Genomic DNA, 72089 nt, shown 5'->3' with positions numbered 1-72089 from the left:
GGCTATCTCTCAACAGTGTGCCATGTGTAGCTTGCTTTAAATTCTGAGGCTCATTGCTGTATTGTTTTGAATTGCGGATTGCCGGTTATTTACATATTAATATATATTTAATTGTAATGAATTACCCTGTGGACTGTATAGGCCTATACCGTTTCAAATAATGCATTCAATAGATGAGGCCCACAATGGCCAATTTCTATATAGCTATGTTATTTACAGATGCCGATATCGCGCGTGAAACATTATTCTAGCTTTTCATTTTCCTTGTATGAATTCACATGAAACTTGAAAGGGACAATATCTTAATATTTTGGATAATTTACTCTTATAAAATCCCATAGTTAAAATGAATGTAATTGCGTAATTGCGCATATAACTCTGACCATGCAGCAGCACCTTACTTGTCTTTAATGTGCTTTCTTCTTCATCAGGCTGACAGGTCGAGAACCCTTGGTGTTCTTACCAGGCCCATACTCGAGTGATTCTCCAACGGGCAAGGCTCACCTGAAGCAATGCGAGCAGATGACTCTGACTCGACGGCAGAAGAGACTGTGTCGACGGGAGCCGGGCTTAGCTGAGACGCTGCGCGAGTCAGTGCGCCTGAGCCTTCTGGAGTGTCGCTATCAGTTTAGAAACGAGCGCTGGAACTGCAGCCTGGACGGCCGCGGAAGTCTTCTGAAAAGAGGTAAAGCTATTTGTGTGAATATATACACACCACGTGGTTCTCAGTGGTGGAAACATTACTCACATTTTTACTTAAGTAAAATTATCAATCAATAGGCCTACTGCAAATCTGCAATGTAGAAATAGGCTACAAGCAAAAGTCTGAGATTCAAAATTTACTTGAGTAAAAGTATTGGCATCAAAATGTACTTAAAGTAGCAAAAAGTAAAAGTAAAAGTGTCCCTTTTCATGAGTTTTGATTTTTTGAAAAAAAAATCATTTGAAAATAGCAGATCTACAAGCCCACAATGCGTTGAATCGTGATGCATTGTGAGCTTGTAGATCTGCTATTTCCAAATGGACGAAATGTTGCTGAAGTGCTTTGTACTAATAATCAAAATCTACAAAGTAACTATATAACTAAAGTTTTCAAATAAATGGATCCAAGATGTAGTGGAGTAGAAGTAACATTATATTGGAAGTAAAGTGCAAATGCTCCAAAATTGTAGCCTACTTAAGTAAATGTACTTAGACTAGTTACTTTCCAGTGCTAATGTGGGAATATATAGACCAGCGGTTCTCAGCCTTTTCAGGCCGAGATCCCCCCAAAATAATCATAATTGAACTGGGGCCCGTCCCCCCAAAATAATCATAATTGAACTGGGGCCCGTCCCCCCAAAATAATCATAATTGAACTGGGGCCCGTCCCCCCAAAATAATCATAATTGAACTGGGGCCCGTCCCCCCAAAATAATCATAATTGAACTGGGGCCCGTCCCCCCAAAATAATCATAGAACTGGGTACTTAGGAGTGGGAGTTTGTAGATCGGCTATTTTCTTATATTATTTCAAATGTTTTTTTTATATAGTTTGGTATGTTTTTCATTAATATATACCGGTATATTTGATTTAATGTATTAAAAAGGGCTTTAAAGTCCTTAATGTGTGACTTTACTGTCATCTGGTGAGCCCCACTAAATCATGTGTGTGTGTGTGTGTGTGTGTGTATGTGTGTGTGTGTGTGTGTGTGTGTGTGTGTGTGTGTGTGTGTGTGACCCCGGCCCAGTCAGATGATAATGATAATGTATATAGTGTTGATAGTGCAAATGGAATTAATAGAGACAACCAAGAGCAAGAAAGAAAGAAAGAAAGAAAGAAAGGAGAGGGGGAGGGGTTGGGTATAGTGGTCAAACTGCATCACTTTAAGTTGTTTCCCTTTTAAATTCATGTTGTTTATTATTTTTTCGGAGAGACTAATAGGGTCTACTTTCTATACTTGAACAATTCCTCCCACAATAGATGAAACCATTCCTTTGGATATAGAACAATAGCCCTGTGCTTTACTGAAACCTTCTATACTTAAGATAAGCACGCGGTTTGGAAGCGTGCCAGTTGATAGCTTACATATGAAAAAAAAAAAGTTTAGACTCTAATAAATCATCACGTATAGCTCAAGTTCCTGCAGGTTCATCAGCCACATAAAGCGCTTCAGAATTCTCAAGTACTTATGCATATGGATATCAAGCATGCGGGGAGAACATGAACAGGTCAGCATCCAAGTAATGAGGGACTAGAGAGCCAAGGAATCCGGTGCGGTGGTGGAGCACAGCACACAAGCTACGTCGGTTATTTTTATCTCGCGGGGAAAGCGCCCATTCCCAGAGGAAAAGGGTGGTGTGATTACACTCTTTCATCTGGGAAAATCCTTCCTAGTCAAAATAATAATTAATTGGATCAAAATATACCCTGGCGATAGCTCTCTGGGGTAAGCAAATAACAGTGCATGACCACAAGGAAAAGGTTGGAGAGAGAATCATTACATAACTTTGTAATTCTAAAATTCATTAATAAGTTGTTGTTGTTATGAGACCCCCCATTTTCAAGGGCTTAAAACAACTAACGTGAACATTCACTGGCAAGTGGCAACATTGCAAACACTATATTTCATTGTTGAATAAGAAACATTTTCAGTCCTTGGGTCCAGAGAGCCTTTTTTACGGCTTTGTTAAAAACAAACCATGCACAGCCTATTAAAAAAAAAGCTAATTCTTCATTCATTCTTTCCCAGGGTTTAAGGAGACTGCTTTCCTACTGGCAGTGTCCTCAGCTGCATTGTCTCACGCACTAGCCAAAGCCTGCAGCTCGGGCCGGATGGAGAGGTGCACGTGTGACGACTCCCCTGGACTGCAGCATCGAGAAGCGTGGCAGTGGGGGGTCTGTGGCGACAACCTGAAATATAGCACCAAGTTCCTCAAGAAGTTCCTGGGGCAAAAGAGGGTCAGCAAAGACCTGAGGGCACAGATTGATGGACACAACATCAACGTCGGAGTTCGAGTGAGTGTCTGTGGATGAACACAAACAAAGTCTATACGGCAGTGGTTCTCAAAGTGGGGTCTGGGGACCCCCTGGAACACCCTCAAGAACCCCTGGGGGGCTATTTAATATAGCATTGGCTATTTGAAAATAGCGGATCTACAAGCTCACAGCGCGTGTTGCATGCTTGTAGATCTGCTATTTATAATATCAAACAATCTTGAAAATCTTTTCAGTCCCTTTTCAGCAAAATCTGTCCAATTAATGCATATAATTGTTTGGGGATCCTTGACGTAAAAAGAAAAACTGGTCTATAGGGTGGAAATGTGAAATATTATGGTAGCTATGGAGCCTCATGTTGTGTACATGTATGTATGTACTACTCTCACGTCACCTCCCAAGCCCAAGGCATCATAAACATAGGACGCACCAGGGCCCCACTTAGCTCAATTAGTTAGGCTACAATTTGACTCTATACAATTATTCCTCTGTCACACTCTTGCACTGTGAAAGGGAATAGCACAGCTATCCTCACCTGCATATTTTGCCCAGTGCCAGCCAGATTGACTCCCCCATCGCGCTCCCTCAGTCATTGGCCTTGGTGCGCACAGAAGGCAGCGGTGGGTGAGAAGGCGCAGGGAGACAGGGAGACGGGGCGACTGTGAGACGGTGGGAGCCAGGTGTTCTCAGGCATGATAAAGCTTGCTGTGCAGGCCTACACAAAATTAAAGGTCTCACGTCAGGGAGAACGATTATAACTGTGGCCTCTTTTAATATACGAGCGAGCATTTTTTCCACCTACGGGATCACTGTGTTGCTGCAGTGATAAATCCACATAATGTTCATAACCACTACTGTGGAGCTTCAAAATAGCAGGCCCCGGGGCTCCGGGCCCTGTACCCCGCACACCAGAGGAGGCAGAGACTAGGAGAGAGAGACCAAACACAGAAAAACAAAACAAAAACAAACGCAGGATGAACTAAAAGGCACCTATCTTATCTGATCTTTGCTGAGTTAAACGTTTTCCTCACCTTGCATCGCTGTGGCCTACGGGAGAGACCAGGAGACTTCGCGTTAACAAAAAAACGAAGACCCCCCCCCCCCCTCCAGGGCGTTCATACCTGCAAAGGGCGGAATTGAGCAGAACTCTTCAACCCAAAAGTAGGCCCTGGGCCCCTCCTCCCACCACACCAACCCCCCATGCCACAATGACCTGTATCTGGCCCCACAAGTCAGGAGCTCTGTGGCTCGTTGGTTGAGCACCCATCACCAACTATCAAACACTGAACCATTAACTGCAGAGAAACGTGGGACACCATCACCCATTGGCACTTTTCTTTCTTAAATACTTATCGATGGTTGTTCCGTGATCAGGCATGCACAGAGAACAGGGTGGAGAGATTCCTCTGTCTGTGCTGTTTTGTCACCTGTGCCTCGGGCTTCAGAGAGGGGAGACAGGAGAGAACCAGACAGAAAGAGCTAGTTTCAACACATTGAGAAAAACGACTCCGCAGGCGTTATTGTCCAAGTGAGCGATGTTAGGTAAATGAAATATGACATGATGAGCCGTCCCCCGCAATCCATTACCTGAAACATTTACAATGAGCCACTTGCTAACCACCACCATCCAACCTTAACTCGCTACCGTGCAAGACCCCCCCCCCCCCCCCCCCTCCTTGCAGGAAACAGGTTCTCTCGACTTAGAGATAGGCCCCCGAGATAAGAGGCCAAGGCAATGAATCAGTCTGAGAAACCTGACATTTCTTCCCCTGTTTCCCCTCCTGTGTCATTTTCTTCCCTTCCACTCTCAGGCGGTGAAGAGCGGGCTGAAGACCACCTGCAAGTGTCACGGCGTCTCCGGCTCCTGCGCCGTGCGGACCTGCTGGAAGCAGCTGTCCCCCTTCCACGACACCGGGCGGCTGCTCAAGTTCCGCTACGACAACGCGGTGCGGGTGCTGAGCGTCACCAACGCGGCCACCGGCGAGACGGAGCTGGCGGGGTCCCGCCGGCACGGCCAGAACCTCCGCAACACCGACATGGTCTTCCTGGAGGACTCCCCGAGCTTCTGCAGGCCCTCCCGCTATTCCCCGGGCACGGCCGGCCGAACGTGCGCCAAGGACACTAGCTGCCATAGCATGTGCTGCGGGCGCGGCTACAACACGGCCATGCGCCTCACCACCCTCTCTTGCCACTGCCAGGTGCGCTGGTGCTGCCACGTGGAGTGTCAGACCTGTGTCCGGGAGGAAGAGGTCTACACCTGCAAGAAAACCTAAGAGAGAGACACATGTGAATGACTAGACGGAAGAGGAAATACATGTAGGGAGCAATGTAAGGACTTATTAGAAAAGGACATTCCCGTAATAAGTGAATGAATTTGAGAGAGGAATTTGATCATCTGTCTCTTTCCACACTAGACCTGCCCTGTGACATGTTGAACTGCAATCTCTTACAGACATTACTCTTGACGGATTTCATTCACATTTTGGGCATGTCTTTACAGATGCCATTCCACCATCCAATTTTGGGGAGCGTTATTTTGGGAATCACACAAAATCCCAATGGTTTTAATGTTGCCGGTTATTTGGTAATTATCACCAAACTTTCATAGTCGCTTGGGTGAGGAATGTTTGAAAACCACTCTTTTTCTGAATGCACTGGGGGGGGATACCTCACTTGTGGGAAAGAGGGTAAAGGTTGCCCTCTGGGATGAGCTCTTAAAACAGGTACTGGACAGGACTGGATATCTCCAGCATTATTATGTCAATCCCATCTGTGGGGAGCTCTGACAGACAGTAACCTTGATGCGTTGTAATTTCATTGGTTCTTTCCATTTGTCTATTTATTGTATCTATTAAGATGATATCTGTCTTAACTGCTGCTTTATACTTTTAAAGTTCTTGAAATTGAGTGTCTTGCCTTGTAAGGTTAAAAGGGCCTTAAAGGAATCTGGAACATCTCCTGTCTGTCTTTCTGACTGCTGTGTTTTTCTGCTGTGGAGCAGCATACGAGTGCATTTATTTGTATAAAAAGCACTTAAGATGGTCTTAATTATTAAGCTTAGAGGTTAGATAAATACCTTTTAATACTTTTTTTTTTTTTCAATGTTGTTCATAAAATCACTGGAAGCAACAAGAGAAATTGCTGATGTCGCTGATATGCATGGTAGCCACGAGCATGAGCAGGGTTATTGTGAAAAGAAACAACCTGGGTTTCAGTTGCTCTTATGGAAATGTCTATGGAAATCTCTGCACGTAGCCTAATGTGTTCTCAATAGAGAAAAAGGGGAATATGTATTAACAGTGTGGCAAACACCAAACAAACACTTTAAAAGAAAAACAGGTTTATTGCTGGACATACCAACCCTCTACTCTTACTTACTGTTTTTATTTAGATTTATAAAGAGAGGCATGTGTGCATGTATGCTTTCATGTCCAGAATGGCTTAACCAAACCATACGCTTTTAAAAGTCTAATTTAGGCACATCTTTGTTCTAAAAATGGGCCAATCTTGTTCCTAATTTTCCCAATCACCAATCAGAGAAAATGGTAGTATTTACTGCATGAGTGCAGGTCAAAGGTGCATGTCTACCCCAAGGGCTTTATTCTATGGGCCATTTATGTTTCCTTTGCATGATACTGAGTTGTATTCATGTATAATATAATATGACTATAACTCATATCAGGGCTCCAAGTATGTATGTGACAATGTGGAATCTGATTTTTCTACCTCACATCGTCGTCGGGCAATTATTGAGTTTATATTTCCTTTGCAAATAGCTGTACTTTCCTTTGCATCAGTCATACAAGTTCACATTTTATAATTGTACAATTGTTGTTAATATAACCCTACATTTCATATATATATATATATATGTATATGTCTCTTGTTTCATTACATTATTATTTAAAATAATTAAGATAAATAAATGAACGTACATTTGTAAGAACTATTGTACATGTTTGTCGTCACTTGTTTAGCTGGTTGTTTTTCCTCATCCTTTCCACATCAATTGCTTGTCTGAGTTTACTGTAACTCTTGAGAGTGTAGAAATGGAACCAACAGGACCAAATTAAACAACCCTTAAGGGTCCATTTGGCTCCATCTGTTCACTCCCAAGGGTTACATTAAGACTCAGGGTTTTACAGCCACACAGTATGCACGCAACGAGAAGGCCACAGCAGCTGTGCACCTGTCTGCCTGGAACTGCTCTCGACTCTCAATCTATCTATGTGGGCAAACCACTTCCTAATCACACTGCCCCGCCCTCCTTTTCATCTGAAAGGACTGTGGTCGTGGGCTCACTGCATCACCCTCAACCGCCCAGTAACGCACGCACGCACGCACGCACGCACACGCACTCACACACACACACACACACACACAGGTGTTCTGCCTCTGGCCAGCACACTAAGCATGATGACAATGATAATGGTTATGATGACAGGGAGGATGATGATCTTGAAGAATGTTGTCTACAAAAAAATATAGAGCATTTGACCCCAATTAACCACTTTCATCGTGGTGTGCCTATTTAGGGTATATCACAAAAATGTGCATAACATCTCCATACAACAAAGCATGTAATAGAGCTTAAGTGGTTAACTATTTACAGAGGTAAAGTTTAGTTCCCTGTTGTGACGACATTAATGTCACTTTACACACTCTATACACACACTCTCTAGCCCTAGGGCGACTATGGAATACAGACCGGTATGGTACAAGGAAATTGAAATTGAGACACAACTCATAAGTTTAACAGCCTTACAGATTTGGTACGGTGGAGTGATAAACATACTTTATGTTTCATAGGAGGTATATGGCTATCCCCTGTTCTTTTGAGGATAATCGTTTCCTAAAGGAATGTCGTGGATAGAACAAAGTACTGCTTCCAAAGCACTTTACATTACATAGCATTATGCTGCATATCTTGAGTGAGATTCATGGCACTTGTAAACTCAGTACACACCATTGTCCATCCCATAATTTAACATAAATACAAAGGCCATCTGTTTCTTCAACCCTTTGTTTTTGCATATGCATAGATCCCATCTTAGTCCATGAATATCGAATATCTAATGTTAACTGGACAGTTTAATACTAAGGACGATGAATTACATCATATGCGCCTTTTTATGCCCTTAGGGCATAACAAGGCTGATACGATGTGCCTCTACACTAATTCAATATCAGTCATTTGGTACTTGGTGTTAGCAATCAGCTGAGGACTGATTTGTGAGGAGTGTGCCACTGAGAGCAGGATGGAAGCTGATAGATAAGATAAGAATAAGATGGGATAAGATGGGTGAACCGATAGCCGAATGGTCAGGGTTGGCGCAATGCTCTGAACAGAAAGTCCTGGGTTCGATGTCTGACCGGACCATTTATGAATGTCGTCCCCCTACATTAAAATCTCTCCACATTGTTTGGCCTGGGCCATGGCTCAATGGTCCAGGCACCTTGGCTGGTAATCCAGTCTGGCAGTGTGCCGCGGGTTCGACTCCCGATCCCGACAGCCTTCACTGCATGTCTTCCCCCCATCTCTCTCCCCATTTCCTGTCAGCCTACTGTCTGTCCCTCCATAAAACATATAAAATAAAGGCAAAAGCCACAAAAAAAACATTTAAAAAAAATCTCTCCATTTTGTGCCTCTCTCCACTGTGCTGTTAATAAAGGCAAATAAAGAATACATGAAATTAAATTCAGTTGGCATAGCAGCAGTGTATATAACACAGGATAGATACAGGCAAGAGTAGAGAGAGGGATCATATTAAATAAAACTAGAAAATACTGTTCCTGATCTCTATTCATTGTGGGCTCGCTACTCGAGCCCACAATGAATTAGTCTGACAACAGACATTGGTACATGGTAAATTCTATCAGTAAATAAGTAAGTATAAATTCATCACCAGTGAAAATGTACAAATATGTATCACCATTTAATATATTGATGCATATAACTATCAACAACGAAGACTTTAGATGTGCTGCGTGTATACAGTGGGTATCTGGATAAAATGACATGCTTCTGTCATGCTTCTGTAGTACAGTGGATCTCAAAGTAGGGTCTTTGGACCCCTAGGGATCCTTGAAGGTGTTAAAGGGGGCCCCCAGCTAGCACCACAATATGTGTAACCACTTTAAAGCTATATCGGATATTTGAAAATAGTATAAATAATAAATCTCAAAAAGTCTTGGAAAGAAAATTGGAACAATTTGGGATACTGTTTGTTTGTTTGTTTGTTTGTTTGTGTTTGTGTTTCTTTTCTTTGTTCATTCATAATGCCAGACTACAAATCACATTGTCCCGAATATAAGAAGACTCTGATTATAAGACGACCCCCATTTTTCAAGACTCATTTGTGGAAAAAGAACATTGAATGTCAAATAGTCTAGTCCCCGATTATAATACCACCCCGCTTTTTAGGATATTTCCATTCAGGCCAATAGGGTAATTGTTTTTCTTATGAATAAAAAAACAATTGTTTAAAAAAAAAAGTCAGTAATCCAAGAACAGAACAGTACATAAGGGGGGGGGGGGGGCAGGCTTGGTTGTAGAGCCTGATGGCTACTGGCACAAATAAGGACCGTCCGAGTCGCTTTGCGATTCATTGAGAAATAAGAAGATGGAGAAGATGGAGATGCAGGGGATGAAGAAGGGATAGCCAGGAGGCCCCAGGGGGGATATCCCCTGCTGCTGCTCGCTGTTGTTTTATAATGAACTTCTAAAGCCTTCATTTCCCCCTCCACCCCGAGCGGAGGGGGCGCCGTGATGAGGGCTGCTGAGTCCACAGTCGGATTCTCACGCACAAGCCCCCAGGGGGGAGACTGGCTGCTCAGAGTGGGGTGGGAGGAGGTGTCCGAGGGAGGGAGGGAGGCAACATGTAACCCTCTGCATGTTTATGTTTGTGTCTGTGTCTATCTGTGTGTATGTGTGTGTGTGTGTCGTGCGTGCACATGTATGAGTGCCATGTAGAGACAGGTGGGGGCAGAGAGAGTATATTTTGCATAATGTGTGTGTGTGTGTGTGTGTGTGTGTGTGTGTGTGTGTGTGTGTGTGTGTGTGTGTGTGTGTGTGTGTGTGTGTGTTCTTGTCATATGCACACCTGCGGTCAGTTCAATGAGAGTGATATGAGAGCATGTATTTGTTGTCAGTATAGTCCTGTGCGGGTGTGTGTGTGTGTGTGTGTGTGTGTGTGTGTGTGTGTGTGTGTGGGCTACAGTGGCTCACAGTGCAGGGTGTGCTCAAAGTCCTCACTGTCACCCTAACACACGCCGTGAGTGACAGGCATAATGTTGGGTGATGCTGGCAGTAACACTATCTCTTGTGTCTGTGTTGGCAAGGTTCAGGAATAGGTGACTATGCTGGGCTGGCCTGTATCGATGTGCCATGGCCCTGATGGATCAAGATGAATAGGCTTATTTATACCAAGGCTGGGACATTTTGATATATTATGTATCATACTTGAGTTGCCTAGCGAAAGGTGTTACCCAGAGCAACTCATAGCTTCCAGGTTTATACATTACTCATTTTGTGAAAGTACAGTGGATGTTAACTGAGGCGTAGAATGCTATGTTGCGTACCTTACTCAAGGACACATTAGGATGCAATTCTCTAATTGTAACACGTGAGGTAAAGACCTCTATGCCTAAACACAACATTTGCCTCTGAAGAGAGGATGAATACAAGTTGGCTTCAGTATTGGTCCTAATTGCCACACCTGAATTAGCTGCGCAGAAAAGTGTAATGGGTGCACAGGTAAGCAAGGAAAAGGACAGAGAGAGGGAGAGGGAGAGAGAGAGAGAGAGAGAGATGAGAGAGAGAGAGAGAGAGAGAGAGAGATGAGAATACGGCATGTGGTAGGAATTTGGAATGTGAAATGACTAATGCAATTGCTCAACCCACAACAAGAACATGCACTGCCTCGAGCTATGACAAGGCTGAGTGCATACCTCTACTGGGGAGGAGGGGGCTCTTCTGAGGTGGGGGGGAATGGGGGTAAGGGGTTTTAGAAATGGGTGATGGTGGTGTGCGGGGCTGCACATGTGGAGGATACTGCGTGCGCATGTGTACGTATACTAGTGCATCAACCGAGTTGGCGAATGGCGTCAACATTTCTGGGATGACTTATTTGGGGCGTGAAGGACTGGCACAGTAGCCGTGATGGACGACAGAACGGGTCAGAAGATGGATAGATGCACGCGACCTGAAGGGAGAGCGCAGTTGGTTAAAGGGGACGAACATGAGCTGCATGAGTGCCTGGAGAAACAGCCGAGATCAACAATTATGAGACAGATAAAGAATAATAGATATGGCATCGTAGTGGTTTTGTGAATTAATTTCACACAGAAGTAAGTACACCCCAACAGACATATCTGCTCAACCAGTCCACATCAGGGCCCCAGCTATCCTCTCCTACTGGGAAAATGCTGGGGGAGTCTGGAGTTTGAGTCTGTTCCCATGAGTTTTGACATTGCTAGAGAGAACACCTGCAGCGTTAACACTGGGATCGCACAGTAGCTACTAGCTACTGCGATAGGACACGATAAGACCCCGTACAACTCCTCGACTGACTCCCCCTGCTATTCAATGTATGGCATTCCTCTCTCTCCTCTTCTCTCAGCTATGTATGCACGCACGCACGCACGCACGCACGCACGCACGCACGCTCGCACGCACGCACGCACGCACGCACGCACGCACGCAGCTGACCTCCATTTCAAGCAAAACAAAAACTTTCTGAGATCAACAATGTCCAATAAAGGAAAAACAGAGATAAGAGGCAGAGCTCAATGTTCTCGCAACACATGACATTTCCCAAAAAAAATAAGTCTGGAACTTTTGGTAAATTGTGTTTACCACTCACTCAAAGCTCTTTATACAGTACATGGGTGGATGCATTCCCACACCCATGTCAGACAGAGGCAACTGTGCACGGCATCAGCCTGCTCGTACAGTATAGTGCAGTGGTTCCCAAACCTTTTCATGTCAAGGACCGCCAAATTGACACTCAGCATCAGCCCGTGGACGCCCCATTTGAAAATATATGCCAAGGACCCCCCATAAGAGAAGATTTTCACGGTTCTAGCAGTGATTTTCAACCATTTTCATTTCAAGGACCCCCAGTTTGACCTGAATTAGTCTACGGACCCCCATGTAATGGCATTTTATATCTCTGGGAGCCCCAATTCATATTATTCTATACTCTGAGAGTGTATAATCACTCTCAGAGTTACAGACCCATAAGGGTCCATTTTGGTTCCTAACTATCATTTAGCTGGGGACCCCTGGGGGTCCGCGGACCCCACTTTGGGAACCACTTTGCTCAAGGACACTTGGACACGTTGGCAGGAGGACCGAACAGGGAGCGCTCCAGTCGGTTCCCACACAGCCTATTCCTCCAGAGCCACGAGCTGCCGCCCCAACCCATGTCGTCTGTGATTGTTTGTCATCATCTCTATAGCTACTACATGTTATGTTGTCCCGTCTTGCCCTTTTTCCAGCCTAAGATCGTTCCATAATTATCTATTAAAGCATCATCATCATTATCGTATTCGTCTCTAGGTCTATCATTCTTACCCACCTTTTGAACTCCCCAAAACCACAGACAAGCTATGGCTAACTGACACGTATGAGTCTATGGTGAGAGTGAGCTTGAGTCCCTGCTGCGTGGGCAGGAAGCAGCCTGTCAAGTCACTGTGACGGCTCCCGTCAGAGGACGCCCACAGTGGAGCGCTCTCTCTCTCTCTCTCTCTCTGTGCCATGATGTTGCTGTTTATGTTCCCACCCTGGGTGATCTGGGAGACAGCATGTCATCCAACCGCAAGGGTGGACACAATCGCTCATCTTCACGCTCAGAGGTCTTGAGTGTCACCTCTCTCACAGGTGGTATGGCCACGAGGCAATGCATGTGCACATGTTTGTGTGTGTGTGTGTGTGTGTGTGTGTGTGTGTGTTTGTGTGTGTGTGTGCACAAGGACATATAGAGGCATAATCCATATAGGCTTTAATGTCAGAATACACAGACCAGGGAAGGAAATGAGATTACAATTTTGATTTAAATGAATTTCACTTCAACCCATTGTATAGGAACTCACCTATACTCAAGACAATGATTACACACTCTCCAGTCCAGAGTGGCCCCTCCAGAGACTGTCCAAAGGCTCTTCAGACACATGCATGGGAGCTTATGAATTTCTGCCGTCTTCTCTGACAGGTCCTCGTTTGCTTTCATTCAGCCTCTCATCATAGCTTCAAAGACAAGTGCATCATCTTCCCCCCGGGGGGATGAACGAGAAGATCACCGTGCCTTCAAACAATGATTGGTATCCAAACATTGCTAGCCCCGGGGCGCAATCTCGCTTCTCATAATAGGCCTCTTAATTGTGTCTTTCATAGACAATGATTGTAGCAATATAATGAATATACAATGAGGCATCATTATGGACATCATATTTAAGTGATTTAATAACATATCATTTTCCTTGCAGGAATTAAACCAAGGTATGGGGGTGGGGGTCAAATCCTTTAATACAGTGAGGGCTTTCTTCTTCTAGCTAACCCTGCTGCCATGATGTCTAACCAGGAGAGGGAGACTGATCCAGCACTAATTTCGCTCTAGTTACAGGAAACAACTTCTGGAGGGCCCCCACGGGCCAGGGGCCGAGCCGCCTGGCATCAAGACATGGTATTCTTCTTGACGAACCTCCAAAGTGGCCGCACACGCAGCCTTGAACATCTCTACGGCTTCATACAAGTTATTCTTTAGCACAACAATAGGCTCTATGCACATATAATAACTCTTCCTACTTCCGGGCCCCTTCCCTACTTACTTGATACTAAGTTACAGACCTGTACGAGGCCATTTGGAAACCACTCAAGGACACTAGCAGAGTGTTTCCAGTGAGCCAACACGCACAATAGCAGCACACTGACAATGTTTGACTAGAATTGAACAGAGCCTGCATTAGTATCATGGGCAACACCTGTGAAGGAAGTAGGGAAGGGGTCGAAGTTCTTTCCAAAATGGCGTCTTGTTATCGGCGTGTGTGCATATAGGGCCCATTGAAATTAGAGATAACAAAGTTGGATGTTCAAAACTAAGAACTCAAAACACCAAACAAGACACATGGCAAACGTTGTGTGATCTCTTTTGGTCAGCTGGAGTGCTCCACACACCTGGTGTCTGGATCCCAGTATGTGCCTGTGGTGCTCAGGTGTGCATGCTGGGGAGAAGACCGGTAAGCTCAGCTCATCCTTTCTCCAGGGCTGAAAGATAATGGACAGACACGGCGAACCCCATGACCTTGGCAGAGAGATAAATACACCCCATATAAAGCGCCGAGGGGGCTTGTGGGGGCCCCCTATAGCTCTACTTTCCCTCTGCTCCTTTTCTATTCTGAGCAACAGGTTCAATCTGTGGTGCTCACATCCAACAGCTGCCCCGAGGAAGTGTTATGACAACCAAAAATGGCGAGCGAGCAGCGAGAGCAAGAAGTGGCATGAACGGATCTCGTGGTTTCTGACATGTAGGGGTGGATCGAGTGAAAAGGGGCCTCTGCTGCTGAGAAGCATTTAGCCTGAAGAGACAACCATCAACTCAAGCATCATCACGCAGAAAGACACAGTAAACTGTCTTCTTGGCCATCATGTGAGACGAACGAGGTAAACAAAAACAGCTGCCGTTGATGAACAGGAGCTCATAATAACTGCACTACGCACACAAATTGACACTTGCATTGACGCCACTAACAAACGGTCTCGCAGATTCCGATATTCGTGACTTTGTGGCCTGTGGGGCTCGGTTGGGGAAAACCGATTGAGATGTGGTTTTGTATGGGTGCCAGCCAGGCAGGCAGCGCCTCGGGATGATTCTCTCTCATCTAACATCACCAAGGAGCCATTGTTACGTTTTTTTCACACGTACTTATGGGAAATCAAATCATGCTTCTTTCACACACTATTCATTGACAGAGTGACAGACAGAGTCATAGTGTGTATAACAGACAACTTCACAAACACTCACAAACTGTCTCCTTCCTTTACGAATTCCTTTACCAATCGCTGTACAGTGATTGGTTATTTCCAATCTCATTTGCCCGTGGAGTTTGATATCATTATTTTTGGTGTCTGACCGCAGGGCGCAGGCATAAGGGAAGCTCCAGGATGGGCAGACAGGAATATCCTGACACCCGTCTGTGGAAAAAGAGGATAGCCTAATTAGACAAAGTCAGGATGAGCTGACAAAACCTAGCCTCGAGACGTCTTTTCATGAAGTCTTTCCTGTCAAATGTCTACTTGTCAACAGACAATTCTATGCCTCTCTCAAAACGTGTCTTGGTAGGGCAAACGGATTTATGCTTTCAGAGCACAATTGTCAGTGATTCGGCTTAAGGGTAATAGGGCTCCGTCAATACACTTTAGACTTAGAGCAACAGATAGCCTACAGCAAAATAAAATGATACATTTTGTTTTGGTAGTTCAGCATCAAAATGGACAGTATTATGGTCACGTGCCAAATGTTTGTGCTTTACTATCAACGCAGCATGCAAGTTGATGCAAGTTCACTGAAACATTTCTGGGGTCATATTCAGACTTTTGTGTGCACCCCAAGTTTTTAAGCTGCTTCAACATTTAGATATTTGATATTCATTTTAAGCCTCCACATTTACCACATTAGACTCATTGAAAACATGCCCCTGCTTTTGATAGTTTGGCTGAATGACCTTAATGTTTGAATTAGTTATTTAATGTATGGACTTAACATGGGTCGGAATGCTCACCCCAAAACAGTCGCGAGTCGTCCTTAAATGCAGTCCTTGAAGCCGATCTATGACATCAGTAGCCTATAGAGTATAGCCTGTCTGTCAGGGTTCTATACATTCATGGGCATAAAAGGGTTACAGACTTAGAGGTTACAGACAGATAGATAGGCTACAGAGAAACAAGACGACCCTATAGGGCTTTTACTGTGGGTGCGTTGAAAAAATAAAGGGAAGCTCCGCACACTCAGATCTGTGCACATGCACAATCAATGTATTTATTTGAAGCTTTCGGTCTTTACTGACCTTTAGGCATTGAATTCAATCATTGTAAAATCATACCACTGTACGATTTACAAACTGTTAATAAAGTATCTATCAAGAAATCAATCAATCTGATTCTCCATCCATATTATATGATCAATATGCTGGGCAGTGGGCATTAAATTGGGCACAGACAGACAGACAACAGACAGACAGACAGACAGACGTTCAGTGCTCTGTCTGGAGCACACACACACACACACACACACACACAGTGGGCATTAAATTGGGCACAGACAGACAGACAGACAGACAGACGTTCAGTGCTCTGTCTGGAGCACACACACACACACACGCACACGCACACGCACACGCGCACACACACACACACACACACACACACACACACACACACACACACACACACACACACACACACACACACACACACACACACACAACGTGTACACACCATTTCCGTATCCGCAGGCTGTATGAGACGGTTGAGACCGGATCAGCAGCAACCATCAACTGGCAAAGCAGAATAGATCCCAGTCTCCAACGGGTCCCTCTGCGCTGTGATTGGCTCCTTTGTTGCCAAGCAGCCGCTGACGGACGGAGATGTAGCCATTCACAACACTGCGTGCCCCTCCAGATGATGGGATGTAGATCCTTACCGTTTCCGTATACAAACCTTTACAGATGATGACGTGTAAAGTGTACTACAGTCCCCACTGCTGTCAGCTAAATAGCTACTAGCTAAGCTGCAAAAGGCTTATTATTATTTAAAAGTGAAGATCTGGGGAAAGCCTGGACCAAAACAGCAGACATGGAGACACTTTACCACCAGACAAACAAGTGAGTGTGCCTGTCTTAGGTCCAAACTTGATTTATATTAGGTTAACGGGCTATCGTTAATGGCATAATATAATGGAGCTAGCTCACTAATATAGTCTCAATGCCTGCTATAAAGTAGTAATATTAACGTTACATCCGCAAATAAATGTTCAATAAACATTTCCCAAAAATAATAAACGTACTAACTAGTGTTAACTAAACTTACACTTACTTGACAAACTGCATGGCGTATGCATTTCTTATGATATCCAATTCCAGCTGTCAAGCTAAATAACGGTTTAAGGTTTGGGGGGTGTCATATTTCTGACAAATAAAATGATACGTTTACATTGCCAAAGCAAGTGTCAAAATATAATAAAAAACAGTTGAAAATGGGGAAAGTATATACAGTTGGACATACAGCATTACAGCATTTTGTAAACAGAGCTATGTCATATTGCGTAGTTACATTAAAGGGTATAAAGCTTTTTTTGAAACAAATAGAGGGTATGCGCGTGACATCATCATCAAACCCGGAAGTTATGCAGGAATGCCTACTGAGTGGCAAAAAACTACTTTCTGGCCTTGACAGCCCATACATCCAATCAGAAAAGTCCTATTTGATTGCATTAAACAACGTTAAACAATATTAAACTCACTTTGCATGTTGCTTTGCCACTCGATTTGCCACTCGATGTGCCATTCACTTTAAGCATGCGCATACCCTCTATTGGGACAATTTCTGTGACAAATAGCAGCATTTTCTTTCCTCAAGACTATATTTAAATAGTATACAAAACATCACACCCGTGTGAAGTGACTCGTGAGGGGCGCTCTTATCGTCATACATCATCTCATTCACAATTTGCGTCCTCATTTTTGTCTTCAATGTTTGTGTTTACGCAATGTTTGTGTTTGCACAAACACTCAAAACTGGCCATTCATTGTCAATGGCATTTAATGTTTGTGTTGGGACAATGACGTAAAACTAGCCATTCATAGGAGGGTCTTTAAGGTGTGTTTAAAGGTAGCAGCCCTGTTTGCATATGCAGTATAGGTCTATAGTCCACAGTGGACTATAGACCTGGACTGTCCACTCACTGACCATAGATAAGAGTTATAAAAGATAGAGGGTGGACTGCCCCGCCCCCTCCTATTCATTTCAGTGGAAGTTGCTCAGTGGCGTTTTGAAGCACCCTGAAGAACGCTCTACTTTTCCCCCGACAGTGTGGAAGTGCTCAATGTTAAACCCATAGAGTATAAAGAAGGATAGAGACCGAACTGGAGCACTAGCCCCGCCCCCAAGCTATTAATTTCAGTGGAAGTTGCTCAGTGGCGTTTTGAAGCACCCGGAAGACTGCCGGAAGTATAATTATAACTCAATGGCTCAATTTTGAGGTCCGGGCTTAACCCAAGCCCCCAGTAAGGCTATCCAACGTTGAAGATGCCACTACCTACTGGCGAAATGTGGAATTGCAGCACTTAATGGAAGTGGACGGACGTTCATGACGTCACGTGAAAAGCCTGGAGCTCAATTTTGAGGTCCGGGGCTAGGCTAGGCTAAACTTCCGCTCGCTCGAGCCATTGAGTTATAATTATACTTCCGGAAGTCTTCCGGGTGCTTCAAAACGCCACTGAGCAACTTCCACTGAAATTAATAGCGGGGGGGCGGGGCTAACGCTCCAGTTCGGTCTCTATCCTTCTTTATACTCTATGGTTAAACCCCAGCTGCTAAATGCACAGGCCTGCCTGCAGTCTCAGCTCTGGCCAGTAGGGCCGAGCACTTCAACGTTGGCCAGCCTTTCTGTAGCCTCGGTCCCAGGCTTACTTATCTGCGAAAAGAAAAGCCTGGTCACAACGTAAGGCAGAGAAGCTATCGGCGGATGTATCCTCCGGAACATCCGTCAGATTTATTTCCCCCGGATACGATATTTTCCTGACCAATCACAACACTTGTTTCATTCGCGGAGAATGTAAACTGATTTGTAAAGCATCAACGTCATTTCCTTGGGCGATACTTCCGCTAAAATCCCGCAACTTCCGCCCAAACAAATGATAGCCTCTACAGCGTAGGTCTTGCCCAGGGTGGCCTTTCTGGGGCCTTCAACCCATTTTGGGCGGGAAGTGGGAACCCCTTTTGGTGGTTACATACATTATGTTATAATTTAGCTATTGAAAAATAGCAGATCTACAAGCTCATAGCGCGCCACCGAGTGGCGCGCTACGAACTTGTAGGTCTGCTATTTTTGAAAAATCGTTAAAATGTGCCTCAAATCTTTCAGAAAATTGTCATGATTTAGAAAACTTTTTTTTTTAAATTTCGACGTCAGGCCTGAATGGGTTAATAGTTGCCACTGACTCTCTGTCCATTACTGTGTTGCATCATTAGGCACATCCAGGAGGTGCAGTCTCACATGGGGAGTCTGGAGTCAACGGACCGAGAGTCTGTGCACTGTGAGTATAACAACAGCAACCCAACCATTCACCAGTGGTGGAAAAAGTACTCGTGGGCCGGGGCGGCAGTGGCTCAGGGGTAGAGTGACCGGATGGGAACCTCAAGGTTCCCAGTAAGAAACCGGGCTCCCCCAGAGTTAGTCCTTGAGCAAGACTCTGAACCCCTAATTGCTCCCGATGTGCAGGTTTCCTCCGGCATCGGTGTATGAATGTCTGTGTGTGAATGGGTGAATGTAATGCACAATCTCTGTAAAAGCGCCTTGGATAAAGGCGCTATATAAATGCACCATTTACCATTTAAAAGTATCGATACCGCAATGTAGAACTACTCCGTTTACAAGTAAAAGTCCGGGAATTGAAAATGTACTTGAGTAAGAAAACTGCAAAAGTATTGGCATGAAAATGTACTTAAAGTACCAAAAGTAGAAAGTACTCACTATGCTGAATGTCTCATTTCAAGTTTTCAAATGTACAGGTGTATACAAATATTTTGAAAATAGCAGATCTACAAGCTCACAATGTGTTACAATGCGACACATTGTGAGCTTGTAGATCGGACATTTTCAAATGGACGAAATGTATATAGGGCTGAAGTGGTTACTGTATGTTTTGTAATAATAATCAAGTATAGTAACTGAAGTTTTCAAATAAATGTAGTGGAGTAAAAGTACAATATTTGCCTCTGAGATGTAGATGAGTAGAAGTACTTATTCAGTACCAATATGAATTAAAATAATAATAATAATAAATCAGTAATTTCATTAACAAATATAAGAAATTCCATAAAACAAAGTAGTAGTGAAAATAGCCGATCTACAAGCTCACAATGCGTCGCGAAGTGATGTGCTGTGAGGTTGTAGATCTGCTGTGTTCACTAGTTTGGGTCGGGTCCTGGGGAGACATAACATTTCTCTTTTGGGTCACGGGTTAAAACGTTTTGGGAACCACTGCTCTGGCGGCATACCCACTTAAAAAGACCCACACACACACACAAAAAAGGGAACAATATAATTTCCTTTTTACAGCATGTGTTAATGTAGAGCCTGAAGAAGGTGGGTGTGTCACCCCGTGCGCCACCAGCTGCATGTGGTTGTGTTGATTGTTTCACATGGTGCCCTCACTGAGCCAGGCTGGTGCCAGGACAGGAAGCCGTGGGGTGGAGGAAGCTTCATGGGACTGACTGGCTTCTTCCAGATAATGGTGGGAGCCACGGCGCTGCCCCATGACAATGACTTCAGCTCGCATGTTAGGCAGGTCGGAAGGATGTAGCGTAGGCCCCAAAAAAACTGGCTGATGGATGGGAACGGGGCGTGGTGGGGGGACAACGTTGTGCACGATAGATAAAGGTTTTCCATTAAAGCCTTGTTCTCCCACCTTGTTTTGAATGTAAACTACGATGTGGGATCTCAAATGTTCAGCCTGAACATTTAATGAAGTGCAAATGATGGATATGAGGATCTCAGGAATTAACTTTCATTTGCCTCTTTATTTAGGGATTATTACATGTATTTGCCTTGTCATTTTGTTCTAGATCCAGACCGTTAGTCTTAGCATTGTTTTTCTCCAACAATACGTTTATTGTTAGAATTTACAGCATAGAAAGATAACAAAACTTGCATACCGGTATACATATATACACTCCAACATACCTCTCCCTCCCCCCAACAGATACTCATACAGTACAAAAAACCATACCTACAAAAACACAACACAACAGTACAGCAACACAGATTTAACATATTAGAAAAAACATATTATTTAATTTTATTGTGTCATTTGTTTTATCAATAAAATAAAATAAAATAGAAACGTAAAACATGACATTGGTGTGTATCTTCGAACAACGCATGTAAACATTGGCTCACTGTGTGTCTTCATATAAAGTGCTGGAGAATGACCTGCAAGCGAGGATCGACCAGATCTTCAACCAACTAGAGCGCCTTGAGATCCTGGCGAGTAAAGAACCACCAAACCGCCGGCAGAACGCAAAACTGTAAGTACGGACATAGTCCCACAGCTGGTGGGGTGATTAATCCTATATTGAAATCACACTTGTGTGAATGAATACCAACAAACTCACCCTTTTACCTACTCGCCCCGGGCGTACAGCTGGCGGAACGGCTCAGCCTGGTATTCCTAAGTGTAAGTAAGTAGCCTTGCCGAGCCATGAGGCCCATAGGGCAGGAGCCTATCTCTGTAGCGTGAAGCAACTTGATGTACAAGTACACCCCCTGGACATGACGCTAGTATGTCGCAGGGACTTACCCCCAATCCAACCCTTGATGCTGAGCGTCAAGCAGGGAGGCACTGGGTCCCATTTTTAGAGTCTTTGGTATGACCCGGCCGGGGATCGAACCCCAACCTCCCAGTCTCAGGGCGGACACTCTAACCACAAGGCCACTGAGCTGGTAAGTGGTAAGTGTAAACTATGCTTAAACAGTTAAACCTTAACCTCAGTAAAACTGTGCCAAAACCTAACCCTATTCCTAAACCTAACCCCAGTAAAACTATGCCTAACCCTAAACTTATTTCTAACCTTATTCTCAGTAAAACAAATGCTAGAATACGGTCGGCTTAAAGCAAACATTAAAAAGTCCATAGACTCGGCTGCCACATGGTCGGGTCGGCGGTGTAGGGCTGAACCTCTAGCATCTCATAAAGGCAGGGGAAAGGTGTAGGAGATGAGACAGACAGCCGTCTGCCCTGTGGAACAGGGGAAAGGTGTAGGAGATGAGACAGACAGCCGTCTGCCCTGTGGAACAGGGGAAAGGTGTAGGTAGGAGATGAGACAGACAGCCGTCTGCCCTGTGGCGACGTCAGTGGCTCTATGAAAACATTTCCTCTGGATGCCCCGTCATCGCCAGCATTCCTGCTGCATTGGACAGAGCGTCATTTGTGATCTGGATAAACAGGCCCCAGGGGACACGGATGGAAGGAACACCCCATACTCGACAGCTCTCCTGTGATCTCAGGACGGCTCCTTGTTGAGCCGCAGGGGAGAACCGAGCACGAATGACGCAAAGGACAGGGTCTGGAGGCAGGTGGATGGATGGCCATGTAGGTCTTCAGGTGTTTCTTGTTAATCCCAGCCAGGGCAGATGATGCACTGTTTTGGATTAAGAAAAACATTACAAATACTAGCACTGAAAGTATTTGTTGCGACCGTAGGTTGCAGATTACTATGGAAACCTGCAAAACCAGTCAATCCGTCCGTCACGCCACCATATATGGCCGTCAGTCTGTCACGCTCGTGACACGCTCCATATATGTCCGTCTCCATATATGAAGATCTACATCTGACCTCAAACCCTTAGATCTCCATATATGGAGCTGACCTGTTCTGACATTCCATATGTCGATCCCTCCCCATCCGTCCTTCCTCTTCGATGTCTCCCTTTTTTTTTTCAACAATATATTTATTTTCCTTTTTACACACAAATGACAATACACATATACAAAAAACAACAATGAACAGTACAAGACAATTACTGATATAAAGAAAGCAAAACAACAATAACCAAAAACAACAAAACAAAACAAAAAACAACAACAACAACAGCACTACTCCTCTTCAGCTCCATCCATTAGATGTGACAAATTATTGTTCTTTATGTATCTCATAAAACGGCCCCACACCTCCTGAAACATTTCTTGTTTGTCCTTAAGAATGTATGCAATCTTTTCCAAAGGTAGACATAAAGACAATTCTCTGAACCACTGTGTAATACTTGGTTTGTCCGGCCTCTTCCAGGTCAATGCTATCACTCTCTTAGCTTGTAAAAGACATATATCTATAAACATTTGTTCATTACGCTTTATCTTGTGTCCCTCCGGATATAGACCGAGCAGGAAGAACTTTGGTTCTGGTACAATATTTATTGACAAAATCTTCTGTATTTCCTGCCCGACCTTCCCCCAAAACTCAATCAATTTTGGACAGGACCATAGACAGTGGAACAATGTGCCTCTATCTTCACCGCATCTGGTGCATACATCTGGAATATTACAATTATACTTATTAAGTTTAACTGGTGTAATGTACACTCTCATAAGCCAATTGTATTGTAGAAGTTTTAGACGAGTATTCCCAGTCTGGGATTGAGCTTGTGCACAAGCCGTACTCCATTGTTCCACTGTTAAATCCTCCTGAATATCTGTTCTCCAGGCATTAAGCCTATCTTCCGAGGATTCCGGAGAAAAGTCAACCAATAGGGCGTAGAAATCTGATATTAACCCCCTTCCGAATGGGTCATTAACCAAAGCTTTCTCCAGCACAGACATGGATGGGGCCAGCATGGATTGCCCCAGATTAGTTCTAATAAAGTCCCTCAGTTGCAGATATTTAAAGAAGTGTTTGCGAGGGATATCATATTTAATGACCAGTTCCTCAAACGAGAGCATACTCCCCCGACCCCTCTCAAATACATCCCCTAATTGACCTATTCCCCTATCAGCCCACAATTTAAACCCCCCATCAGCTCTACCTGGCACAAATTGATTATTACCCCATATTGGGCTGAAGCGAGAGAGACGTGGATGTTCTCCCAAAAATATATTAACCTCATGCCAGACTTCAATCATTGTTTTAACTATAGGATTGCTTGTAATTCTTTTTAGGTTTTTATAAGTATCTGAGTAAATATAAAGGGGGAGTGGTAACTTCAAGGAGCTTGATTCCACATCTTTCCATGCCGGCGCCGCATCCGTTGTAAAGTAGAACATTAGTGTTCTCAATTGAGCTGCCCAAAAATACCACAGCAAGTTAGGACACTGTAATCCTCCCCTATCATAGGGTAGATAAAGTAAGGACAATCTAAGTCTAGGACGTCTATTGTTCCAAATAAAGTTGGTAAACAATTTCCTGGTTCTAGAAAAGAAGTTTGGTGGAGGTGACAAGGGTACGTTCTGAAACAAATACAATAGCTTGGGAAGTACATTCATTTTGAGTATATTAATTCTGCCGATCAAAGATATTGAAAGACTTGACCATCTATTAATTGAATTTTCGATTGTGGCTAAAATTGGGTCATAATTGGCATTCACAACCTCTTCCAACCTTGGCACGATTTGGATTCCCAAATAAGTAAAGGCATTTACTGGTCTGAAGTGACGAACATGACCGGGAGGGTTTGATCTTTCTTCCGAGTTCAGAAGCATAATGGATGACTTAGAGTTGTTTACCTTGTAGCCAGATATGCGACCATACGATGTTATTAGATCCAGAATAGCTGGGACAGATATCTCCAAATTTTTCAAGAATAATATTACATCATCAGCATATAAAGATATGCGGTGCTCTAGATTTTCTATATTAATACCTGTAATTAGTGTATGTTCCCTTACAGCAATTGCAAATGGTTCAATTGCGATCAAAAATAAGAGTGGTGATAAAGGGCATCCCTGTCTACAGCCTCTATGGATCCTAATCGGTCTAGATATATTATTGTTGGTTAGTATTTCTGCATATGGATCGTTATACAACAGTTTTACCCATTTACAAAAGTTCTCCCCCAAGCCAAATCGACCAAGAAGCTCGAATAGAAACGGCCACTCTACGCGGTCGAAAGCTTTTTCCCCATCGAGAGATAAAAAGGCTGTATCTGGCGCCCCCTCCTGGACATGCAATAAATCCAATACTCTCCTTACATTGTGAAAACCCTGGCGGGCCACCATGAACCCATTCTGGTCCTCATCTATAATTTCAGGTAGAATAAGTTCTAGTCTCTTTGCAAGTATTTTGCAAAGTATCTTAAGATCAGAATTTAAGAGGCTGATTGGACGCATATTTTCGCATCTATCATTTGATTTACCAGGTTTTGGCAAAAGTATAATGAGGGCTCCTCTCAAAGTGGGAGGCAATACTCCCTCTTCAAAAGATTCAGTATACATGTCCAAGAGGGGTTTCGCCAATCTGCCCGCAAATCTTTTATAAATGTCTATCGGCAGACCATCAGGCCCTGCAGCTTTTCCAGACTTCATATTACTCATTGCCTCCAAAATCTCACCAATACTCACATCTGCCCCCAGCTTTTTACTGTCTTCCTCTCGAATTTTAGGAATATTAATTCCATCCAAAAAGGAGCTCTCAACTACATCTTCTTGATTTGTCTCGGAGCTATATAATTTACCATAATAATCTCTAAATGCCTCGCAAATTTGGATAGGGTCTTCTATCGTCTCCCCAACATCATTTTTTAACATGTTGATTGCTCTTTCAGTTTGCATTTGTTTAATGCGCCAGGCTAGAACCCTGCCAGACTTCTCACCCTGGTCAAAGATAGTTTGTTTGAGCTTTAACAAATTAGCTGCTGCTTTGGAAGCGGATATTTCATTATATTGTGCACGTAATAATAATATTTCCTGATGTAATTTAGGACAAGGCTTCTTAAAGTAAGAACCTTCCATAGCTTTAATTTTTGATTCCAGTAATATAACTTTTTGTTTGTTTTTCTTTGTTTTGGAGCTCGTAAAATTTATAATCTGTCCCCTAATAAAAGCCTTAAATGCTTCCCACCTTATAGTTGCCGATGTTTCATCCGTATTTGTAGCAAAATAGGTGTCTATTTGTTCTTCCAAAAAAGTTATCAGCTCAGGGTCCTGGAGCCATCTCTGCTCAAACCTCCACTTAGGGGGGTCCCGCATCCGACCTGGGTCTACATAAATCAAACTATTAGGAGCATGATCTGAAATTAGGATACTATCATACACACAGTCCTTAACTCTATTTACAAGACTTGCAGAAACCAGAAATAAATCAATTCTACTGTACGTTTTGTATGTACTAGAATAGCATGAGTATGCAGATACACCAGGGTTTCTATCTCTCCATATGTCTCTAAGATTTAAGTCTTTGGAAAACTGGTGAATAACTTCCCTACTTTTAGAGTGAGTTTTGTCTGAATGAGTAGATCTATCTTCAGTAGGATTAGGGGTCACATTCCAGTCCCCCGCTATCAGATAATGACCCCCAAGAGATGTCAATAATATAAATAAGTTACTGAAAAACTTTGGGTCATCATTGTTCGGTGCGTAGATATTTACCAAAATAAGACACTCTGCAAAAAGATTACCTTGAATTATCAAATATCGCCCCATTTTATCGGCAATTACCTTAGTAACATTAAATGGGATAGATTTGTGTATAAGAGTCATGACCCCCCTAGCCTGGGAAGTGAAAGGTGCTGAAAACACCTCCCCTCGCCATCTTTTCCTAATCCTAATATCCTCATTCAGTATCAAATGCGTTTCCTGGAGAAAGACAATACTCGAGTGGATATCTTTTAACCGTCCCATCACCTGCTTAACCTTTTTGATTTTTTGTAAACCCCTACAATTCCATGAAGTGAATTTAACCTCCAATTCTCTAGCCATAATCACATATCTCAAATGACTTTTCTGAACCTGAATTTAGAGCAGTGCCTTCAACAAACAAATAAACACATAACATGAAAACAAAGGCTGCGACAGTGAGCCTGAAAAACAAAAACCCCAAAACCCCTGAGCCCATCGAGTAGGCTTGCCCCCCCCCCCCTGCTTCCCACTTCAAAAAGGTTAAAGACCACTCCACACAATGTGAGGAATGACCCAGCATCACCATTCGCCTCGTGATAAACTCTCCCTCCCCCAATATAAGTGAAAACAGAATTTAAACCATAGTATTAGACCTTGAGCAGAAAATAAAAAATAAATAAAAAAAATAAAATATTTTTTTTTTACAACCGATGTTCAATCTTTTCCCTTCCCCCATCTCTCTTTTTTTTTTTTTAAATATATAATATCATTATACTTTATTTTTTAATAAATTATTTTTTGTATAATAATACTGTATATACACATGCACATACACGCACATGCATGCATATACATACATGTGCACACACAACCCTTAGTAGTGAACTATCCAAAAACATAGTTTTCCTGGTTTTATTAAATCCCCCCCCCCCCCCACCCATTGCCTTCTTTTAAATTTAGATTGTGTATTTAATGTAAAACGAAATATAAATGTGTACCAAAAGAGTACACTATTCTGCAATCTATCCCTTCAAAGTTGTGCCATGAAAGCCCTGTGGCAGGGGACACTACACAAAATGCTATACTATAAATCCGGGTGTAGTACCGGAGGGTACCAGCAGTGGTGCTCCCTCAAAATTAAGATGACCCTTAGGTCTGTACAATGATCCGGAACTGAAATACAAAACCGGGACCCAGATGCATCATGGGAAATTGAGTCCCGTGCCGAGACACGGTACTATAGTGTCATCATTTATCCCCAATTACTATAATAAGTACAAACCACACGATCTAGTTATAGGATAATAATAATATAAAGCTTCCCCAACCAAAAAAAACATCAGCCTGAACCATAAATAAAGACGGGGAGAAAAAAAGAACCCCCACGGCCCCCAACATATTAGCCTTCAGCTAACAGTAGCTCCAAGATAACAACAAGCTAGCATATCATTCAAAACAAATCGAGACACCAAAACCAAAACATTTTACGTCATTCAGAGTACAACTCAGTATAAAATAATATCGCGTGCCGAGCACAACTATGATCTGAACATATCAAAATTATATCACGGTTTACTGTATAGAAAAAATCACACCCGTGTGAACTGAGTGGTGTAAGGTTTTATATAGCATGATCAGCTGTGGTCTGACGTAATGTCTGACGTAATGAAATCACACAAAATATGTTAAGTAAAAAAAGCTATCATTTTTGATAAATGTATGTATCACACCTGGATGTGATTTCACAACTGGCTGTTTTTGCGCAGAGAAAATGACCACGGTTGCTACGGTCATCCAGTTCACCCGGGTGTGATTTAATTACGTCAGAAATTATTTTGAACATAGCAACCATGCTCATTTTTTTATGCACACAAAAGCCAGTTGTAGGAGTGGTTTACACCACTCAACACACAAAAGCCAGTTGTAGGAGTGGTTTACACCACTCAAAAAAGCCAGTTGTAGGAGTGGTTTACACCACTCAAAAAAATACATTAAAGGGATATATAAAAAGTTCTGTGCCCCGTGTTGGTTTAGCTGCCTCGGGCTAGCTAGCTAGCCAGCCTACCTCACATCCTCACTTCTCCGCGGCTCCACTGCTGACTGCTCCAGACACGTCTTTTATTCGTCGAATAAAGTCATCCACGTCCGCTGGTTTGTCAAAGGACTGAGTTTTGTTTTTATATGTCACCAATAACCTAGCTGGAAACATTATTCCTTGACGTAGCCCAGGGATCTCTCGAAGTTTTTGTCGGACCGAGTCAAAAACTTTTTGCTGCTTGCGCACCTCATCGGTTAAATCGGGATAAAGTTTTATAGATGTATCCCCGTGCTTGATTTGGCCCTTGGTTCGAGCAGCCCTCATCACCTTCACCTTGTCTCTATTGTCCAGGAATTTCATGATGAGAGTCCTCGGAGGAGCGTTGTCTTCTCTTCTCGGCCCAATCCTGTGGGCCACTTCAATGGTTAGCTTCGACGTTAAGTCCAATGTTTATACCAGCCACTGCTCGAGAAAGTCACAAGCATCAGAACCCTCTGTCTTCTCTGGCAAATTTACCAATCTCACATTGGATCTTCTGGACCTTGTTTCTCCGCTCAGAACCTTTAGCTCCATTTGCTTGTACTTCTTTTCCAGGTCCTGGACCTTAGCCTGTAAGCTAGCAACAATGTCCTCAGTGCCAGAGATGCGAGTCTCCGCACCCTTGACTCGTTCTTTGCAATCTCCGACCTCTTTCTTCATACCTTCAATCGCCGACATGACTGAATCTAACTTTTGTGAGAATTCGGATTTCATCTCCTTGATAGCCTCGAGAATAGAGCAACTTGCACTCTCTGAGCGACGGCCCGTGTCTTCCATCTCAGCTCCCGAGCTCTCAGCCCCAGCCATGTTGCTAGCATTAGCTTCCCCGCTTTCCTTGGACCCAGCAGAACCAAAGCTCAACTTGGCTTGGTTTTTGCCACCTCGTTTGGGCATTCTTTTGTTATTCATCATCAGGTTGCTTAAATAAAACTGCTCACTTTTCCATTAGTCTGTTTTTTTTGTTAAATAATTTGTAACAAGCTGCGGAGTTGAGAGACACACGTCCGTCTAGCTTGCCGCCATCTTGAAAAGTCCGATGTCTCCCTTTTGACTGATACCTGTCCATTAAAACTCTAGACGGGCCTGCCCCAAAGTTATTCGCAGCCGGCGAAAACTAGAGTTCTCAACAGGCCCGAAAATTAAGGCCCAGCCTACCTGGTTGTAATTGTGACCGTAGGTCGCAGTTTACTATGAAAACCTGTACAACCTGTCAGTCTGCCCGTCCGTCCGCCACGCCTCGTGACATGCTCCATATATGTCCAATACAGAATTCATTCCATATGTTGATCTGACCTCATCAAACCCTGTACACTCAAGACACTGCCCCTGCTGCCACCTTTAGATCTCCAAATATGGAGCTGACCTGTTCTGACATTCCACATGTTGATCTGACCTCATCAAACCCTGTACACTCAAGACACGCCCCATATATGGCCAACCTCCTCAAACCCTGTACACTCAAGACACTGCCCTCGCTGCCACCCTTAGATCTCCATATATGGAGCTGACCTGTTCTGGCATACCATATATGTTGATCTCACCCCATCAAACCCTGTACACTCAAGACACGCTCCATAAATGGCAGAATTCATTCCATATGTTGAGCCAAAGTGCCAGCGCTCGCCCAGCAGTCTGCCATCACCCAGGTGCATGGCGAGAAACGACCTCCCCCTAAAGGGCGAGGTCGCTTCTCGCCCTCGGGCGTCTTACTGGTAACTTCACAACAGTCCTTTTTCTATTTTGTGACGTATGACATGAAGGTGAGTCGTGGTATCTTTTTGCACACTTCAGGCGCGTAGACCAGCTCAAGTACGACGTTCAGCACCTCCACACAGCCCTGCGGAACTTCCAGCACCGACGCTACAACAAGGAGGCCCAGGAGAGGGAGAGGGAGGAGCTCATGAGCCGAACCTTCACCACCAATGTAAGTGTGACATCCTTTCCAACCACCATGATGAAAAGGATTGATTGCCGTGGCTGGTAGGTTCGTCTGCTCTGCAAGCCACTAGAGCCTGTAAACATGCCGTCACATCAACGTTAGTCTCGCGTAGCCAGACTGTTGCCTCCTCGCCATTTTCAAATGCTTCCGTCATACAGTCTGGAGAACGGAAGCTCTGATTATGCAAGCAAGCGATAAAAGCGGAAGTGAAGCCTCCTCCCCACTTCCGTTTCGTCTTTACAGTCGCGCAAATGTATCCTAATATAAATCGAAATCATCTAAGCACATATAGCTTGTTGCTTAGCAGAAATGGAAATAAAAAGAAATAATGTAAAGATGATAATAATAATAATAATAATAATGTCTGGGACTTCTATAGCGCTTTTCTAATACCCAAAGACGCTTTACATGTGTGGGGGCCGGGGGGGGGGGGGAACAAGAGAAAAGGACAACTTTAAAAGCAGTAAAACATTACATGTAACAAGTTAAAAACACATCAGCTGGGGAATGCTAGTCTGAACAGGTGGGTTTTTAGTGCGGTTTTGAAGATATTTTTAAAAATATATCTTCGTGAACCGAAATGACAGCTTCCTTGCTGGGATTTCGGGAGGTGTAGTTCCACTTGGAGATTTTGGAATAGTTGTCTGGCTACGCGAGACTACTGCAATAGCACCTCCTACTGGTTGGTCTGGGTGAATGTTCAGCAGGGTGGGGATCTACACTACTGGTATATACTCCCCAGGAGACTCGTTGGCAGCAACAGGGTACACATGAGAATAGACTATAGATGGTATGTGCGCATGCATAAAGTGAGTGGCAAAGTGAGTTTAACGTCATTTAACTTTGTAATACAATCGAATAGGACTTTTCTGTTTGGATGTATTATGGGCTGTTGTTCTTTGATTGATTGATTGATTGATTGATTGATTGATTGATTGAAAAATGTATTAACAGTTTGCAGAATTACAGTACATTTCAAGCACAAACTCAATACAAAGGCTGTTAACTGTGAGTGGACGACCCAATTAAGCATTACACTTGTTTCCAATAGGGTCCACCATGTTCAAATCATCAAAAACATTTAGAGACGTACAAATAGACACTTCTATATAGACAAAGGACAGAACAGGAATTCATCATAAAGGAGGTAAAAAGGGAAAAGAAACATATACAGTGAGGGAAAAAAAGGGGTGGGCGGTGGGGGGGAGGCTACATATTTGTTATCTCAAATATGTAGCCTCGGAAACCCAGACGTTTTATGTGACTATTACACCATTTGTTTTTGTCCAAGTAGGATGCAGAAACCTCCATCCCCATAGACGAGACCTTACAGTTCAACAGCAACTTGCACAACGCACACAGAGGCATGGACGACCTCCTTGGCAGCGGCAGTGGGATCCTCAGCGGAATGAGAGATCAGAGAGGGACACTCAAGGTGTGTGTGTGTGAGTGTGTGTGTGTGTGTGTGTGTGTGTGTGTGTGTGTGTGTGTGTGTGTGTGTGTGTGTGTGTGTGTGTGTGTGTGTGAGATGAGTTGTCAGACAAGTGAATCAAATTATAGCAGAGCGGTTTTCTGAAAGAAACGCAAAACCTTTTCCTGAAAAACACATTTTAACCCATTTTGACCTGAGATCAGATTCTAAAAATGTCTTCTACATCCTGACAGTTTTCTGAAAAAGCTATGTTTCTATGTCAGTCGTTCTTGGATTTAAAAAAAATAGCAGACCTACAAGCTCGTAGCGCGCCACTCGGTGGCGCGCTATGAGCTTGTAGATCTGCTATTTTTCAATAGCTAAAGCATAACATCATGCTAATCACTGTGGTGTGTTTGTCAGTGAAGTACATACATGTTTCCAGGGAGGAGAAGTGCAGTCTTCCTGGTCCTCTTATCTTACAGGGTGTGTCTGGCACAGAGGGCCTGGTTGGGTCTATGGCTCCCTGGCCATGAGGATCTTCTGAGAGATGGGATTTACATGGCAGGGGAGTTAGGGTGTCACTGTCTTAGACCTGTGGTTCCCAAACCTTTTTCATGTCAAGGATCCCCAAATTGACACTTATTAGCCCGCGGACCCCCATTTGAAAAAGACATGCCAGGGACCCCCATGAGAGAAGATTTTTAGCAGTGATTCTCAACACGTTTAATTTCAAGGACCCCCAGTTTGACATGCATTAGTCTATGGACCCCCATTTCTTATCTCTGGGACCCCCAAATTATATTGTAAAATCTGTTAATTTAACTCTGAGAGTGTACAAATGGAACCGGACCAGTTAGCGTTTCATTTGTACACTCTGAGTTATAGACCCGCAAGGGTTCATTTGGTTAAGCCCTAACCACACCAAAGGGTCAAGACGGTTTTAGCGTTGTCCCTGCGGTGTGATATGTCTTGTTGCACGTTGACCCTAGTGATTCAACGGCAACGCATGGAATTCAATGGCCCAAACCACACCAAAGGGTCGAGACGGTTTTAGCGTTAACTCCTTGCAACCGTTTGGACCCAAGGAGTTGCATGGTGACCCTTTGGTGTGGTTAGAGCTTAAGACTGTGTTTCTATTTTCTAAACATTATTTCTTTCATGTTGCCTTTTCCACAGGGGACCCATAAGAAGATGCTGGATGTGGCCAACATGCTGGGGCTCTCCAACACGGTCATGAGGCTGATAGAGAGGCGGGCCACCCAGGATAAGTTGATCATGATTGGAGGCATGTTGGTGACATGCGTGTTCATGTTCCTGGTCGTCAGGTACCTGGGCTGACCACTGCCGTCCTTATGCAGCAGCACCTTTCAATCAGTCTGCTGGGACTTTGAACAGTGACAGAATCAGTGACTCTTAAGGTTTAAGTGTACTGGATTCAGACATTTCATGACCATTGTAAAAGTCCAGATTTTCTTTCTTTTTTATATAAACTGTGCCATCTTCTGATGTGTCAACCCTTTCTGACGAGTGCAAAAACTATACGGTTGAAGATACAGTGATTCATTCCACTCCCTAACTCATTCACCAGAACTGTTGCCACCATTGCATACCACTGCCTCACATCAATAATCAATTCCTTCATTAAAATCAAGCTGTGAAACTGTGAAAGCATTGGGTCTCTCTGCTATACATATGTGACTAAATTTGACTGACGGACTGCCATTGGATTTTTTTGAATTTTCGTTTTTTTTCATGTCATATGAAAGCAGGGAATCATAGCTTCAAATTGACATTGGTTGTTCAGTTTGGCCCACCAGTTTTGGAGATATGGCTTATAGAGTAATGTCTTGCAGAAAACAGCGAGTTGAGAAAACAGGCTTGAAAGGTTCACTTATGTGGTCTCTAACATTACACCTAGCTACATGTTTAAGCATTTATTTCATATTTACATGTCGATTTCAGCTCTGACACCTATTTCAGACATGCTCTAGTATGTGAAGTCTGCCTGTGCTATAAACTCATTTTGGGAAAAAAAAAAAAGAAAAAGTTTTTCTCCTCTGGTGAAAAGCTGGAATTTGCGCGATGGCAGGCTCAGTCAAATCTGGTCACATATGTAGTCTTGAGAAAATGGAAATTGATAACATGAGAAGGGCAATATTTGAGATGGCTTGCTTATTCTGAATCCTCAACATCCGTTTGATAACTTAATACTGTACCTTTCATAATATGAGCCACTGACGTTTAATTCTTACTATTCTGCGGCATTAGAAATTGTAAGCCTGACTGTAGGAATTAATTTCTTGTCATGTTTACTCCTTAAAAATGTTATTTCACACTGTATGCCAGAGAAGTGATCGACAAGAAAAAGTATTATTTGGTCGTTTTCCATACGGTTTGATCAAATTAAATGTTATACCATTGTAATATTCTCTGGGATTTATGCTAAATCTGGTCTCACTATGTGAGTGTTTTAATTCTTAAACGAATAAAGCTGTTGTGTATGATTGTTATACATTGTTTGAGGAAAGGCTTTCACTTCAATACATCTCTATAGATTTCATATACATCAGTTCATACAGCACAAAGTTAACCCATTTTGGGCAGGAACCCCTTTGTGTTTTAAGCATAGTTATGTTTTAGCTGTTGAAAAATAGCAGATCTACAAGTTCATAGCCGCGCTATGAACTTGTAGGTCTGCTATTTTTGAAAAAATATTTCAGAGCGAACTTTTTTAACTCAAATCTTTGCTTCCGAGGGGTCCCTGGAACAACATTTTCAGATGGGGGTCGGTGGCCAATTACATATCATTTTTGGGGTCCTTGACATGGAATATTGATGAGCACCACTGATAAAGAAACATGAGGTTGGGGCAGCGGTGGCCTAAGGGTTAGAGGAGTGCCCTCGTTGCCGGTTCGATTCCCCGGACTGGCAAGACAAATCTGGGTGGGGAAGCGATTGTCATCACTCACCCAACACCGCTGAAGTGCCCTTGAGCAAGGCACTCAACCCACAACTGCTCCCCCTGGAGCTGCTTAGTGGCCAACAGTATAAGACTGTGGTTGTACTGGTCAGCTCCCAGGTATTAATGTGTGTGCGCACGCGTGTGTGTCTGTCTGTGTGTTTCTATGTGCAGGGCGTTGCTGAAAATGAGCACCTGTGCTCAGCTACTTCCCTGGGTAAATATATAAAAAAAAAAAAAAGTATTTTAGAAGACTTTTTTAATTTTGACGTCAGGCCTAAATGGGTTAAGATTTACAGCAACTCTGACAAGGGCTTTCCCTTCCATTGTTCACAGAATCAGAGGAAACTTAGTACTTGAGGGGCTCTGGCCCAAATCTGCACAACTCCTGTGGCGTTCCAGAGTTTGTATGGAAATAAGAGGGAAGCCCCAGCATCAGATTTACAGCCAGTATACCACCCCGTTCCCTACATGTTAACAAGCACTTAAGAGATTTATGGCTTCCAGAAGTACATTTAAGGCACCTCTGGCGCCATCTAGTGACTTCACCGTCTTCAACCAGGCTGTTGAAGTAATTTGTCTCTCTCACACATCAGTTTGTTGTAAATTATAAATCACATGTTCCCTTTACTTACATTACTTTATGAAAAACTTAGACATTGTGAACAACTTTATTTATTGAAGCATAGTTAAGTTTTAAGCAAAAATGTTGACAGTAGCTGCTTTTAAAAAAAGAAAAAAAGTTGACAGTTGCTACTGTTTTACAGACCAAAATCCCTTGCCATCCCAGGCTTTTGTAGTCCGGATAATGTAGAAGTAACCTTTATGAATTACACATGCAGTTTGTTAAATTCTCTTCCAGGTTATTTATTCCTCATTTCTACTTTTTAAAACAGTAGCTTCAACCGCTAGAATGTTATTGGGTTTAAACTACAGCAATTTTATTTACAAAATTACACAAAAGGAAAAACTCTTCTTTTGAAGAACATTTTGGGAAAATAATTTAAAAACAAAAATACAATTATTGCAGTATACTACAATCATATTGTTACACGATGCAAAAGCAGCATCTCGATGTACAGATTTTCAGTGCAACTCCATCCACCACTTGGAACATGACCTTTGCTTCCAAGCAACTGTTACTCCCATCGCTCACAAATGGGCTCTTTTATGAGACTCTTTCAAAAACCTATATGGGGGGGCCTTTTCATAAACTTTATGTGGGTGTCATATTCATGGGAGTCTTCACATTACACACTGATATTGTATGTACAATGTACTGCGTCACAAATGTATTATTGAGAGACCAACGATCCAATAGAGAGCCAAGTAGTCATGAGAACGTAACAAATTCATAAGTACAAAATAAGTCAGGCTCTCTAAAGCAACCAGGTTTACATTACAGAGTCAAAGCCGTTTCTCTCTCTCAAGATAATGACCCCACACACACACACACACACACACACACACACACACACACACACACACACACACACACACACACACACACACACACACACACACACACACACACACACACACACGTCAACCTTCCCCCTGCTTTATGGCTTCAGCCACTGTTGTCTCTTTGGCTGTAATAAACGAGTAAGAACATTGAAAACAACAATCATATTCAACTGTGGAAAAGAAAATACTCCAGTGGTTTGTGTTAAACTGGCTTCCCATTCCCATGGGTGTCCTACAGTCCGTTAATATATGCAAAACTTTATGAGGTCTCTTTTCATCCTCACCCTGTGTAAAAACTTAAGGGCAAAGCATTTCCGTTATGAGGGGTCAGTGGGAAAAAAATGTCAGCCAGAATAAAATGTTAGTGTAAGTACCGACCTCTGCAGAGGCATCGCCACCGGGTGGCGATGTCTCGCTGCATTGTATAAGCCCAGTCCACGGGTGGTTTGGTGGCAAGCGTCGTGCTCCCCTACTAGCCACTCGCCGCCTGCACACTTCTGTGACACGGCTTCCTTTTAAAAAACCTGCCCTACAGACGTCCTAACCAAACCCGTTAGGCTAAGCAACCCATCCGGCTGGCTGCTGTGGATGCGCTCGTTTTCACTGCGACCACGCCTCAGGAACCATGGTTAGGAGGATGTTGGAGGTCCTGCCCTGAGAAGATGGGATGTAGGAGCGGGTGTAGCTGCGGGTGTAGCTGAAGGGCCGCGGCAGCGGCAGCTTGAGAGTGCGACGCCCGGGGAGCGAAGAGCGTCGGGTAGAGGGCCGCGTGCGGGACATGGTGGAGCGCAAAGGAGGTGTTGTGAAGTGCTGAGGCCGGGATAATGTGTATGGGCTGGCCAGAGAGAAAGGCCGTGTGGTGGCCCGGGATCTGGCCCAGCTGGTGTTGTAGTTGTAGTTGGTGACCCAAAGAGCCCAGGTGAGAGAGAGAGATGGGGGTGAGGTGGTGCTGGGGAATGTGGTGTACCTGGGCTAGCTGCGCGTGCGCAGGGTGCGGGTGGTGGGCGTGCGCCGGGTGGATGCCCATGGCCGCGGCGGTGGCCGCGTGGTGCTGCATGATGGCGTGCTGCACCGTGGTGATGGAGGTGGCCGACCCCATGGACGCCATGGACACCTGCGGCTGCTGGATGTGCTGCATCTGGATCTGCTGCATCTGGGGGGGAGGGGGGGCGGGGACCAGGTGGTGGTGGTTGATGTTGTTGTTGGCGGCGGCCGCGGCTGCTGCTGCAGCCGCCGCCGCGTGGGGGAAGGCCTTCACCTGCTTGGCGAGCAGCTGCTGCTGGATGTGCTGCTGGGCCGCCTGCTGCAGCTTGCCGTACTTCTCCATCTCCTCTGGGGTGAAGGTGATGGGCTGACTCTCCAGAGGAGCCAGGCCGTCCTCCTCGGCTTCCATGCACTCCTCCTCCAGGCTGGGCGGGGGGTACGCGGGGTAGGCGTGCATGGGAGGAGGCTGCTGCTGCATGTTGGGCATGTGCGACTCCATCATGGGGTTCTGGTGGTTGGGGTCCTGTCCGTCCTCCGCTTGGTACTGGGGCATCAGCATGGCCGGCTCTTGCTCAAACAGCGGATGAGGTTCGTGGTGTACCTGGGTTTCAGAGCAGGGGCGATGTGCCTCTTCTTGCACCACTGGGTTTTGAGGGGTCTCCTCGACCTTTTGTTGGACTGGTGGGGCAGGGGGTGGTGGTGGCGGGGGAAACTCTCTAATTGGCTCTACTAGGATAATTTCTCTTTCAGACTCAGAGTTTTTCCCTGCTCCTGACTTCTCACCCTCATCAGGTCTCGTCAAGGGAATTATGGCAGGTTTCTTCCCCGCTTGTAGTTTACCAAAAAGTGGCAGCATGGCTTTGTTTCCCAGAAGAGGGGGTAGTTTGGGACCAAAGTATCCCTGTGGTGGGTCTTTAATCTTATTGCCCATCTTTGTCAGCGAGGAAGGGTCGTCTGAGCCTTTCTTAGACTGGACCTTCTCCAGTAGCTGTCGAGCAGTCAGGGAGTTTCTTTGTTCTCCTGCATCTCGAGAACCAGCCACCAGCCGGCTCTGCAAAACGGACGAGTGGCTGTTCCGACTGTTGATCCGCGATGAAGCCGAACGGGGAGACTGAGAGCGATAAATGCGTGAGCGGTTGAAGTCTCTGTGTCGCGCGTCGCTAGTGTCCGCACGGCTCCTCGTGCCGTGGCGCTGCGGCGAGCCCTTGGTGGAACTGGAGGAGCGGCTGGCGGAGCTGTGGCTCCGGCTGTAGCTGCGTCTCCATGACCTGCCGCTACTGCTGCGGCTTCTGCTGCTGGAACTCCTGGAGCTACTCCGGCGGTGCCGTCGATGCCGCTTCCTGCGACTGTGGCTGTGGCTGCGCGAACGCGAGTCATCCGAGGAAGAGGAGGAGTACTCGCGTCTCCGTGATCGCCGCCGCCCCCGGCTGCCCCTGCGCTCGTACTCGGAATCCGACGAGCGCTTGGAGTGCCTCCGCCGGCGGCTGCCCTCGTTGCTGTAGTCGCTGTAGCTGTCAGAGTAGCTGCGGCGGCTATAGGCGCTGCTGCCCCCCGAGGAGCTGCTGGAGTACGAGCGGCTACGGGACTTTTGGCCACCGTGGTGGCGGCGCCGGCTGCTGCCCCGTCTGTCCCCGTGCCTTGATGAGCGGCTGGCGGAGCGGCCCGAGTCCTCGCTGTGGTGGCGCCGCTGCTCCCGGGGGCTGGACCTGCGGTGGCCACGGGAGCCGCGTTGGGCGGTAGAACCACCTTCCTCTTCGCTCTCACTGCTGGGGGGTCTGCCTGGACCGGGACTTTTCTGGGCCGAGCTGGAACAGGAGGCACTGGGAGGCGCACTGGGCTCTGTCTTCTGTTTCTTGGTACCGTTGTGCTCCTCTGCTGCAGCATTGGACTTGCTGTCGGAACTCTTTCCATCTCTCCCCTCTTCTGTCCCAGACTTGGAAGGCACTTCCTTGGCAGGACGTTTCCTCTTCCCAGGTTCTACTGCTGTACTTCCTGACGCTCCAGTTGGCTGAACAGACGAGGCAGCTGCTTTATCTTCCACCTTTGGTTGTTTTGGTTGTTTTGCTTTCTCCTTCTCATTACTGGCCGCTTCCCCGTCCTGATCCGGCACCTTGTTTTTAGTCTTCTTTTTTTTGTGTTTTTTCTTCTTCTTGGGCTTTTCTCCAGCAACGTCAGCTTCCGTCTGCCCATCCGCCACCGCTCCCTTGTCTTTTCCTTTGCGTTTAGAGTGCTTCGAGGACTTCTTGTGCTTCTTTTTCTTCTTCTTTTTCTTGCCAGTGCCACTGGTCGCTTGCTTTTGCTCGTCACCGTCCGTTGGGTCAGGCTCTCTCTTCAAGCTGGGTTGATCTTTCTCTGTACTAGGCCCAGGGTTGGTGGTCGTGTCCACCGATGATGACGAGACGGCCGTCTCCGTTTCCTTCCCTGTGGCTTCCTCACAGGACTTGGAGGACTTTGACGCCTTCCCGCCGCGGGCTCCTTTGTTGCGGGATAACTTGAAGTCAAAGTAGAGGGGATTGCAGCTGTAAGAGAGGGAGGGCTGAGCCTTCGTAAACTCCAGCAACTCGGAGGGCCACTGCAGGGTGGTGGTCTCGTCTTTGCCGAGCACAGGGAAGAAGGGACCCGTGGGTACTTTAGGGCCCAGGTTGGTATCCGGTACGTCTTGCTTGCTCTCGACCTCCGCTACGGGAGCGGGAGCAGGGGGTTCTGACGAGGAGGCGGTCTCCACTGCACAGGGAGAGGCTTCCTCTGCCTTCACTTTGGACGCCGGTGGCGGCACTGGCTCGGGGACACGTGCGGAACTGACCTTGTCCGCCTCCTTCTCGGTCTTACACTCGGGAACTTTGGATTCTGCCGGCTCGGAATCCTCCTCGCACTTTTTTTCATCCTGCCCTTCCTCCGTGTCCTCTTGGTCCACTTTGATCTCACACTGGTCGGTGGCCTTCATGAACAGCAGGAACTGGAAGTGGGGCTTTACGCGACAGTGAGCCGGAGGAATGTAGTGGTAGTACTCGGGCTCCTGGCCGGCGTAACCCTCCTCTTTCTTCATCATCATCTTCAGTTTGTTGAGCGTGGAGGCCAGAGAGGCTCCGTCGTCCTGCTGCGGCTGCACCTCTTCCACTTCTGTCACGCTCCCCCCGCCTTCGCCTCCTCCGTCACTCGCTACGGTTTCTCCATGCTTGGGGCTGCCCGTGTTGGAACGTGGCGTGGCTGGTGCCTCCTCCACCTTCTCCTTCTCCTTTTCGCCCTCCTGTCCCTCCTGTCCCTCCTCCTCCTCCGTGGCCTCTTCCCCGAGGTCTGCGAACACGGCGGCCACGGTCTCCAGCTTCACCGGGGCTTTCTTGGCAAAGGAGAAGGACACGCTGACTTTGGAGCCCCCGGGGGGTACAGGAGGGGAGGAGGTGTTTCTCTTCCCCAGGGAGAAGCTGATGGTGGGGCCTGGCCGAGGGGAGGAGGCCTGGCCACTTTTAGAAGGAGGAGAGGAGACATCCATGGGACTGTCCGCCAGAGGCAGAGGGGCACTCTCCAACACCGTGCCGTCGCCCTCGTCTGGATTCTCTCCGTCCACGGCCACGGTGGTCGTTTTGAACATGGGACCACTTCCTGGAGTACTGTAACCCAAAACAAAAGGAATGACAATGAGATGACATGCATATTTCCACTTGTAAAGATTATAAAGTAAATAACGACTTGAACAACCAATTTTCATTAATGACAAAGACAAAGTTCCAACTGTAGTGACAGGAAGAAAGAAAAACATTAAGAAGTAACACGTAAAGTTATGGAATGAAAGACAACTTCATTCTGAAATGTGAATGTCAAAAAGGTCCGTTTTAGTAGGGGTTTTGTCCCCCCGTTAACCCATTTTGGGCGGGAACCCCTTTTGGTGTTAGCATTATGTTATGCTTTAGCTATTGAAAAATAGCAGATCTACAAGCTCATAGCGCGCCCCTCGGTGGCGTGCTACAAGCTTGTAGGTCTGCTATTTTTGAAAAATCGAAGAACGACTGACATAGAAACATAGCTTTTTTCAGAAAACAGTCAGGATTTAGAAGACATTTTTAGAAACTGATCTCAGGTCAAAATGGGTTAAACAAACTGCCTTGCCGATAGGATGGTTCTGTAAACAGTGGGGACCTCATGTTTTTGTAGTCTCTTTGTGTTGTGTGTTCATTTTTATGTGGGTGTCTGAACAGACTGTGAAGAATATTTATTATAAAAAGCATGAGGACATACTGCTTAAATTTGAACTATAACAAAGTATATATATTATATATTATATATATTATTATATATATAATAAAGTGTGTGCAGGCCAATAAGTCAGACACTTTTAACTGATTCTGAATGTGCTGACATTCCATACTGTTTGTAATATTACTAAAGTTCAGCAGAGCAATATCTATCAGCTAGTTCTGGGAAGAACAGTGGGAAGTTAATTGGCCATCACCATGTTTGCATTTTATTCTGCTGCCATTGTAGGCATTTTAAAGGCACACTACAGCAGTGCTGATTTTAAAGGACAACTTTAGTTTTTTTCAACCAAGGTTCATGTTTTAGGTTGTTATTAGAGAAAGTAAAAGATGAGTGTTAATTATTTTTCATTTGCTGCTTTCTTTCGTTTTAGGGATTTTAGCTGTTTTTGACAGGGGGCGGAGGCATTCGAGCATGGGGCTAAATATGTATTTCTTTACATTTTATAGCGATTTTTTTTATTTATTATTTACTATAGTCCTACTAGACCCCAAGAAATTACATCTGGCCACAAAAGATCACGGGATCTACTGAATGTGTCAAACTGACATATTGAGCCTATTACAGTGTGGCTTCCCCCCAGTATAGGCTACCTTCATATTCAGTAGATCCTGTGAACTTTTGTGGCCAGATGTAATTTCTTGGGGTCTAGGACTATAGTAAATGATTACAAAAAAAAATCGCTATAAAGTTATGTAAAAGAATACATATTTAGCCCCCTGTCAAAAACAGCTAAAATCCCTAAAACGAAAGCAAGCAGCTTTCTCTAATAACAACCTAAAACATGAACCTTGGTTGAAAAAAAACTAAAGTTGTCCTTTAAACTTGTATTAGTTTGTCACATTTTAGTCATCTGAAATGAAAAAGTGTTGCTATCTGCTATTTTCAGAGCGCAACCAAACATAAAATGACTTATTTGAGTCTTCTTGTCCACTAGCCCCTCCTCAACTTTTCAAATCTACACCACACTGCAGAGAGCTGTCAGCAGTACCATCACTTCTGCTCTAACATTCTACCAGCAGAGGGCACTAGAAGCTTATATACAATGTAAATTAAATCAAATGGAATTAGATGAAACATTATTAGTTTACCAGTCCTGCTGTTTCCTCTGCTCAGCCAACTCGTGTAAGCGACGCATCATCTTCTCTTGCTTCTTGCCGCCTTTCCGGGAACGGGAAGACACATTCCTCGCAAACTCTCTCTGCTTCAGCTCTTTGAGCCTCTGCAGCACAGCAAGGGAACAGAAGCCAAAGGAAGAGAGAGATGGAACACGAGTGAAAACATTAGAGGAATAGAAAGAAGAAGAAAAACGCCACCATCTCTGCCTCCAGGACAAAAGGCCAGACAAATGTTTTGCCACTCTCATCTTTATCACTGCCATGCTGAAGCCAAAAGGGGGAGATAATGTTTTCACCCCTTTGTCTTGCAAACAGACGGACTGATCAGCACCGAAGTACCTCCTCTCATATATGTTTTTGAAATATTGAACTTTAATTTTAGAATTGAAGTCCATGGAGGTGGAATCAGGCTGAAACTTTGCCCAAACATGGGAGTCATACTTCATAGATACGTCATGGGTGACAGATGTCCTAGACGGGCCACCCAGCCTGACAGAGATACAGTATATTGTGCTCTGCCGAATGCATGAACATCTCTTAGTTTTAGCACTGAAATGAATGTACACCTGCATCTGTGTGGGCACGAGCGATGCCGATGCGTCACCCTCACCTGCTTGTGAGCATGGTCGTAGGAGTTGATGTGGTTGTCAAACTCCTGGTGTTTGGTGTACTGTTTCTCACACAGCTCACAGTAGAAATTGGCTCTCAGGTCCTCCAGAGCCTTGGCAATGGCTTTTTCCTTATCCACCTGGTCCTGTTACACAATAAGAGAAGCAACAAACAATCCAATATTATTAATATAATGAATACTTTCTATGGGTTAAATCGGAGACTGGCGAGGAGTGATATAAATGTCATTGTGGGAATTATCGTTCTTTTCAGTACTGAATCACACACACACACTACCACTGTGTGTCACACACAGTCACACACACCAACCAACTCTCACTGGTCTGGTCAAGGTGTGGCCAAGATGTCGGCAGCAGGTTGGCGTGGGGCTGCCAGCTCCTCCAGCCGTACGAAACCTGAAGTTTACCGAACTACTGATAATACGGTGATTGCGGAGAATTAACTTTTGAACTTCCTTATTATCAAAATGAGAACTCCCAATCATGATGACATTGTTTTATTGGCCTCAAACAACTTCAGTTCCGAGTGGATCGAAGCCTCGAAGAAGCTACCGTTTGAGCTGTGCCCTCAAACATCGCAGTGCTGTGTTGCACACAAAGTGGCACAGAAGCACGCTAACAACATTAAAGCGTGCCTGAAGCTGCTAGCTAAATGAATGTGGGGAGAATATACCAAGATTCGCATCTGGATGATCTCCCCCCGGTTTCATATGATCACATCGATGTCTCCGCTCTATCAAGTGATCAAATAATGTGGATCTGCACCGGGGGGGGGGGGGACAAAAAGTAAAGAGAAGAGCAAGGAGAGAGAAAACTGGACGAATCCTCTCCAAGAATGATAACACCGCAACGAGTGACTCACTGCAGAATCGAAACAACAAGGGACTATGAGTCAGAAGCACAGGGCAATGTTTTTAAGACATAACTGGACAGAAGACGAGTGGATTGGAAGAGAAAGCAAAGACCCGTCACCTCAACGAGCATCGGAAGCAACGTCTCAACGTGGACATTCCTGAGTCACAGCAGAGGAGGAGGAGGAGGCTCACCTTGTATTTCTGCCGTAGCTCCTCTGTGTCCTCCTTCTCCACCTCGAGGACCCTTCTCTTTTCTGTGGCGTCCTCTGCATAGTCCAGCTATACGAGAAACAGTCAAAGGTTGTGTGTAAGTTCTAGCTGTGAATAGCGTCGGCATCTTCAGTATAACATCTTGCGTATAACAAAAATATAGCCCAAGTTTCTAGTTAACAGATTAATCGCCCAGGACGAAGTTCTTTGTCCTTTCTATTAGTAACGCCCGACGCTCAGGACGAAGTATTGTCCTAAAGACGAAGTTTATTGATACGAGAACAGATCGCCTGGCTGTATAGCCCAGGCGCGCCTGCTGGGCTCTCCTCGGTGACGCGCAAGACTGATACGTCATCAAAAAACTCCCTCCTCTTTTTAGCTGATGAAAACGAAAATCTTAAAACGTTCATAAATCGCGATCTAAATCATCCCGTCTTTTTCTGAAAAAATATCCTGTGTTAGACGGCGCTCCGCGGTCCAGTCGCTAGTCTCGATAGATTTATTCTTGTCTCCCGTTGTTGTCGATCGATTCTAAAGTGCTGTGGCTATTGTTAGCTGCTACACAACATCATGAACTTCCGGCCGGTCCGTCCGGAAAAGGCGTCCGTGTTTATAAATCGACTGGGTGCATGAATGTAATGGATTAAATAGTTCCGGGCAATTAAAGTGTTAACCATATTTAACTTAATAAGCAAACGCATACATAGAAATAAACAAATAGCTAAAATATTGTAATTAAATATATACGTATAATGAACTTCAGTATATAAAACATTGTAGCTTTAATTATACAATGAACAAGCAAACCAATATATAGTTTGGGCTCTAAACACAACACAGCACATAACACACAACACCACAAAATAACATGAACATGCAAGGTTTGTCACCTCCATCTCCATTCGTCCCATCCCCATGACATCATATTTGAGGATGATAGGCACTGGGTCGGTGCGTCCTAGAGGGGAGGAGACAGAGAGACGGCGAGGTGAGCTTTTGACACTGGGGAGTTGGTTTCGGGGACAGCCTGCTTTTAGAGCATAGGGTGCTGGGGTTAGAGATTTTTTTTGCCTTGGAAGTGCAAAGAGACCAGAAAGCTACAGTGAACCAAACACCAGCCATTCTCACAGCTTACTCCAGCCACCAGGTAGCACAACTAGTCTGGGCCGCCCCTGTCCCTATTCCTATAGAATCCGACTGGATAATTTTCTCATTCTTAAAAAATGGTCAAAACGGGCTGTGTAGCTATTCTATTCCTGGTGATATAAAGTCAAGCGCAGACCATCGGGGTCATTCAGAGGTGTGCTTTTTCCGTCAGGAGAGGGAGAGAGAAGTGACGAAGCCACAGGAGGACAGGAGGGGATTGAGACAGGGATGGAGTTTATTAAGCCAGCCCGTCGCTGCATGTAAAGCCCCTTTTCAATCTGTCTTTGTTGAACATCGCCCTCGTCTCTTCTCTCCCACCTCCCCCCTCCTTTCATTGCTGCAGTCCTGTTAAACCAGAATGCCAAGTTTATCAAGGACGCTACAGCCTGAGGGACTGCGGGGGGGGGGGGGGGGGCTGACACAGCTGCTGCTGCGGCACCGCACCGAGAGGCACTGCGACAGCAGCCGTGACGACAGTCTGACGTGACGCATCGCCTCTCTGAAGCGGCCCCCATGGCCGCCCTGACCCTGACCCACACAAGCCCCTTTCACCGGGCTTGTGCCCCTCCACCCCCATATACACACACAGAGGGTCCCCCTATCCTCCTCACAGCCGGGTGCTCTGAAAGGCTGTCTTCTCTCCCCCCTTGTCTGCTTATGCTATGTGTTACGTAAGCTGTGAAAAGAGCTATACGAGAAAAGGAAATTAACTTTAGGAAAAAAACAAACAAAAACAGAATGAAACGGAAAAGATTAAATAAAAAATATTTTCAAAAGTCAAAATCAAAAACTACTTTGGAGATTGACACAGAGTTGCTTAATCCACTCATAATCAGCCAAACGAAGCAGAAAGAGTAAAAAAGGACACAAGCACTGTACTACAGCAGAGTGACGTCACAGGCCAGGAATCGCCATGGTGACAGTGCAAGGGATGGGGATACTTACCTGTTACACGAGGGGTGGGGTGGGGGTAGGGGTGGACAGAGACAGACGGACGGACGGACAGACAGACAAGGGATCTCAAAACAAAAAAGGCACAAAACAGAATTTGAACTAGTCTGCTGCAGCTGTTGCCAGCCAGATACGCTGTTTATTCTTATTCATACCAATTATCAATTAAGTTTGGTTTCAGTTTTTTTTTTTTTTTTTTACACTCATGCTAAAAGGTTGGCATTTACCAAAAATCTCTTTTTACAGGCGGTTTATACCATTGGGCATATGGAATAGATCTAGAGCAAGCAAATTCTATAGTAGTTAAGGCACTGGGCTTGGAACCAACTGATCCCACAATACAGTAGAAATGGATCTGAAGAGCTGTCCACTTTTGTTTTTTTAGACTATTCCAATGTTGTCCTAAATAAATTACAAAATGAGGCCTTTTTCACTGAGCAAAAGATTAAATGAATCAGGACTCTAATGCAATAATTTAGCCAACATCTTTACTATTCATTTAAAAATGATACTCCGCACCAATAAGGCGGCGACAAGTGACAAAATAAAAATCGATGTAGGCGCGAAAAAGAGAATATTTAGGCCTAACAAAACAAAAATATGCGTCCAGTTAATTCCTAGCCCGTGGCATGAAAATTTGGTGTTAAAAAACTGCCAGCTTCCCCCCGTGCTGTTCTGGTGCAATTTTGCATTCCCAGCCCAATGGCATAATGATGACTGTTAGGTTATAGCTGCATGGGGTATCAATCATATCATCTAACGGCCTGCCTGGACTCACATTCCCACTGCAGTGTCTGTCCGCTGGATAGCTTGTTTTTTTTGTAATCTGAAAACTCTAAAGACTAAAATCTGAGAAGCCTTGCCTGAGTGAAGAGAAGATGGCTGTGTGTGCAGACGATCTACTGATATACTAGACATGTTTTTGGGCTATTAGCCCTAGCAACTGCAGAGGAGCACCAACAGTAAAGAAGGACTACTTTGCCGGCCCACGGACAGAACACTGCATTGTTCACACAAGTGGACTTTTTATTTTTTCACCGTGAACCAACAGGGGGATGAGTCACAGGACCGGGCCTCGGAATTAAAGAATCAATAAAAAACAATTACAGTCATCCCAAACTATCACCATCTTTAAAAAAAAAACAAAAAAAACACAGTGACAATACTTTCAGCATTACCCATTCCAGTGGAAAAGAAAGGGACTGGACAAAAAACAAGTGCATCTAAATCACAGGGTGTGAATCACAAGGTATAAGAGGAAAAAAAAGAAAAAACTGAAAACAAACAAAATGGCTGAATGTTGTAATAGTAATGTATATGTATGATAATATCCAAGCAGCAGCACGAGGACTAATACAGAGAGAGGAAGCCTATGTAGCAGGTGGTGCTCTGATGACGGGAGAACAACACATGAAATAAATCAACAAGATAAGAGAATGGGAGAAACTAAAACAGATATAAAATCATAATAAAAAAAACAAAATCAATTTTTCAATTGGGGGGGAAAAAATAACATTTACCACTAAGTTTACCATCGGCACAACATGGGCAGGATCAAATCACTGTAAAAAAGAAACACCAATTGGTTAAGCAGGAAGATTGAGGCACATAGAGAAGGGTAAGGGTGGGGTTTTTGGAGTGGGAGTAGGTAGGATGGAGGGGGTGGGGGGGGGGTGTGTGGGGGGGGGGGGCTTTGGGTGTAGAGGGTTCATTAGAAGGGGCCATCAGAGAGGCCCCCCCCACCCCCCTCCCTCTCCTAGTATTCACTCTGGCCTAGACGCTTACAGGGATTCCCTCTCACCACTTCACCCGTCTGTCTGTCTGTCTATCTGTCTGTCTATCTGTCCCCAGGCGTCTAGCCTACCTTCATCTGCCTCTTGCTTTGCAGAGGCAGGATTGTCGCTTCCCTCCATTCTTCTAACAGAGTGAACACATCCCAGTCACCTTTTCAAGGTGCAAACTTAGTGATGGCCACGTTCAATTAAAAAACAAAACTCAGTTGTGTTTTGGGTGAGGGTTTGACTATAAAAAAAAAAAAAAACACACATTTCTCGAAAGAAAAACATGGCAAATGCACTTACTGTTTAATAACTTGAATGTTACGCTATAATACCATTTCTATAGTATGTACACGAGCATCTGGTACAGAGAATTGATCATGCTTTTAGTTTTAAACATGCAAATCAATCATCTGGACCCTGCCGGCGACGGATGCCACTTGACACAACAACCATTCTCCCCTACAAGTCTTTTTTTGTTTTGCCTCACAGAGACGCTTGTCAGACTGGTTAGCACAGATCTCCCAAGATCAATTTCATTTCCTCACTAGCCCCACAGCCAGCAAGCTTCATTTTGTCAGGATATATGCTTACCCCTGGGGTAGTGAACACATACATAGAAATACCTGAGGAAAAAGGGCCGGTCAGGCTTTGAGCAGTGCTTAGAGAGTTGGTTATACATCACTGTGTGAATGAATGACTGCATAAACATGAAACTGTTGGTGTTCCGTGTGTTCATTTGGAAGTGTTTCTTGTCAATGTGGTGTCAATGGTTCCCAAACGTTTCAGCCCGTGACCCAATACAGAAATGACATATTCATCCCGGGACCCTTCACCCCTTTTGCAACCAGATCTTATTTTAATGATGGTTTGGGAGACAAGAAACACTTTCCTGTGGTTTTTATGTGGGTAATAATTATGTGTTTTCACATATTTTAGTATTTTTTTAGAGTGTCCATGATGTCATGGACACTTCGTTCCTGGACTACAATTCCCATAATGCTTTGGTGCACTGCTCCTCCTTGAGGGGCTGTCTTACTGAGACAACGGTCCAGGAAGTAAGTGAGCCCAGTGTCCATGACATCAGGCTCAGTGTCCATGACATCATGGACACTTTGAAATACTAAAATATTTAATAACACATATCACCCACATAAAAACCCCAGGAAAGTGTTTGTCTCCCAAATATCATTAAAATAAGATCTGGTTGCAAAAGGGGTGAATTACGGATTAATTCATGAAAAGTTTAGCTTTTTGGGGGAATGTTTTTGGAAAATGCTTTGAAATATTTTTTTTAAAAACCCAAAAATAAATCCACCAGTGTTTGGGAACCAGTGCTTTAGCGTCATATGGGCCTCCAACACTGCTTAAAGCCCCAGATGAGTATGACACGGTTGAGGCAGGCAGGAGTTCACCTCTGGGACAAGCATGCTGTGCAAAAGGACCAGGGGAGGATGGGAGTGTGTGACCAAGGGGACTGAGATGTTTTGGGTACGGAGGGGTGGCGTGAGGTTTTCCCTGTAAGTTGACTTTTACGGCCCCGTCAGTGACAAACACGCACACACACACGCACATTTCAGTCCCACGTTACAACCACACACACACACATACGCACAAGTTTCACAGGTTTGGAGGTAGATACAGGCAAACAGGCAGAAGGTGGGGGGGAAACTTGTCTACTCTGCAAGCCATTCAAAGTCTGAGCCGTGGTTACAGCCAATCAGAAACCCCGATAGCAGCCACGGACACTCACAGAGAGAAAAACAAAAAAACAAAAATCTAAAAAGACGTGTGGAGCTGATGATTCTAATGGGATGTGATGGAATCATGGCTTTACTAAATCTACCTTGATTTCAAATGGATTTTTGTTCTTTGTTCAAATCGAAGCACTTTGCACGTGAGCGCATTGAAATAAGGGTTTAGTGATTTATGAAGCGAAAAGGAAGAAGCCGAGAGGCCATTAGCCTACAGTACACTGTAAAAAGGGGGGAGGGGGTGTTACATTGAGGTCAATCGCAGAGTGGGAGAAAGAAACACACCCACACACAAACACACGCGCGCGCACATACTGACATACAGAGGGAATCCAACAAACCTTACCTATAAAAGGGGCAAAAGAACAAAAAAGAAGAATAAGAACAAAGTCAATACAGTGAAAACTCAAATAGGGGACAACACATTGCTATGAATTCAAAATTCAAATAAACCTTCTCTGCCGACAGGAAGGAGAGAAAGCAAAAGGAAGATTATTGTAATAAATGTCCTGGACCATTATCCCACACACACGTGACGAAATGGCGTGATTGTGCTTTGAGTCTGGCCCCGACTAAGCAGATTACCAAAAACATTTGAGCACACTTGCTGGTTTGAAACACAGGATCACTAATTCCCTACACAACTGGACATGCACCACGTCGCAGGACGTCATCTAAGCACAGAGCAGCACACTTATACAAACCACACACACCTGTGATGCCAGCGGCCTAAAAACAACTAAAAAGAACCAAAAAATGGTGCCGCCCCATCGGAAACAAAAGGCCTACTGTAGTTAGTCTCATCTTGCTCGCTCTCTCCCCCACATAAAAGCACACATCAAGAGTGGACTTTGAGATGTTTCAGAGGACAAACCACCACAGACACTACAACGGCTCCCAGAGCTACTGTTGTATACCTGATGTCCGTCCTTACACACACACACACAGAGACAACTTGTCACCCTGCCCAGAACGAAGCAGCATGCTTGCTGACTCCTCTGATCATTTCCAGAGATACGGGGGAATTAATGCCATATACAGTATTGTCCACAAGGCCAGGGCATCGGCACTGAAGAACAAAAGACAAAATGTCCCTTCCAAAAACGGGCCTGACATTCTGCAGGCCTGTTGACTCTCACCAGTACACGCGGTTCATATTTCAATGCTATGCTACATTCATCACTGTGCAGGAGGACCCTTGTTGTATACAACTGACATGGGAGTAGAATTGTAGACCAGAGGAAAGGAAACTGAACAGTGGTCAAGATCTACACTAGCATTTACATGAGCTTTCGCACAGTGTCCAAAAGATTTACACATTTATGTCAGAGAGGTGAGCGGAATTCCTGAGTGACAGGTTTCCCTCAACTTAACAGACTCCCGACTGGTAAAGTGAGATAATCAAGTCTAGATTGCCTCCTACACCTACTACCACCAAGACAAAGCTACGGTAAAGTGACGTCTTTCCCCGTTAGGTCTTATGTCTTTTCTTTGGTATAGGGAGACCCTCTCCAATGGTGAGAATGTAATGAACATTCTAGGCAACCGTGTGTGTGTTACACACACACACACACACACACACACATGTCAGTGAGCAGACACGACCCAGTTAGACGACTTCAGCTCCTTCCTAGAGACACTGAAGTGGTGTTTGGATAACAAACAGATTGTCTAGCGACTGTGTGTGCATGTGTGTGTGTGAGTGAGAGAAATTGTAGACTTCATCATACCTTAAATTGAGAACAGATGTTATTGCTGGTTGTGTGTGTGTGTGTGTGTGTGTGTGTGTGTGTGTGTGTGTGTGTGTGTGTGTGTGTGTGTGTGTGTGTGTGGCAACAGGGATGATTCACGACTGTACGAGCTGATTAAATTATAAAATGTAGTGTCTGTCTGGAGGTTTGAAGGTTGGCATAGAATCCCACATGATAAAAAGGGGGTGGGGGAGGTAGACTAGACCAAATACTGTCAATTCCATGAAAACTTAACCAATTCTCATAATGACATTACATGATGACCTCAGCAGGCTGCCAAAAGTGACATCATTCAGAGGTGACAGAGCAAGGGGGGGGGGGGGCGCTAAACTAAGAACCTAAAGAGAGCAGGAAATAGAAAGAGGAGAGGAGGCATGGGAGGGGGTTGAAGAGGACAGGAAATAAAATGGGGAGGGTGGAGAAGGAAGAAGAATGTAACAGGCAGGAGTTCCATGGAGACGTGCCAGGGTCCGTTCTCCACACCACCACCACTCAGCCAATGAGCCTGAGTCAGAGCCAAATGGGGCGGTGCCACCTCCACTCAGCCAATGAGCCTGAGTCAGAGCCAAATGGGGCGGTGCCACCTCCACTCAGCCAATGAGCCTGAGTCAGAGCCAAATGGGGCGGTGCCACCTCCACTCAGCCAATGAGCCCGAGTCAGAGCCAAATGGGGCGGTGCCACCTCCACTCAGCCAATGAGCCTGAGTCAGAGCCAAATGGGGCGGCGCTAATGAAATGATGGTGAGCGAAGCAGTGGTGGAGAGTAACCAACTTAAACCAAGTACATTTATTTACTCAAGTACTGTACTTAAGTACAGTTTTGAGGTACTTTTACTGGAGTATTTCCAAATGTCAGTGGTTTTACTTCTACTCAAGAGTCGAGTATTGTACTTTTACTCGACTACAATTATTTTTGCCAACTTTAGTTACTTTATATATATTACTACAAAACATACATCACCCACTTCAGCCCTATATATATATACATTTCGGCAATTTGAAAAGTAGGCGATCTAGAGTAGTAGATCTGCTATGTTCAAAAGGTTTTTAATATATATTTGAAAACTTTTGAAACAGATCATTCTAATCTGCACAATGAGTGCAGAATCTACTTTTGGTACTTTAAGTACATTTTGATACCAATACTTTTGTACAAAGTAGTACTGCTACTACTATCAGTATTGATACTTTTAGTTAAGTGCAAAATTCTGAGTACTTTATCCACCACTGGAGATAAGACCAACAAATGCAGTTCTGTTCTGCAATCTGCACCACTCAATGCAAAAACCACACAGAGCCAGCCAATCACCAATTTACAGCCAGTAAATCTAACATAGTTACCGCCATAGACATGGAAAGGTAGACGCCTTCTTCGGCTCTGGGGCTATCTGCAAAAGTGAGGTACATCAGGTACAGTTGGTGCTTCACTAGTCTCACGTAGCCAGACACTATAATTTGCACGAGGCAATAGTGCTTCACAGAAGCGTCTGCGTGCGTCACAGAGCGGACGTTAACTTCTGGCTCTGACAAGTCCCAGAAATGACGTGCTGCGATTGGCCAGTAGTCACTTGAGTGGCCGTGTGGCTTCCGCACTTCCGGCGCACGTCCGCCCTCACGTCGATAAACATGGCTCAAACCAACTGCAGCGGTCAATAAGGCAGCTATTTTTTTTAAATATATATGGTTACCGCTGCCTTCCGGTCTGAAGCCCCGTCCAAACCAATGATTCTCCATGCGACCGACGAAACCGTCAAAGTGGTCTGAATTACCCCGATGCAGGTGATTCTACTTGTTCAATCGCGAGCAAAACATTTCAGAATCTAAACATTTAACCAATCCGAGCTTATGCGCAGCAGTCTCTGCAAACACCTACAAAGACGTAAAAACCAAACAATGGACAGTCTTCGACTGAAGAGAAAGAAGACCTGCTAATCAACCTTCTGGAATAATTGCCATGTTTATACAACTAGTTTAAGGAGCTACTCAAACAACTTCACCAAAAATGACACACTGTACCGCAGAGAAACTGGGTCTCTCTCTCCCCTCTCTGACTCTTTCTGGCACTGTGTGTGCGTGTTTGTTTTACTGTGTGTGCATTTGTTTATCACAAACAAACACATACACAGCGTACAAGAGGGAGAAAAATAGAGCCAGCAAAAGCCAAACAAAAGAAGAGCCATTTATTTTCAGAGTGAGTATACAATATAATATACGTTTACACTTTATATTCTGTCACCATCTGTCACTGTCCAGTTTAGGGACGGCCCTGCCTGTTTATCACAGCACTGGCTGATTATTGCTGTAGAAACGGATATCTGGGTGTTGCAAACCACAGTTTCAGGATTCTGCGATTGCATTGCAAAGCTTTGTTCTGGATTTTGGGCTTAAGAGCTCCATTATGTTAGACTGCTGAATATGTGCCGAGCTGTTATCGTACGTAGCATAACTAGCTTGTAATATCAAGACGCAGATGGCCGGCTAAGACGCAAAAAAAATCATCATCACCTTCTAGTTAGCCAAATGCCTGGGAGAAAGAACGTGCCGTTAGTGTAAATATTCTGTTGCCGTTATCCCCTCCCAGTCACCAGGCAGTAACAGCTGCAGACTGATCATGTGTCGTTCTTGATATTAATAATAATATATGTGTGTATTTAATTATGTACACTTCACTGGTCGTATACAGAATCAGTGTCTACATGAAATCTACATGAAGTGAAAATTGGGCTGCCATGTTACATGTCCTTGCTGTTAAAAGAGGCCATGTCTATTTTTAGCCACTTCCAACTCTCTGGATGTTGGGAGGACTGGAGACCCGTTTGTTTTGTGTCTGTATTCTTCTTAACCATGAAGTTATGTGATTCAGCAGGGCAAGCGTTTGTCCTTTTAAAGACTATAGTATCACTATGTATGGTCTCACCAACAATATACACATGCACGCACAACACACACACACACACACAGTAAAAAAAACAAAATCAAGTCTGACCCAGTTGAACCAGGCGTCCTACGGACTAAATGCACCAAAGGAAAGGGACAGCAATGACGCAGTTAATAATAAAACACTGTTCACCTCAATTTCCAAAAATAACCTGAGGACATTTTTCTTGCCCGACAAGTTCCAAGGGAAAAGCAGGAACAGAAATGATGCTCTCTTTTTTTCCCCCCAGTGACAGACACAAAAAGAATAGGTCAGAAAAAGGGACATGGGAGATACAGAATAAAATAAAATATATATAATAACAAAAAGGAAGTTTGTTGGGAAAAGTATGAGTAGAAAAAGAGAAACATAAGTGTGTGAAGGAAGGGCAAGTGACAGAAGGTAGAGAGGTAGAAGAAACAGCAGTTTGAGTACATGGTGTATTGTGCGTGTGGCGGTGAAGGAGGCTTGGATTCCTTACCCTGCATGGTTTTGCCCAGGCCTTGCCCCAACTTCCAGCCATGTTTCTGAAGCAGCCGGTGCCCGATGTTATCCTAGCAGACAGAACAGAGGAGAGAAAGACCAAAAATATTCCAATAATAAGAGGAGCTTTTTCCCCGCAGGCACGGGTCCAAAACACACACACACAAACAGAAAAGCAACAAAAGAAAAAAGGAGAAAAGATAAATAAATTAATAAACAAAAAACAACAACAACACACATACCACATTATCATCATCATCATCGTCATCATCCGTACAACCACCACCACCACCGTCACCATCATCAGTATCATTTGTCATCCAAAATAAAGAATCACCTACAGCATTGTGTAACATCAGTGTCTTCCAGCACAAAAGGTGGTGAGGAGGAGGAGGAGGAGATGAGGGGAGTGGAGGGTGGGAGGAGGAGGAGGAGGCTGAGAGGAAGAGGGATGTGTTCTCTCTCTGCTAGTGTGAATGAATACATGAGGCTGTGTGTAGCCTGCAAGCTATAGCGACCGTGTGTTGGCAGGGATGGAAAGAGCGGCATACCTTACCACAGTAAGCTAATAATACCTGTTTGGGACACATGTGGCATTTTCTACTTCCCTGTTGGCTAACAAAATGTACACAAGTCACAGACTGAGCAGTAAGAGGAGGAGAAAGGAGAGGGCGATATAAATAAAGTATATATATATAGATATATGTATCACACGCATACATATATGAAAACACTACAGAGCCAGATCTTGGTACACACAAAATAGAATGACACAGAACGGGTATGGAAATCTTGCATATAAAAACTGAACTGAGGGACCAGAAAACTCCAAGCTTGCCGTGATTCCATAAACCATGACATAGGGGGAGCACCATGACATGTATGCAGCCGTCACAAAAAAAGGAAACAAAAACAGCGAGGAACGGAGAAAGACGTAAAAAGAGGAGGGCCTTGGATTACCATTACAAGGCCCGTGGGGGGGTTGAGAAAATGTTCACGTTTGAGGGGATGCAAGTGTTGTGCACGAAGACAAGAGAGAGGGAGGACCGTGTTCATGTAGCCCGTTAAATACACTAGTTTCCCCATTGTGAACGCTCTTGGACACCCCGTAGCATCTCTGGCCTTCTATGGATGGTCTGGTCTCGACCACATGGCCGTTTCCGTTTTGGAAACCCATTAGCGTGTGCCTCCAGCTACCACCACTTAGATCTGCAATATGTTGCCCACTTTAGACTTTATCATGTTCATATACAGAGTATATAGAGTGCACTTTGTGAAGTAGACAGGCCGCTTTGCAGCACGGTACCGTTTGAATATCCAAAAAGTGTTCAGTGTTGCTTGCTACACAACAATTTTTGGAGGCATATTTTCGACTTTGAGTGTGCTGTGAGAAAGGGCCTATCCACTTACAAAGTGCGTTTTCCGGCTTTTGCATTGATTGAATTGTCCGAATGGATATACAAGCCTCCAAGATGTACAACATCAAGAAAAACTATCAAGTTGGTTGAAAAAGGTAATGGATAATGCTTAATTTATACCGCAAAATAGCAGATTTAAAATCATATATCACTCTTAACCCATTTTGGGCGGGAACCCCTTTTGGTGTTTTAAACATTATCTTATAATTTAGCTATTGAAAAATAGCAGATCTACAAGCTCATAGCGCGCCACCGAGTGGCGCGCTACGAGCTTGTAGGTCTGCTATTTTTGAAAAATCGTGAAAATATTTATTTCAGAAAACTGGAGGATTTAGATTTTTTTTTTTAAATTTTGAGGTCAGGCCTAAATGGGTTAAATGGACCAGAGTTGCTAGAAAGGTGCTTAAAAACATACACAATAGCAATACCTAGCACATTGCAGGGGTCTAATGTGTGTGACTGAAAGTGTTATAGCACTCGAATCATGGGTCAGCAATAATACAAACAAAATAAAAAACATTAAGTGAAATGCAAGACCGTCCCACCACTACACACTACATCTTCAAGCACAAATGAACAGAAAAACAAATGAGATTTTCTTAATAAAAGCGGTTGTTGTTGTTCTGTTGTGATTATAACTATTCCAGGCGTGTCTAACATTCACCATAGTGTTGCAAATCTACGAAAGATTGACAATAAAAAAACAAAAATACAAACCAGAACAGAAAGGATATTTATAATCACAAAGAGAGAGTGGACATAGAGGTTCACAAACAAAAATAGTGGTGGAAGGAGTTCAAATAAACCAAATTATCAAACAAAGAAAAACAGCATGCAGCTTTTTGTTAAAGAGTTTTTTAACAAAAAGGAGACGTCGGTGTTAGTAGTGCAACTTGTTGAATGGTGGGTGGGGTACACGTACTGGGGGGGAGGTGGGCGTGGTCATGGGAGACAGGAGAACTCCAACGGTTAGTCAGTGAGGTGGGCTCAAGCACAGGGTGGTGATGGTTTAACACGACCCGGGAATCTGCTTCGCGTCCGAGTAAATGGTCATGCCCCGCCTCCCGACTTTTCCCAACTTTCGGGACTCTTGAGGGACGAGCATTTACTATTTTGCCAATATCGGGTTGCAACTCAAACGGGACCACATTGGCTAAGCGAGGTTTTGTAACGTTCGACACAGCGACTCGCTCGCACTCGGTGGCGTCTCTCGTGGTTCAAGTTCGCTTGAGACGGCGCCCCGCCGTCACGGTCTAAAACTGTACGTTATCCCCCTACTACTAGTAGGAGGGGGGGGTGTGGCCATTTACTCAAGCGCGAAGGAGATTCCATGCTCGCTGGTTTACCAGCAGCTATGGTTCAAGAGGTGTGTGTGTTAACAAAGAGGAAGGAAACAGGGTAGGACAGAGCAGGCTGAGCGATGGACTGTACTGTAGATAGGTGGCGCTCTAATGGCCTTGGAAGTGGGTCGGGCCATTATGGGTTAGTGCACATGAAGGGGATGGTGGTCACACACACAGCACATGCTGCATCTCCGCCCATGGACCTTAGATTGGGGTCTACAAATTGGATCTAGCTCCAGCCCAAACCCTCTGAGGGATTTGTTAACCAAATTGTTTTTCTCCCCTCCCTGCGCCAAAACCTATTTGGTGTTTCGGGGCTAAATAAAACAAAGCGGATCAAGCGAATGTTGCTGATAACAGCCCCATAATGTTTGTCTAATCGTGCCACTGGGACAAACTGCACTGCACCACTTCCTGTTTGATGGCGTGTCGTTTTTTTTCTTCCCCTTCAAATATCATAAGCAAACACAGCCAAGCATGGGAATGGATATTACAGGCTGGAGCTGGCCTGTGTGTGTCTGGCTTGTCAGATCTCTTCCGCTCTGGGATGAGATAAGAGAGGAATCTCGGCTGGGCCTCATTGTGGAGAAAACAAAGTCTGGAGAAAGCCAGCTTGTGTAGACGCATAACTAGGGCAATACAGTGTAGTGTATATAGCCCCTAAACATGCTACCTCTGTGTTCACATGTTTTTGCCTGGTAGCTGCTGGACATTATGAAGCCAACTGTGTAAAGCCTGAATTAGATTACTTGCGAGTGTGTGTCAGCCACCGAAAATAGCTGATCTACAAGGTCACAACGCGTTGCAGTGCAAATGTTTGAGAGCTTGCGTATCTGCCGTTTTTGGTGGACGACACCCGTGTGTAACTAAGCATATAATCAGGTTTACGTCTACATGGACTATAAAGTCTATAGCTGCTAGGCTCTTACGCTGCATTATACTTCAGACTACAGCCAGGACTACATGGCCCATGACTCTGCCAAGCTACACCGTCTGAAGATTTTGCTGCAGTGAGCTCCACCCTCCCTCTGACGGTTGGGCATGCTTCTGTGCTTTACTGCAGCAATGGTGCAACAGCAGCCTACACACACACACACACAGTCACTCACACACACAACCACACACACACACACACTTTTATTGGTCTGGACGCCAAGCTGATCAGTGGGCTTTGGCAGACGGGAGGAAAATCTATACGTGCCCTGAAACAGCAGCACTAAATAAAAACCTCTTTCTATTACCCACAGCAATCCTGACGGCAGATTCAACATTGTTGAGCAATGTCTCCGTCAAAGAATGATGTGACCAAAGCAGCTTTCCAAATAACATGTTCTATTATTTGGCAAGCTCAGACAGATAATATCCTACTAGGATTTACAGGCTAGTACTTGCCACACAACTACCGGTATATGAGTTTTTTTTCCGCCCCTCTGGGTTTAAAAATCACGTGTGTGAATCATATGCGGAAATTAATAAACAGGTGGGACAGGTTGGATGACAACACAGCCAGTGGCAACTGCCGTGTAGACACCGTTAACATAGTTTTAAGGTCTAAAAATGGGCTGAGCAATGTGAAAAGGGCAGAGATGAGGTGGGCTGCGTGCTGAACAACAGATTAAATGCACTGAAAAGATAAAAAAACAAATAAACAGACAGACAGACGGATGAAAGCAACGACGGCGAGTCCAACAGCAGTGCAAGTGGAAGGGAAGGCATTTCCATACGAACCTGGCTTTTAAAATACTGGGCTGTCAAAAAGAATAGTCACACGTGACACAACGTAAGAGACCGGCCAAACGCTTTCAAACTGCAATTCTTCTAGCTTTAATAGTAGCTTTTCTATTTTAATTTAATGCAAAGAAAAAGAAAAAAGGAGATTTTTTTTTCAATTCTCTGCCTTTGAACAAACATAATACTGTATACAAAACAGAAAACAAAATTGGTAGGCATGACAATAAATCCACCAATTGACTGTTAATATAGAGGAAATAATGAATAAATGAAAATGTTATCCAAACGAAAGAAAGAAAGCCACAAGTGGGGGGGGGGGGGGGGGGGGGGTTGTGCCGTCACTGGCACAGTACATGGGGAAGAGGGGAGATTAAAGCCTGAGTTATACATGGTTGCACGTACAGGTGTTGATGTGCAGCGAAAATAGCCGACCTACAAGCTTATAGATTGGCAATTTTCCACGCGCGACACACTGCGTGCAACCAAGTATAAACCAGGTGTAGATGTGGGTAAAGGCAGAGATATGCAGGGGTACCTTACTTACTAGTGACCTCAGAGTATTAATGAGTCTGTGTGTGTGCGTACTGTGTGCGTGCAAGTGTGACGTCACTCTGGTTTATATTATGTTTTCCGGTTCCTTCCCAGCATTATTCTTCAATCAGAATGAGGGCATGAGAATTGGAACGACACACGTCACATTACTGTAGTGTTCTAATACCATATGGTTAACCCAATCCAGTAAAACACTGAACAATGAAACTGAAGCAACCTTGTATTTGGGTCATATTGAATGAATGAGTTGCAACACATTTTGAGGGGGGGGGGGGGAAGAAGGTTGACGCAAAGGCTGGTATCTGACCATTTGGGGAAAGGACAGAGGACTCACAAGCAGACGTCACCCTCTTTTCATCATAATATATATATATATATGGATGTCTTGCAGGTGCCAGCGGTTAACTAGGATCTGTTCCCAATAAACCCTCCCTTCAGTTTCCTGGCGTTTGGGGTGCTCAGTGCATTCCTGCCGAGTCTCAGATAGGTGTGACTAAATGGAAACAACTGTCTCAGTGGTTCTAAAGCCAATCTTCAGAAAACAGAAAGCGCCTTGTTGTTCATAATATAGCACTGTGTGCATTATTTACCAATCACTGAGCACGAGGATGTTTAAAATCACCCCGAGGTGTTCTCTCATGGATTACGTCAACTTAGTAAACAAATTGGAGGTGGTGCTGAGAGAAAACCCTCCAGTTCACCACACATATGTTAAAACGATTCTGAAAGGTCCAGTGTGTTAGAACCACACCATGTAATGGAACGGACTCAACGGAGCCAACTGTACCACGGTTAAGTATTTCACGACAGCTGCAATGCTCTCCCCAACACCCCAACGTCCCTGGCCTGGGTTACAACTTACATGGTCCTACCATCTAGCTGATGCAATGAACCAGAGAGACTCCACGGGAGGTGTTGAGGTGTAATGCGTGTTGATGCATGGATGTTTGTCAAGAAGTTAAGCTTCCGTGTTGTTCCGACAGTGACCCGGACCCGGTCTACATGTGTCTCTTAGATTACCGATGACGTGCAACTGTGGATTCTGAGGCTGGCCCGCTGCATATCGGAGAGGGGTAGGTGGGCGTGGGGTGAGGGTCGGAAAGGGGATAGAGACGTCGGGGAGGGAGGGGGGGGTATTAGGACAGTGTGACAAGTAATAGCACTGAATGCTACCCAGTTAAAACATGCAATTATGCAAAAAAAATAAACAATGTTAGACAGAGAGGGCAGAAGGCCAAAGGGTTGGACAGAGAGAGAGTAAAGATCCCAATGAAATACCACAGACCTCTAGAGCTGCCTATAGATCACACACAATAAATCAGGCGGGGGAGGGGCTCCGAGGGGCTGGGCTGATGCACTCCTTTATCAGCTCCATGATGTTGACACCCAGTGACAACAGACACTCACCCGTAGCTTCACACATCTCTCTACGTCACAGAGGTGGGCCGGAGTAGGTCAAGGCTACTGTACCTGTGCTGTGTGTGTGTGTGTGTGTGTGTGTGTGTGTGTGTGAGAGATAATAATTCAATCTGACATGCAGTGAGACCCATCTGGAGAGAGATCATAATGAAAAGACACTTTTTGATAAAGGGCAAGAAACAGGCACCAGCCAAAAATGTTAGTAACTGTGTGCGTGGTGGTGATTAAGGTTTATGTTACTGCTAGTCATTCATTTAGACAGTTTGGGAAGCTCCGTTCTAAAAAAATCAGTATAAATAAGTCAAAGAAAGATGTAATAGTTGGTGACATTTGACATACACTAGCATAACTCACTAATGAAGCCCTGTGGCCCTGTGTTGGGGGCGGTGTGTGTGGATTTTCTAAAGCCTGATTAATGCGTTGGTGTTGAAGTGTTGTGCAACATGTCTCGACAAAAATAACGTTATTTTCCAACAGGGGGGAAAAAAAATAAGTGTTGACACGCCACGCAACATGTCAACACAAAATACGTACTTTTTTGTAGAGCGCTGCACGTGCACACAACACCACCGCTGAAGTATAACACATGCTTAAATAAGCTTGTTTGATGATGTGCTTCTCAGGTTGACTGAGTGACGTACGTGCCCTTTTTTTTGGTATAGTAGTTCCACGTGTCACAGGCTGTGTGCTGCAGCAGCTCAGCCCTCAGTGCCCCTCCATAAACAATAGCGCAGGAGCAAAACGAGATGCTCGAGATGCCAGGTTAAGCAGGCCTCCTCCTCCTCTCCGCAACCCATAAACAGTGGGTCACTTACCCCGTGACTGACTGACAAAGAGTGGGTCACTTACCCCGTGATTGACTGACTGTGTACTTCAGCCATAAAGCGCCACTCACTCCATTGGTATTCAACTTGACCTCTTTGTTACAAATCATAATTAAAGCTGCGGTCTAAGAAATTTGCTTCTTGGGGTCTAGCCCACTTCTGACCGCTCTGGCCAAAGTTATCTGTGATTGAGCACCGCAGCCATGTAAGTTTACATAGAAAATTGAGGTAGTGCAGTTTCATCTGCTTGGTGGTGTGACTACTGAAGAGATTTATATTTTTGCTTATCTTATCTGACTGGGTCACAGAAAGCACTTCTTCATAGATAGGTGGTAGATTCTTAGGTAGAGGAGAGGAAAAGCTTGGGCCTGCTTACCCTGATGCTTCAGAGAGAGACAGAGCAGGAGGGAGGAAGAGGAGGAGGAGGGGAGGAGGTGAGGACGGAGAGAGAGAATGAAAAGAGCTGCCTGCGCTATTATCTATGTGCCTCTTCAGCGAAAAATGCAGTCCCAGTTGCACAAGCACCATGCCAGCACAGAATGACAGAGGGTACTGTACACCGAATCACTTGTGTAGTAGGGAGGGAGGGAGCGTGACAGAAACAGAAAGAGAGAGCAAGACAGAGAGACAGTAGAGATATATAGAGGTGTGAAATAAAGAGAGGGAGAAAGAGAAGTAAGAGACAGTAAGAGAAGCGTTACAAGGACCCTAAAGATAGGAGTAGGAAAGCAGAGCGTGCAAATACAAACCGGGTCATTGCTGCTTAGCTAATAGGGGCCAATTCGCTGCAGGAGAGAAATGTCGAACACCCCAAGTTGTGTACAATAAGATAACTGTCCTACAGACAAAAAACAGACTAAGACAAATAAGTTCTAAACTACACACACTCACTCAAAAACACAAATCTAGCCATTCACATCATCTAAAAGCACTCTCTCTCTCTCTCGCTCACTAAATGGAGTGGATTAAGCACTGCCACTGACGGGCCATTTTTTCCCCAAATCGAACCAATTAGGGCTAAACAATCAGACACATAATGGCCAACTACATTCTGGCAACTTTAAAGCCCCCAATTATCTTTGCAACATGTTAATCTTGTTTGTCCTTGTAGGAGGGCATTACAATCTTATTATATTTTTTTGAACCTCACCTCTCTCAATGAACGCCTGTATCTAATTAGATTAGTTCAATGGTAGATCAGCAGTAGGCTAATAAAACAATGGAAGTCTGTGTCTGTCCGTGTGTGTGGTCTGCTATGGTTCCATTGGCCACCAGGACTGCCTTCCCACCAATGACTGGGACAAATGGCTCGACTACATTGAGTGCACTGCTCAACATAATAATAATTGATATTAATTTAGAGCATACAATACAGCGAGCCATGTAACCAGAATCAGAACAACTACATTTTGTCAATAGTGTCAAGTGTCAATTAAACATTGACAGTATTTAGACCAAACCATTAGGGACAGTGCTTTATCCACTCCACGTTTTCCACGCCATCTATTTTTCAACTAGTGTTTGGATGACTTAAATGACTAATGGGAGACTGATATAGTTTTTTTTTTTAAAGTTGTTTTTTTTTTATCTAGCTTTAGTTCAAACATAAGAGACATCTAGCTAAATACATGGTAATCTGACTGTCAACAAAGTAAACAGAACAGGCTGAGGACTTAGGATGGGGTTGGGGGAGCACTATACAGGGTATTAATGAACATAAGACAGGTGACTCTATTGGTTAGGTGGCAGTGTGTTCAAGGAACCACTGGGTGCATTCTAAGTGGGCAGAGTCAATGGAAGAACGAAACAAAGGGGGCGTGGCTCTTATTCCTCCCTGGACCAATCATCCACTCTCACAGCTGGTCCAAAAAAAAGTGGTCGGGTTGATGGATGTGTGCAGCCTTACCGATTCTATGGGCTTGTCCAGCGACGCCTGCTCCAGCTCCAACTGGCCCTCTTCATACTGGTCAAAGTGATTCCCACCCTGAAAGTGACACACAAACAGGACACGGAATTGGACGCAAGCACTAAATGCAGAAGTAATGCTCTGGATTAATTACATGTAAAGAGGGCACATCGCCTTCGCTGCCCAACTATTTGCCGCTGGTGGGCATGTCACCAAAATGTTTAAATGTGTAGCCATCACCTAGAACAGTGGTTTCTATGAACCCATTTAGGCCCGACGTCGAAATAAATAAAAAAACGTTCGCTCTGAAAGAATATATACCTATTCAAAGATTTGTGCCGCATTTTTACGATTTTTAAAAAATAGCAGACCTACAAGTTCATAGCGCGCCACTCGGTGGCGCGCTATGAGCTTGTAGATCTGCTATTTTTCAATAGCTAAAGTATAACAGAATGCTTGAAACAACAAAAGGGGTTCCCGCCCAAAATGGGTTAACCAGTGGTCCTTGAGGGGATAACTTACAGGTGGTCCCCACTCCCCAGCTAAATGATGGAGTTGGTAACCAAATGGACCCTTGCAGATCTTTAACTCTTGAGAGTGTATATGCCATGTATATATGCATCTCCTTGTGTTCATTTTACGCTCTCAAGAGTTAAATTATTGTAATTGCATTACTTAATTTTAAAATAATTGTTATTTTGATCAACATTTACCTGCAACCTCTCCTAATTAAGCGTCCTTGGGTTTCTTGAAAGGCGCTATATAAATTCAAGTTATTATTAATGGTACCAACATCAATACAGCATGGAATTGTGGACAAAATCTTATCCAATGACAACAAAATATTCTGTTTTGAGAGGCAAAATCTCATCAAATGGTGGTTTGTGGCCTTGATATGAAAAGGTGTGAAATGTTTTCACCCCTTAGGTTTTCATTGAAAACCACTGACCTAGAACAAACAATCACACCTTTCACAGGCTTTATTTTATTTTCCTCCCTACCAATTAGATTCAATTATTGGTGCTTGTCATATTAGGAGATTACTTTTTGCCAGATGGGTACCTGGTGGCAGCTGAAGGTAATAATCGTGGGCATGATATTTCATAATATACCGGACCGGTAAGCCTGGACAACTACAGTTTAGCTACTTAATGCACACAGCACACAGAAACGTACAATAAATGACTTTCAGCTGCCATTTATCATCCGTGAATAATATCCATAATCTCCATCTCCTTTCTGTCAAACTCAAGTGGTGTCATGTGTCTGACTAAACGGTTTCTACACGGTTGCAACCCCCTTACATCCAACAATCCAAATGGCCACAACTCAGCTAAATGTGCTCATTTGCATAAAGTCGAGGAGATCAATGTTACCGACGATCTCTGTGCTTGCTCTGCTCCCTTCAATCCAGTGCTGCACAATTAATCGAAAAAAAGATCGGGATCGGGATCTAGATTCAGACACCTATGCGATTTGAGCAAGAATCGTGCAGCACTAGTTAGTTGGCTGTCAAATTCATGTTTTTGAATTTGATGTTATGTTTTTGCTTTGATGTTGCCAGTTTAAAGCCACAGTATCCAGGTGCCACATTTTGAATGTAGTAATGTTCATTGTTCAACAACTAAAGACTAAATACAATAAATATGTTCATGAAATGAGATTCGTGATCTCAATTCTTGTGGAGAAAAAAAATCAAGATTCACATTTGAGCAAGAATCGTGCAGCACTACTTCAATCCCACAATCCTATCCTAATATATATTTTTTATATTTTTATTTTATATCACCTTTCTCCACCTGTATGCATCTGTGCTGTTACGGTAGCTCACCACCAAACAAGACTACTTCAGATAACTACACTGTCTGGTAGTCGAAAGTTGGGAGATCAGTCGGTTGGAATGGAAGGTGTGAAAAGCTGACTACTGCAGGGTACAGGGCACAAGGTTATCTGCATTTACTATTTACATGTTTTTTTGTGGCTTTCGCCTTTATTTTATTTTATTTTCTTATGGAGAGACAGACAGTAGGCTGACAGGAAATCGGGAGTCGAACCCGCGGCACACTGCCAGACTGGATTACCAGCCAAGGTGCCTGGACCACTGAGCCATGGCCCAGGCCTGCATTTACTATTTAGACTATTTTGTTGTATCATATATTTCATATTTAGAGGGGTTTTTTTATTACATTTTGTCTGCTGCTCCCCAAAATGTGGTAGGCAGTGGATATGTACCCAAAATGTGGTAGGCAGTGTATATGTACCCAAAATGTGGTAGGCAGTGGATATGTACAGAAAAATGTATTTATGCATTTAGCTTTTGACGACGTGTTGTGTAGCTAGGACCGTCACCCTGCAGCAGCATTCCCTTTTGAGCGTTCAGTCTGTATACAATGACAACGGAGCTACGAGGTGTCGCTAAAAAGACTACGAACATGAATGTTACACGGTATGACAAATACCGTGACATTAAACATTTATACATTTAAATATTCTGGAAGAAAACCTCTTTTCTAAGAAGTTGGTTTTTGGTTTTATTTTCATTCTGCTATGTAAAAATCTAAATTATGCATGTCTGACTCCTTGTGTTGTGGTGACATCATTGCTAGGGTTCAGGCCAGGGTCTTATATACAGGAATATCCTGTTAACAAGTAAAGATTGTGTGATACACAACAAGAGAGCATTCCTGAGCAGTTTCAACAATGTTCTGTTCAACTTTACAAACCCATTGGACATTCAATTGTAATAAAGGCCCATAGTGTGCCAGCACACGACTATATCACATTATTTGTTGTAATCCAATTTTAGGGCAGGGTTAAAGCTAAACAAAACACCCATTTACATGCAAGTTGCTGCCCTGGACATGACACAAGGTGAGCAATGTTGAGTTGTCAACCACACACTACTATGTCTCAGAGTAGAAACCAACTACGTAACTAACTACGTCGTAAGGGGCGGCCATAGCTGAGTGGTTAGTGAGCCTGCCGCCTGGGGAGCTAGTTTTCCCAAGGTATGATTCCAAGCCAGGCCAGCCCAGCCCAGCAATATGTCGATGTGTGTCCCCGATTGCTCCCAGAACGCTGGCATAGAATAGATGCTCACTGCTCCTAGTTGATATAGGACCATGGGTAAATGTAGGACGAATTTCTATATATATATATATATATATATAAAAAAAGGGAAAAACCTTCCAAGGAGGGGACTGCACACTCCAGGGAACAAAGACGGACAACTTACTGCATCAACTTATTTATTAGAGTGTGCAGTCCCTTCCTTGGAAGGTTTTTCCCTTTTTGAGGTCTATGCCTGCTAACTAGACTTGCACCTCCCACGGGTCTTGTTGGATGTGCAGGAGTCCTTTTTCGTCATATATATATATATATATATATATATATATATATATATATATATATATATATTAATTTTTTAGTAGAACCTTTTAGTAGAAAATAGGGCATAAGTGATTAAAACCAGGAAGCCAACCAATGGACTGCAGTAAAATAAAGATCACTCACCTGTGCCCAGGCCATTATTCAACAGTCCCTGAGAATAAACACCAAATGGTTTCTGTAATGAGACAAATTAACTTAGCCTATAAGAATCAACTTTCTCTCAGCTTGACTTGTGGCACAGGATGCCCGTTAAATCAACCTTCTAATGTGGGCCTCCTTAGATTGAAGTAACCCCACCCAACATTTGCCTTTCCTTAACGACTGTGGAAATACACGCCTCTATGTAAAGATAATGCAAACAAGTACTGTGTTTCAGCCTACTGCAGCCTTTTGTCCAATCTGGCGTTGCGCTGATAAGAACCAGCTGCAACGGAACAGCCTACAAATGAGGTGTTATGTGATTCCACTTTGACAGCGATAAATTCTGATGGAGCAGAAACCTGCAACAGAATGAGGGATGCAGAGGATCCTGAGGAGAGGTTAAGGGGGTGTTGTGGGGGAGTGCAACGGTTATTTATGAACAAATCGATGGCTCTCTCCTCCTACTGCTGCCGACTCTCTGCTCAGACTGCTTAATGTGCCATCAGCATAAGGCCCTCGCCCACTACAATGACCTCATGTTTTTGCTACCAGTGGCCCTTTCAATCTCTCTCCTAGAACAGGAAAGCCTAGTGGAGAAATTAAAATGATCTTGAGGCGGTCCACTGACATTGTATAACAACCGGGGTAATAGTGAACTTCCATTTGCCCAGAAACATTTAAGTGGATGCTTGACTTTGTGCAAGGCAAGGCCACATTAGGAGGCGAGTGCCGTGCCCCAGTAGAAAAAAAACAATTTGGAAACTAAATTGCCAACAGAAACAGCAGCCTGCTGGCTCTCTTTACTAGCAGCATGTCATTCTACATCTCTGAAGATCATCTGACAAATATGCTAGAAGGAAGTGTCTGAACATTGACATTGAAAGTTAAATAGCTGGACAAGACTGACGGAGAGGTGGTGTTGTAGCCATGTCTCAGCTCCAGTTCATGTGTGGGCCTGGTATTCTCGTTGCAGTGTTGCTTGGCAGCGGGCTCCAGCACATTTAACCGAGTAGGGAACCACTCTGAATACTGAGCATCTGAGTGCCTCCAGAGAAGATCTCCCACACAGAGCACTACTGTGCTGTGCTCGTACTCAACACACTCAGTCACACCACAACAGAGAAAACACTCAAAGGCCAAGGTCCCATTTTAGATAAAAAATCCCTACAGTAATACAAGGGGTCGGTGTGAAGAGTGAAGACACTATTCCTCCATCTCAAAAACAGATACTACTTTAAGCGTCTCATAATGCTCACCAGTCACTCACAATCATATCACAACGTAATCTGACTATGGCTTGGCCAAGTTGAATTAGCACAAAAAGACTAGTTATAACGTCACGAGAAATGTCAACTTTTGTATACAAATTCCGGAGGTGGTATAAGACAATAAATCATCTTTAAGCCCTGGGGACAATATTATAAAGTACGGGAGGCTGACTTCATGATCACTCTCAATGAAATCAACAACTAAAGTTATGATCCATCTGATAGGCCAAACAACTTCTAAAACGACTCATCAGATACTGAATGTGCTTGACAAACACAGCGACTCACCAGGGGGCCATTCACTGTTCTTGTTCATAAACCCTGCCATATGCTCGATATTATCTAATGTATGTGATGCTCTGCTACTGTAGGTATAGAGTCCGTTTACACACACACACACACACACACGTTGCTTGACATGCTAAAAGTTGCTACCGGTTAGCAAATTGCTCAGTCAGGGGGAAATTAAGCTTTTTGTGGTTTTGCCATGCATATCCAGTGTTGTACAGGCCTAGTTATTGCTGGTTGAAAGGCCATCTGCAAAGACTCAAAATAACCTCCCTCTGAGGCTCTGTGTCTGTACTGAACGTTTTTACACGATCTGGTCGTAATGTGCTAAAAGCTAAGTAAGTCTTAGCTTTATAATGGATGTCCTCTCACAAAAATAGTGTTAGCTCTGTGAAAACGTACACGTATTTATATGTACAGTACATATAGTGATCAACTTGATACTTGAAGACACGATTTGGACAATCTGTGACCATCCACACCTAGCTGTATAATGTGGCCTATCAAATCATAAGTGTTATTTTATCCATTTGCAGCTCTGTGTGTACAAAATGCATTTATAAATATAATATCAGAGTTAATGTATCCGAATATTTGACTGTGTACAGTTGACGTTCCATCAGTGGGTTGGTTGACTTCCATAATTCCATTGAATTACAACAGCACTACTACTAAAAAAAAACAATAACCCAACAGAAAGCATGGATGCTGCAGCAGTGCAAACAGGCACAGGACGATCACACCACCACGGCCAAAACTCAAAACAGTGAGCTCATTTGCGTGCTAGTGGTAGCTAGGGAAAGCGACACTACCAATAGAAATCGTAACACTAGAACTCTTGCAGTTACACACAGGTATCCTCACTGTGGAATATGCGTAACATGACAGATCAATGCTACCAATCATCATCATCACTGACAATGATCAGTCACAATAGAGCCACCGTAAACCCAAACAGAAGCTAGCTAGCGGCTAACTCATCGTCGGCTAATGCCCATAAACAACCAAAATGTTCCCAAGGTCACTAACGACCTAGTTATGTTTAGATTTGTTTTAGGACAAACCCAGGAATGCTACGTCAACAGTCAACCGAACCCGCCGCGTTCAATAACAGCAAGCAGCGTTCGGGCTAAACATCATTTTTAGCCTAATCTTTAAAGCCATTCTTGGAGAATTAGGGGAAGTGGAAACTGGAAAACAGCCGCAGTCAGTGCACTGCTAGCCTCGTTAGCTTGCAGTGCTAGCCAGTGAGCTGCTGCACTGTCCAACTGCGTTGTTGTGCGCAGGCAGCTCAATTAAACCCCTCGTTTTAAATACTCCTTCAAGGGGCAGTTTTTCCGTCGAACATCGAAAATACATACGCATCGAAAACATTACCTGGAAATCACGGTCTTCGTTGAACCTAGAAAACCTGTCAGCCATTTTCTGAACGCAGCAGCAGCAGCTTCTGTCTGTCTGTCGTCTCGCTCAGCTCTGCTTGTTACGGATCTCTACACACGAACAACATCCTCCCCAGCGGCTGCTTCTCCAATGAATGATGTGCAGCGCGCATGACCAAAACCCCGTGTTGCCAGCTTTGGCGAGAGAAACAAGCAACAAGGTCTATGAAAACAAGAATCGAACCCTTCGCCCTTTACCTTAATGTAATCTGTCATCATCATCAATCATGATGTACATTATACATACTGTACATAGGCCACTTGGAAATAGCCGATCTACAAGCTCACAACGCGTCGCGTTGCATTGTAGATCGGCTACCCCCCTCTCTCCCTTAGGGGTCCCTGGCAGAATATTTTCAGATGGGGGTCCGCAGACAAATATCTCTGCTGTCCGGAGGAAACCTAACTGTTCATTTTTCAGGAAATGAAAAATATACGTTTTTAAGTAAATGAATAAAACCTTATATTTTTTAAACGATGCAATACTGCCTCATCAAAGTTAGATATTGCAGACAGTTTGAGGGTCCAATGGAGTTAAGAGGTTTTGTCCAATGCGTTTTTTACTACTTTCCATTGGTTCAATATTTTCGAAATAACACACAGACGTAAAGGGTGTTCAATAGCACTGATTTATGGAATAAAATCAAAAACCTCAAAAATGGAGTTATGAGGTTTCCTCCGGACAGCAACGATATATTAATTTGGGGGTCCTTCCTTGACTTGAAAATTAAACACTGGTTTAAAGTATAACTTTTAACAACATATGAATTAGGGAGTACAAAATCACACCTGTGTGAAGTGAGGGCGCTAATATATTAAAGTCTAACTCATTAGTTGATTAGGTGACGTAATTGTGATGTAAAACAAACGGTGACAAAACAAACATTCAATTATCTTTATTGTTAATGGCATTTAATGTTTGTGTTAGGGACAAAATTACGTACATTTTCCCTTCATTGTCAATGGCGTTTTTAAAAAAAACATTGAACTAAAAACAAACATTAAACTCTCTTTATTGTTAATGGCATTTAATGTTTGTGTTAGGGACAAGATGACGTAAATTTTCCCTTCATTGTCAATGGCGTTTATAAAACAAACATTGAACCAAAAACAAACATTAAGTAAAAAAATAAAAAAAAACCTTACAGAAAACAAGCCCAAAGTCGCGTATAATAAGCGGACATGGCAACACTGCCAGCCCAAAACCCCGACTTTAGGCTACTTTATCGCAGATCTACATGGTCACAATTTGTCGCTTTCGTGGCACGCAGTGATCTTGGAGATTCGCTATATTGGGCACTGCACCTTCGTGCCTTTGAACTAATCTGAAGATTATCGTTAAATGGGGCGGGCCGCGCGGGCGGACAGTATTGAACTGTACATTCCT

The 72089-nt window shown here is 44.2% G+C and overlaps 3 protein-coding genes across 3 annotated transcripts in view; 2 read left to right on the top strand and 1 right to left on the bottom strand.

The window, feature by feature from the left end:
• wnt9b (wingless-type MMTV integration site family, member 9B) overlaps positions 1 to 6816 on the top strand; it is a 7401-nt gene extending 585 nt beyond the window's left edge. Inside the window, exons 2-4 of the mRNA XM_079520323.1 lie at positions 432 to 685; positions 2732 to 2997; positions 4788 to 6816. Coding sequence (XP_079376449.1) covers positions 432 to 685; positions 2732 to 2997; positions 4788 to 5249 — 982 coding nt within the window. The 3' untranslated portion in view covers positions 5250 to 6816. The remainder of the gene's footprint in view (positions 1 to 431; positions 686 to 2731; positions 2998 to 4787) is intronic.
• Positions 6817 to 16683: 9867 nt separating this feature from the next.
• Positions 16684 to 33399, top strand: gosr2 (golgi SNAP receptor complex member 2). The gene is made up of 6 exons (XM_079519840.1): positions 16684 to 16857; positions 19226 to 19290; positions 21175 to 21283; positions 30170 to 30302; positions 31612 to 31752; positions 32908 to 33399. Exons 1-6 carry the CDS (start codon positions 16829 to 16831, stop codon positions 33067 to 33069), a joined length of 639 nt encoding a protein of 212 aa, XP_079375966.1. The 5' UTR covers positions 16684 to 16828; the 3' UTR covers positions 33070 to 33399.
• A 1948-nt stretch (positions 33400 to 35347) lies between these two features.
• Positions 35348 to 70807, bottom strand: gpatch8 (G patch domain containing 8). Its single transcript, XM_079521180.1, has 9 exons — positions 70641 to 70807; positions 64177 to 64254; positions 54982 to 55054; positions 45094 to 45161; positions 44186 to 44272; positions 43121 to 43264; positions 42484 to 42614; positions 36201 to 40749; positions 35348 to 36115 (listed from the first exon to the last, which is right to left on the bottom strand). Exons 1-8 carry the CDS (start codon positions 70683 to 70685, stop codon positions 36774 to 36776), a joined length of 4602 nt encoding a protein of 1533 aa, XP_079377306.1. The 5' UTR covers positions 70686 to 70807; the 3' UTR covers positions 35348 to 36115; positions 36201 to 36773.
• Between the last annotated feature and the right edge of the window lie 1282 nt (positions 70808 to 72089).

This window comes from Electrona antarctica (assembly GCF_951216825.1).
Source record: "Electrona antarctica genome assembly, chromosome: 14".
NCBI lineage: Eukaryota > Metazoa > Chordata > Actinopteri > Myctophiformes > Myctophidae > Electrona > Electrona antarctica.
This window is presented reverse-complemented; position numbering and strand designations above follow the sequence as displayed.

Coding starts and splice junctions, on each gene's coding strand:
- gosr2 (XM_079519840.1), top strand. CDS start 16,829: ATGGAGACACTTTACCACCAGACAAACAA. Junction 16,858..19,225: donor CTTTACCACCAGACAAACAA/GTGAGTGTGCCT, acceptor TTGCATCATTAG/GCACATCCAGGAGGTGCAGT. Junction 21,284..30,169: donor CGCCGGCAGAACGCAAAACT/GTAAGTACGGAC, acceptor TGCACACTTCAG/GCGCGTAGACCAGCTCAAGT.
- gpatch8 (XM_079521180.1), bottom strand. CDS start 70,685: ATGGCTGACAGGTTTTCTAGGTTCAACGAAGACCGTGATTTCCAG. Junction 64,255..70,640: donor ACGAAGACCGTGATTTCCAG/GTAATGTTTTCG, acceptor TGTCACTTTCAG/GGTGGGAATCACTTTGACCA. Junction 45,162..54,981: donor CCTGGGCAAAACCATGCAGG/GTAAGGAATCCA, acceptor CCTCCCCTCTAG/GACGCACCGACCCAGTGCCT.